This window comes from Pinus tabuliformis, chromosome 8, assembly GCF_031772625.1.
Source record: "Pinus tabuliformis cultivar Carrire ecotype Pingquan chromosome 8, CPIR1, whole genome shotgun sequence".
Classification (NCBI taxonomy): domain Eukaryota; kingdom Viridiplantae; phylum Streptophyta; class Pinopsida; order Pinales; family Pinaceae; genus Pinus; species Pinus tabuliformis.
In genome coordinates, this window is record NC_142294.1 from 464,829,743 (window position 1) to 464,901,831 (window position 72,089).

Genomic DNA, 72,089 nt, shown 5'->3' on the forward strand with positions numbered 1-72,089 from the left:
AAAACAAGAAATTCTTCTAGATCAAATTCAAGAGGCTCAAGAAGAATCCGAAAAAAAAGAAACGTGTGGAAAGAACTAGTCAGTGATTGGTTCTTAGTTTGTTATCATCCCAGTTGAATAAGAGAAGAAGATGATTGTTAAAAGAATTTGTGTATGTGAATATTTGTCGCCGATTATAAACAAGAGGAGAAATCATGAATCATTTTTACCCACGAAAGCAGTTGTCTTTTTTTTTTTTAAATTTGAGGGCTGACTGCGAACAAAGAGGAAGCAAAGACACAGATTTGTTCCTGTGAATTGTGAGGGTCTGTCTTGTCCCTGTTAGGCAGCAATAGTGCTAATGATGAGATTGTAGCAATAATGTGAGGCAGTCTATCGCATTTTATAGGTCAAAGAGGGCGACCTCTAGCATCACCAAATTCAACAGAGTTCAGTTTGTGGATAGAAGTCGTGTCCAGACCAATTGAGGTAATGTTGTTCTATGACCAGTAAAAAAATAGACTAGAGAAGCAAAACCAGTCGGGTTCAAGAAAAAATCCAATTGCTAGGTTCGGGTAAATTTTTTCTTTGGTTTTAATTCTGAAAGTAATCACTGAAAAATATTGAAATAGGGTTTCTGAATACTTTTTTTATGTAAACAAGAAGATTAAAATAGGGTTTCTAAAGAATTAGGCGATTATTTTATTTTTTATTTTTTTAAATAAAAAAAGGGGGAAAGCAGGTTCTTTTTTGAAGAAATTACAAAAAATTAAAATTCAAATTCAAACAAGGAGCCAGAAAAATTAAAAAATAAAAACCCTAGCTGAAAGCAGAAATTTTGAGAAGGACGAAAAATCCTAGCTAAAAGCAAAAAATTTAAAAGGGAGGAAAACCCTAGGTGAAGGAACCTTGAAAGAACCCACTCATTTTTTTAAAGGTTAAAAGAAATTTGAAAGAGCTCATGTAGGAAGAAAATGACCAAAATGACTAATGCCAAGTTTGAGGTGGAGAAGTTCACTGGTAAAAACAATTTTGCATTGTGGAAACTAAAGGTACGAGATTTGTTGGTGCAACAAGGGTTGCACAAAGCATTAGATGGGGTTAGAAAGAAACCTGTTGGCATGACATATTTGGAATGGGAGGACTTGGATGCTCGAGCTCTCAGTACCATTAGATTGTGTCTGATAGATGATGTTCTTTTCAACATTGTTGAAGAAACCTCAGCAACAGGTTTGTGGGGTAAATTGGAAACTTTGTACATGACCAAGTCTCTAACCAACAAAATTTATTTGAAGAGGCAGTTGTATAGCCTTCGGATGAAGGAGGGCACTAAAATTGCAGAACATCTAAATGTATTTAATACACTTATTTTCTAGTTGATTGATATGGAGGTCAAATTTGAAGAAGATAAAGCCATTACTTTGTCATGCTCCTTGCTTGAGTCTTGGGGTCACTTTGTGACCTCTATTCGTTTGAGCACAATCAAAACTTTAGAATTTGATTCTGTTGTAGGAGCTCTATCATCTGAAGAAGTACGGAGGAAGTCTAGCATTGAAACTTCCACACTAGAAACTATGGTAGCCAGAGGTTGGTCCAGGGAGAGAGGAGAAAAATCAAGAAATTCTTCTAGATCAAATTCAAGAGGCAAGAAGTGTAAACCCAAATGTTGATACCACAACAAAACATGGCATCTCAATAAGGATTGTTGGAAAAGAAAAGAGTCTGGTGAAAACCCAAAGAAGGAAGCAAATCAAGTTGAGTCAGGTATGATTGATGAAGTTTTGTCTGCTGAATCATGTATGATAGATGAAGCTTTGTCTAATTGCAATATTTCTCAACATTTTGAAGATTGTTTGTTAGATTTTTGACGCTTCTCATCACACGAGCCCACACAGAAACTGGTTCACTTCATATCAAGTTGTGAATGACACTTCTATTTTTATGGGTAATAATGTATCTTGTCAAACTATTGGGGTGGGAAATGTCTGAATTAAAATATATGATGGTACAATTAGAACATTGATTAATGTTAGACATGTACCTAAGTTGAAAAAGAATTTGATTTATTTGGGAGTATTGGACTCAAGGGGTTATAAATTTACAGGTCAAGGTAGAGCACTGAGGGTTTCTAGTCTAAGTACTTGATTATGTCGATACACCTGTCATTTCCACTCGCCTAATTTTCAAAAGGAGGCTCCAAGACTCTGTGAGCGAGTTTCATGGTGCACAACTTCACGACCAACTATTTTTACAGTGCACGACCAACACCTTGCTAATTCCATATATATATATATATATATATTTCATCAAGATTATTTAATATATTAAGAATGTTAGATTTAATTAATGTATCGAAATTTATTAAGTCATTTTGATATTTATTCAAAACTTTATTTCTTTTATGTATTATGTGGATTGTTAATTATGTAATTTTCAGAAATTTTTACTATAAAATAAAATTTTAGAAAAAAAATCTATTTTGTAATCACAACTTTTTTTGAAAAAAATTATCTTACCATTTTCATATTTATAGAAATATAATTTATTATAATTATAGATATAAATAAATTTCCTATTGCCAAGTAAATATTTATTATTATAATTTTTAAAATTAAGTAAATTTTTCAATTTAAAAATCTTATCGACACGTTTTTTATAACAGTCCAGCTTGTTTTACTCTATAAAAACATGACCATGATGTGGAAATCTTTCTCCTGAAGAAATTAAAGTTTAACTAATAATTATTTAAGGTTTGCCATCCCACAAGTCATGGTTAGGTAATTTTCAACTTTGGAAAACCATGCCCACCTTAATTTTAAATTCGCTATATGCATTTGAATAATTTTTAATACAGATGCAAGTACGTGGCAACAAATAGATAGAATCTAATGACAAGATTATGTGAAAAATCACAAACGGAGCAAGCACAAAAATAGATATTCATAATAAATTTAATAATATTTAAATTTTACAAATCATATTATTCAAATTTTATAATTTTTTTTAAGGCAAACCACACCATTCAAATTTTATAATTTTAATTGAGTATTTATCCAATTTTAAACAAAATTAAAAAAATAAAATTTCAACACTATTATAAAAGTATTTGGATCAATCTCTTGTTTTATTAAGTTAATTATATTTTAGGATAATTAATTTTATGTATAAAAACTTTTATGAAAATTTTAAATAATTATTTTTATATGACCACACAGAGAACGTTAATTTACACAATTTAATAATATATATAATTATAATTTAAATTTATTCTAATAAAATAACATTCTAAATTTTTGTATTGTTTTCTACTTTAATTTACTTATATTTAAATTAAGCAGTAGAAATTAGTTATAATGTAGCACTTATTTTTATATATATTAAATATAGTGAGTGATTTTAATGCTAGAATTGTAAGGGAGCAAGTTAGCATTCTTTGTTGTAAAGAAGATTGCGACCCTATTTGTCTTACAGAAGAGAGTAATCATCAATGGGAAATAATTTTAGAGGACATGGGTTGCAATCTCTTTGATGAACAATTGCTTACTCTTTTTGGGGCTTTCGATTTAGTCATTTGTAATGGTTTGGCTAGATGGGCAAAGACTCTTAATTTCACTTGCACTACTTACAATGGAGCAAGTGTACCAGACGATATAATTTGCTTGCATGGTTTGTGTGAGAAAATAGATGAAGTTTTGATTAGAGAACAACTTTGGGATTTAAAATCGGATCACAAGCCAATTTATTTAAGTTTCTCTTGGGTTGGAAAGAAGTAGTTAGGGTAAAAAAAATTGTGTGTTCAACAATATCTCCCAAAGGGCATAATTCTTTTGACTCCAGAAAATTGTAATACCTTCAAAATAGCGCTAGAGAAGCTCTTCGAGAAGGAGAAAATTTTGATCCATGGCCTTCATAATCACGAATTAACACATTTAATTCAAAGCGCACCTGCAGAGTGCAAAAGAGCAAAAATTAAGAAGTCTGAAACAAATTAGTTTCGGTTAATGCTTGGTTTGACGAGAAATGCAAAAAGGCAAGGAGAATGTGGAAAGAGCCAAACAAAGATAACATAAAGATCAAAGCTTACAAGAAAATATTAAGAAAAAAAAAACATGATTTCATGGTTTCAAGGAGGAAAGAACTAATCTTCTTTAGGAATAATAACCCCAAATTATTTGAAGGAGCTCCAACCGAGAAAGATGAAAACTGAAAATAATATTACAACTTCTAAATGGTTTGACTATGCAAGACAACTTTATGAGCACGATCCCAAGGTTGACCCTCCTCCCTTGGTCAACACTGATACTGAACTCTTCACGATGCAAGAGGTAAAGATGGGTATCAAGAAGTTGGGTGTTGGAAAAGCAAAAGAGTTAGCTGAACTCCATCCAAAGTATCTAAATTGGGGCTTAAAAATTCTTGCACCTTATATTACAAAAAATTTCAACAACATCATACAATAGGGGTTTCCCACAGACTGTATAACTAGTATGGCAATACCTCTTTTTAAGAGTGGTGACATAAATAATCCTTCTAATTATAAGACCATAATGATAAACACCTTATTTGCAAAGTTATTTGGAAGCATGCTAGAAAATAAAATCAGCAAGTGGGTGTAAGAAAGAGATAAACGTGCTAAAGGGCAAGCAGGTTTTAGACCTAAACATTCCACATTTGATCATAGTATAACTTTAAGGCACATCATTGAAAAAGTTTGGGAGGAAAAGGAAGAAGCTTTTTGTTGCTTTGTTGATTTCAGAAAAGCCTTTGACATTGCTCATAGGTATAAGCTTTGGCATAGAATGGAGGAACTTGGGGTTCACAGGCATTTGAGAGCAATTGTTCATAGGCTGTATGAAGAGGTGAAAGTCAAAATTAGAACTCCAGCAAGCATTTCTGAAAGTTTTAGAAGTGATATAAGGGTCAAGCAAGGTTGCCCATTGTCTCCTACCCTTTTTGGTTCATATATCGACAAGCTTGAAGAGTGACTAAATTCACAAGGGGTGACGACATTCATTTGGGCGAGTTTGTTAGAAGGCTTGTTTTGTATGCAAATGACCTTATTCTGATTGCTAAATATGGTCTTTGCAAAAGCACTTACTTTCCCTTGAGAATTTTTGTAGAAGGGTGAGGATGCAAGTCAATATTAGCAAAACGAAATTCGTGATTTTCTCTAACAAAAGAAAACATAACCAACATAAGTTCTACTTTGAGAGCAACACCTTGAAAGAAGTTGCAAATTACAAATACTCCGGAATTGATTTCAATAAAAATCTAAGCTGGGACGACTATAGAAAGAAAATAATTTTGGGGGGTTGGAAAACATTTTATGCTTTTCAAAATAGCTGTAGAGAGGCAGAGTTATGGGACTAGAAAACCACACAAACTCTTTTTGGGTTTTTAGTGATTCTAATGATTCTTTATGGTTGTGAATTGTGGGCTAGTAGTACATTCAACATATAGTGGGAACAAATTGAAAAAATTCAAAAGCGCTTGATTACAAACAAATTCAAAATTAGAAGAGCAGTTCCTTATGTTATCTTGTTAAGTGAAACAACGGGCTGCTCCCATTGAATTAATTGCTATGGTGCAGGTCATAAGGTATTTAAAAAAAATTGAGCAAATAGAAGAGGGAAAATGGCCTAAGGTTGTATTTAAGGACATATTGTGCAAAAGAAAGAAGACTTGGATGTGAGAAAATAACAAATGGTTTAGTAAATGGGTTATTTGCTTGAACATGTGTCCCACAAACAATAAAGAGATAAAAACTTTTGCTATGGATAAGTTCCACAAGTGTACTTGAGATAAGAAGCTAGGTACAAAGAAATAGTACTATATTGAAGAGTTTAATCTCACTCATAATCATCACCAAAAGTGTACATAGGAGCTAATATTTCTTGGAGAGCCAAAATGCTTATTGCATAGCTAAGGACTAAGAAGTGTGAGAAAAAAGAGTATGTATTTTTCGCTCTTCCGGAAAAGTGGAAATAGAAACGCATTTTATATTAGAATTCAAGGCCTTCAAAGACAACCGGGAAAGTTATGGAGATACTTTGGCAACTAGTTCTTGGGATAATTTAATCAGCAAGGAGTTTGTCTAGAAGCTGGGGGAGTTTGTTATAAGACTTCACATGAAATGAACTGAATACATGAATTAGATGACTAAACAATCTCTCCTATAAACTACCTTTAACTTCATAGACGTTAAAATAATTGCTTTCTTTAACTTTAAAAACCTTAAAATATTTCTTCACAAATTACGAAATAACTACAATTTCTAAGCTCACCAATTTTGACCGAGCCGCATTTAGAACAATTTTCTTCACAAATTCCAAAATAACTACAATCTCTAAGCTCACCAATTTTGACCGAGCCGCATTTAGAACACGTTAAAATAATTATTTTCTTCACAAATTCCGAAATAACTACAATTTCTACGCTCACCAATTTTGACAGAGCTACATTTAGAACTTGATAGACGTTAAAATAATTTCTTTCGACAGAACTACATTTTCGACGCTTTGGATTAACAGGACGAATAATAAACACACTGAGCATGAATGTTGTAAATATCAATCATGACGGCCATTTACCCTGTATTAAATAGACAGCAGATTACAGCATGACTCATTTAGAAATCTAGTAATTATGCACTAATCTTCCGAAAATGTCAACACACAAGGGCGCTTTGGCGGACCCGGGCTTCTGAGGCGCGGAGAATGGTGGTTGGCAATTCATAGCATGCACCATAGGTAGCAAATACTTCTTCATTCACAAGTTTTTTAATTGAATAATACCCTATGGATTTGTCTGGATTGCAAATTCTTAAACCAAAATAGCACTGTGTTTATAATTGGAGATAATTTTAGTTTCGAAGGGTTCCTGCATTTGATTAGATCACGGTAATAGCTCATTCTCTCATCTGTTATGCCTGCTTATTTATTTATTTAATTTCCTTTATAGGTCTTATGGAATGTTTGATTCCATTTGAACTGCATTCAAATAAACCTACATTCCCCATTTCTAGGATAGGTAACGAATTGGGTTTGGTATCGCTTAAATTTTGGTTTTTATTGCCCTATTTCATTTCATGCCACATCCCTAACCGAACATTTACCTGGTATCTGCGCAATCTTGGTCTCTGTGAATTTGGTTGTTTGAGCTGACTGTGGATTGTCTTTTCATTGGGGGTTTGTTTGTTCTCCAGTCATCGTGTTTTGCATCATTATGGCGCGCCTTGCAATCTAAATTATGAAGTGCATAAAACACAATTTTGCCTGTGGAGTCAGATTGCTTGGATTGATTTATACCCTGTGAATCTCAGGGCTTAAACACAATTTTCTGTTTATTAGATATTCATGCTTTCAGTGTGGCTTAGAAGGGTCAGTGCAGGCCACCTACGATTTTGCTCATAGCACTCCCGAAAAATTAGGACACTCCAAAATTCACCACTTCTTGGGGTCTTGGATGACGAAAGTCCATTAATTCGGTTCTGCCTGCCCTGCAGAAAAGGAAGGCCCTGTCTCTATTTAATTCAACAACTGAAATACTTGAAAGAAGTTCTGGCGTTGGAAAACTCATGACAAGTCCCAGTCATGGTTTGACCACAGGGAATATTGGCAATACACATTCTGTATTTTATTTGGGATCGGGCCTCCCAGTCGGGTGTATGTTTTTCTACCAAGAACTCGTGTGCAAACAGGGCCTATCTTTTAAACAGCTTTGCGTGCAAACATGGTGTGATTATATGTTGGAACGGAATCACTTTCCATTGCTTGTCAATCACGATGCGGGAAACTTTCGACCAAATCCACTTTTCTGGATGTATGCTTAAATATAGTTTCTAGGGTTCGAAACATTGTGTGCATCGGCTTTCCAGAGCACTAAGGACTGAGATGTGGTTTCTTGCCGGATCATGATGTTGTTTCCCGACATCATCTTGAAGTTGCATTCGGCTACCATAACATATGTTTGTATTGAAAGAAATGAGGGGTTCTACAGCCTAGGTTCATGGAGATCTCTGTCACATGTATGTGGTAATGGTAATTAAATCAAGTAAAAAAAAGAATCAACCTTTCATTTTTTACCATAATGTACACAGATGGAAATATTATTTATATTACCACCATAGATTGTTTTTTCCCTTTTTGGGTGTAATTTTATCCCTTTTCACCGAAGAAATCTCAATAAACCGAATGGATGTTTCCCCACATTTGTGATGGTAACCCTACTAAACCCACCAGCATAGAGTAGTGTGCCTAACCTAGTGGGATTTGGACCGGGCACCTGCTGACACGGAACTAGCCAAATGCCTATTAACATTGGCAATAACCAGTTGATCTTACCACCAGAGTTTTCATGTATGAACAAAAACTATAAATAAACCAGCATAGATTTATGTTAACCCTAGAGCTATTAAGGGACAAGAAATTTGCACCTCAGTTTTTGATTCTCTTAGTGCTTAATAGATTAGTAGTTAGCATGGATCTATGCTAGTTAAGATTGCCTGATTCTCGGTCTGTTCAGTGCTTTGCCTGAAATAATGTTGGCAAACTTAATATTGTTAATGATGTCTAAGTTGCAGAATGCAGTTCCCTTCAACAATCAGTTGCAACAGTTTTCTTCAATGTCTTTACTATACGAATTTGCTGTTTCTCAATTATAAGCTTCGGCAGGTTTTGTTGAGCGGGGCGTGCCTTATTTTCAAGATGCAGTTGTGGTTCACTAGGTTATAAGCTGTTAGGGTAGTCTAATATCTCGCCGAAAATAAGGGACTGCAGTTTTTGATTTCCATTCTGGTCATGTGCATTGCCTGATTACTCTATTCATGGTAGCTTCATTTATGCTTGAACATTACTAGAATGCAGTAATTTCATTGATTCGTTCAACTTGTTGGTTATGTAGGTTTGCTTTGGGCTTTATTAAAAATCAAAACTTGCTCGGCAAGAGGCATTTCTGGGGAAGGGAACTATTATAGCCTCTTCAGCAGCTGTGACCCAGGAACACTCGCTCTGCATTTCAAGTTGATCAGTTGTGTACAAAAACATGAATGTGTGTTGTTCATCTCAAACGTTGAATGGTACAGATGTTTTCCAGAACTAAATAATTATGTGTAGATTGATAAATCAAAATCCTTTTATACAACACTGTTTCTCTGAATGCAGCAAAAATCACGTGGAAGTACTCTCGGTTTAGAGCAGTTCATATGTTGCCAAGTCTGAGACTTGTACAAGTTGAGAATCATTCTTTCAAGATAAAGAAAACGTCAGGCAGGGTAAAAACATATGCAGCCCTTAATGCGGCAGAGTATAGGAGGATGAAGGCTGAAAGTCAAGTAAAATTACCTGATTATGAGGAGGATGAGGATCTGTGTCCCGTAGATTGTGTGAAAGAATTCAGGACCGATGCAGAATTGGAAGAAATCCTTGAGACAACCAAGAAGACAGGTTCTCTGGTAGTGGTGGATTTTTACCGAACAGCTTGTGGAAGTTGTAAGTATATTGAGCAGGGCTTCATAAAGTTGTGCAAAGGAGCTGGTGACAAGGAAGCACCAGTCATCTTCTTGAAACACAATGTAAGATTTCTCTCCTAATATTACACGATAAAACTTTTATATTTTGACAATTGTCAAATTTGTGTAGAGATTCATATCTTAAGAGAGCAGGGGTCTGATATTGTTATAGGCTTATAGCATACAGAAGTTTCAGGGTACATGTTTCATTCAAATTTGCATTTCCTTTTTCCCTATAAATTCTCATTACTTGACCACATCAGCTGCCAACGATGCCACTGTTCCAGTTTGTATTATTGATCTGTGCTACTGTTTGTATCATCCAATTATTACCTTCCAGATCCAGAGAGTTTACCATGTCTCTCTAGTCTCTACATATACCATGTAGACAAAATAAATCAGGTGAATACGAGATGGAGCACTTTTTATATTCCCTGCAATTTTTCATATCTTCTCCAGCACGTTGTTTTTTTTTTGAAATTATCCTTGGGTATGGACAAAATGCAGGAATGGTATCTTGTCTTATTTTCCTAATGAATTGATGGCCTTAATGAATGAAAACTGGATCCAAACTTTAGAAATACACAAGCCATAACACAAATTACAGAGGATTCATTTCCCATATTATGATTATGGGGCAACTCATAAACCTAGCAAAGCAAATAAACATAACATTACACAAACAATGACACAATTGTTTGGGCAGTGGATCAACTCTAAAGTTTGTTAACAAAGAATGTAAAATATAGGAACAATATGAATAACCTAGCCAAGGGAAGACGAAGTGTTTTGTCTTCTTGTTTGATCATATTCCATGTTATACAATAATATACAAAAATGGTGAAGAGCAAGAGACAGGGTTGTTGGAAGATGATCCATTCTGACTGCTGGAAATCAGCACAGACTTTTGTTGAATTGTCAACTACACTGTGCGCTCTGCTTGGTTCTGCCATGGTGCTTGTGATGAGGTTGTGTGAGAAATTGTTAGCGTGACCATGTTCATTATGTGCAACCGGTGTTGTAATCATGATTGCCATTACACCAAAACCCGCAGGTGTAATGTAAATGGACGCATTGCCAGAGTTAACGGATCCACGAGAAGCGTTTAAGTACATGTCACGAAACACACGGGGAGTGTTGGTTTATCCAATGTCCAACAATCTACCACCAGCATGAGCCGAGTGTGATTCAAACTCGAGAGCTTTAGCTCTGATACCACTTTCTTGCTTCTGCTGTCTTCCAGCCTTCTCTAATCTGCCCAAGTCTTCTCCCAATCTCTGTTTAGGCCTGTGGCACTCTTACAGTAGTCACAAACAGCCCTCAACAGGCCTTTCGGCCTCCTGCAATAAGACCGAGAACTCCCTCATGTTATGCGGCCTCCTTCTGCTACAGTTCAGACCTCTAATGGAGAGACAAATCACCTAATAAAACAGCCCCAATAATTTGTCCTTCTTTAAGCCTTGTCCTTTTTTCCTTTTTCAATTTCAGACTTGAATCCTTCTTCTTATGCTTGACCGAAATTGGATGATGGAAATGAAGAGCTTGACCTTTTATTTATACATGTTTTCCTTTATAATGAGGAGATACATCTTTTGAAGGGACACGTGAGCCTACGCATGTAGGCTTGCCAGATTTTTTTTTGGTCAAGTAAGAGTGGAGCCTTCAATTAACCGAAAAAAAAAGATTACATATGGTACACATCTTTACAAGTGTAAAGACCAACAAAAGACAGACCCGTTGATGATAAACAAACAACAGGGTCAACAAAACCCAAAACCTTACACACAAAAACAAAATTAGACCCCTGGTCCAGAGAGACCATTGTCTTCCTCCTGCTCATTATTCATGGTCTGGAAGTACGCCATGTCTTTGGCTGCCTGTCGTTGACAATCATCACACAGTTTACCAGAGGGTATAGAATCCTAGTCGTACTGAATATAGCTTTCCTTACATAGCACTCCTTCATTCGCCAGATGATCAGCTAACATATTGGCTTTTCTTCGCACATGAACGAAGCTGACGGTTCTCAGGGTTCGCAAGTGGGAATGAATACGCTGAAAGACCTGCGAGAGCCTCCAATGTTTCGACACTTTTCCAGGTGCCATTCCATTACACATTTTCTTGGCCGCATTAATGACCAATTCAGAGTCAGCTTCAATGATGGCATTGTGTAAATTTGACTCCATCAGGATTTCCAGGCACTGCTCTAAGGCCATGAGCTTCGCCATGTTATTAGTGGCAGTCCCCAAATGACTGTGAAAGATATCCTTTATGCGCCCCTGCTCATCTCTTATGACACCGCCAAATCCAACCATCCCTGGGTTGCCCTTAGAGGCCCTGTCTATATTGATTTTCAAAAAACCATGAGGAGGAGGCTGCTAGATATCTTTACCAGCAATTGTTTTTCTCACACCCTTGATAGTGCCTTGGGGAACCAGAGAATGGAGACCCAACTGCAGCAATATGTGAGCATCCTGGGGCGAAGGAGGGTCCTCAGGAATTTTCCACATAAGGGCTCCTACTGTATCTTTGAGCTGTCGTAAAATTTGGACAATGATGTTCTGGGTCGAGCCTGTTTTGTTCTTGAAAATCCTGCCATTGCGTTCTTTCCAGACATCCCAGATAATAAAGCCTAGAACCAGAGTCCAAGCCTTGTTAATGATTTCATTACCTGAGAAGTCTTTCCTCCAATTCTTCAAAGTGTTGGTGATGCTGAGTCTGTCCCTGTCAGTTTGCTTGAAGACTGAGGCCGCCCAATCCCACAAGGTAGAGGTGAAGGGGCAGAGGTTTAGTAAATGTTCCATTGTCTCCTCCTGTAAGCCACATAGATGGCATTTGGATGGGCCAACAAAGCCCCTTTTCAGAAGATTCTCCCATGTGAGAATTTTCTTTTGGTGAACCAACCACATAAACAACTTGATTTTCATCCATTGCAAGTTCTGCCAAAGGTCATTCCAAACTTGATCAGGGTTTGGATAATCGAAACCTAGGGCCATGCGTTTAGCTTCTTTGAGGTTAAAGGTGCCTTCGGTGTTTCGACCCCATCTCAGTTGGTCAGACGAGGATGACACCAAAATCTTCCTCTGCTCCAAGTCAAGAGCAAGAGAATCCCCATAGGGGCTTGCCAGATTTTAATTTTTACTAACTTTAAAAATTAATTTTTCTTCAACGGTAGGGAGTTTGGGGGCAAGTAGATACTCATTGGAAAGCTACAAATCTCCTCTATAAGTTGATGTAGTCATCCCTTCAAGATATGACCTCTAATGGTGCCAATTTAATTATTTCTTCATCATATGCACTTTTTTCATAACAACCCTATTAAGGAATAAGGGCATTAATTGAATTAGGGTTTTTCATGCATGGATTTAGGATTTCAATAGATGTTCTTCAAGGTCTTGCTAGGGTTTCTTAGGGTGTTCTTAGGACATCTTGTAGCAAGGATTTTAAGCACCAACTAAAGCTCTTATGTGCATTAGGAGTAGGGTATAGATGATTAGGGCATAGGATTAGGCTTAGCAAGGTAGGGTTCCATCATATTAGGACAAGGGCTTCTTTGCACAAGTTAGGGTTGCCATCATTTAGGATTTTATTGTGTTCAATTATGGTTTGGGCTTGCCAACTCATCATTTCTAGGGTTAGGGTTATCCAAGGCATGCTTCAACTAGGGCTAGGGTTTTGTCATCTTCAACAATGCACCCAAGTTGCCATCATATTGACATCAATGACAACTTTATCCAACAATCGGATCTTAGTTAAGCAGTGTGACCCGATAATTAGTGCTACCTGTGAAATTGCTGACTATCCCTGGGGAATTGCACAAGGGTTTTTCTTTGCAATGTGTGACTTGTGCTATTGTTGCATGGGGTTTATTCCCAGGTGTTGTAGGCAGTAGGGATAAATGACTTATTACAAACACTTCTTTCATTGAAGTTTTGATATTTAAAGTTTAATGTTTTGAACCTCATTGGTAAAGTTGTATGAGGAATATATCAACGAGGTTATAATGCACATGCAAAAGTTGTGTAGGTTGTCTTAAAGAAGAATGCAATACATGTTGGAGAATGAAAGATTCAGCTAGCATAATGATCTCCTACACATGCTCCCAACAACTAAATCTGTTAAGGGAATAATGGAAACAAGGAGATAGTAAGATTCCAAATTCGACGGTAACGAAAAATGCAACGTTGCTTGGCTCAATAAAGCATAAGAATATTTCAAAATCTACTATATTGACAATGATGACGAAAAGATTAGGCATGCTTCCATGAAAATGTAAGGCGAAACATATAGTTGGTATATGTGGTGGAAGAAAATGACACTTGCTATCAGTTGGAGGAAATTTAAGGATGCGTTCTTTAAAAGGTTCCAAGGTGTCAAGAAAGAAGAGTCCTTCTCAACATTCACCAGATTGCGATAAAAAGAAGATGTGGATGAATACACTCGAGAATGGGAGACTTTAGCAACACGAGTACCTGGATTATCAAAAACTCGTCTCATTCAATCGTACACCTCGGGACTTAAACCCCATCTACAAGCAAAACTTGAGCTTCATGACATTACGTCGATAGAAGTAGCAAGACAAAAAGCAAAAGCTGCTGAAAAGAAATTTGAAAAGATGTTGTGGTCAAAGGCTGAAAGAGTATATTTGAGACGAAGATTTCCCTAGTCTGCGAACACGGATAACACAAAATATGTTCCACCACATCTTTGTGAAGGAGAAAAAATTAACGTGGAAATGCAAAGGATGAAAGAGGGCAAATGCAAACGCTGTGGTGAAAAATGGGACCCTAAACATAGGTGTGCTAAAGGAAAAGAGACCAAAAACCTGTATAAATGCGAAGCAACTAATGATTCAGACAGTGATGAATCAGATGTAGAAATCGAAGATTCCCGGAATTCTCTCAAGAACTAGATGATGAGAGCATTCCGCAAGTATCATTATCGGCCATGACAGATATATCGCAGCCCCAGACATTAAAATTAAAAGGATATATCAAGAAGAACAATGTAATGGTTCTCATCGATATCGGTAGCACCCACAATTTTTTGGACTCAACCATGGCAAAGAGACTCAACATTTTTACATTTCCCATGAAGGTTATGGTAGTCAACGGTAAGAAAATTGAAAAAGTAGGGAAATGCCATAAAGTCAAATTGCAGATTCAAGACTTTAATTTAGAATCTCTGTTCTACACGGTACCATTAGGAGGAGTGGATGTGGTCTTAGGTATCCAATGGTGTTAATTTTAGGTATGTTCTATGCTAGAGCAATTTATTTCAGTTTTTATAGTTAGCTCAATACCTTTTCCAGATTAGCAATCACATCAGCATTAAAGTAAACTGCAGATAGAACATAAATATAAATCGCAGAAGACAAGCCAAGACACAAGATGTGGTGCTAGCCAGGGACAAACCCCAATGTGGGGAAACCCTTGATCAATTCTTCTTTTATGTTCTTCAAAGTTCAGCAGAGAAAGTGAGAGAGATAGTACATTTACAATAGAAGTCAACACTTTGACTTTTGATATCTGCATGAGATCAGTTGAAGACATATTGCTTCAACTGATTCTCTAAGGTGACTCCTTCACCTATCATAGTGCTGCCTCTCGTCCATTTGCTGCACATAACCATGTGACACAGTGTTGAACCTTGATGATAGAGCTGCTCTCATCTGCTCTCATCATCATGCTGCTCATTATTTATCATGCCCACTGTGCTGCATCTTCTATCATTATGCAGCCCTATTCATCATCATGTTGCTCCTTACTTATCATGCCCACTGTGCTGCATCTTTCATCATCATGCTGCTTCATTTATCATCATTCATCACTGCTTTGATGAGAGGATTATACACCATGACTGTTCCTAGAGGCTGAGATGATCTTAGTACCTTGAGATCATAATTGCACCTCACTGTATTGTAAGATTATGATCCTTGTCTCTTACCTTTGATGAGACTGACACTCTTCGCAGAGGTGATCACTATCACTGCATATAGGTACATCATCTAATACTTCAAGTCATTGCTGTACAAGATGTATGTCACCGAGATCTATATACCGAGATCTTCTTCATCCAACCGAAACCAAAATCAACGTTTATAGCTGTTGTGATCATAGCACATCAAGACTGCTGCAAGTATGCCGAGGGTTTCTATTATCATGTAGACTTACTGAATTAGCATAGATCTACATTATTGTAATGATGCTACCAACGTGATATTTATTGAGTCTTGACAAGCCGAGGATGATTCATTCACTGTGTCCTTATCCAAAGTTATTTATGCCTCGTCTATCCGAGATAGATGTGCCTAGATCACATACATTCTTCTTTGCTTTCTTCATCTGAGGATACTTCCATTAGAACACAGGTATGCTGAATCTGTGGCTTGACTGCGGTTATGACTGCGTATAAATATCTCTGTGCTCTGCGTATAAATGTCTTTAAGAACAACGTATAAAGTGTCATATGAACATCGTATAAAGGTATCACATGAACAACGTATAAAATGTCACCATGACTGCGTATGAATGTCTTCATGAACTTCGTGTAAGGAGTCTCTCTGCCCTGCGTATAAATGTCTTCAAGAACAGCGTATATGAACAACGAATAAGGTCTCCGTGTATTGAGTATAAGGTCTCCATGTACAGCGTATAAGGTCTCACCATGAACATCGTATAAGTATCTTCAAGAACTGCGTATAAGTGTCTTCAAGAACTGCGTATAAGTGTCTTCAAGAACTGCATTGGATCAGCTAGGGCATCATCTGCGGTTAGGGCTTCATGCTAGACCAACGTATGCTCTTTTGTGTCTCTCCTTCACCAAAAACCCAAAGACGTGGAGAGGAGGAGATCACATGAAGAGGATGTGTCCAAATGACTTCAAGTCCTCTTCTATTTATACTAAAACGTAGATGATGAATAGACATGACTATTGGGCATAAGTTGCTGGCCGACTTGACAATTTGTCTTATAACACAAATAAATTCATAACTTCATAAATACTTATCGGAATCGGATGATCTTTAGATCAATCCTACACCTCTCGATGAGAGGGATCCAATAAAAATATCAGCTGCCATAAATAAGATGACCCACATGGAGTTTGGCCCTAGTTGCCAATTTTAACACTCCCTCTCAACTAGGGAGAACTCCATCCGCTGATCCATATATCCGACTGTACTATCTTTGCCATCAGTGCCTTGCACTGCTCTGCTCAGCTCAACTCTGTTCAGCTTTGCTCTGCTCTGCTCAGCTCTGCTCTGCTCTGCTCAGCTCTGCTCTGCTCAGCTCTTGCTCAGCTCAGCTCAGCTCAGCTCTGCTGAACCATGAAGAAGAAGAATTGATCGAGAATGTCTCATACCATTCTCCACTGAAGTCAGTCTCAGAGTGTGTACCATTGGTCCCAGACCAGTCCTCTACTGACCTGAAGTCAGCGTCATAGTATGTACCACTCTCACTGGTCCCAGACCAATCCTCTACTGACCCGAAGTCAGTTTCAGAGTGTGTACCACTGGTCCCAGACCTGTCCTTTACTGACCCGAAGTCAGTGTCATAGTATGTACCACTCTCACTGGTCCCAGACTAGTGTCATTGATCACAGATCAATGAAGGTCATCCTAGCATAGGAATTACGGTAGATACAACGATGTGTCCATCGGTACTACTATGGTCCCTATCCTCATTTCCCTGCTCATTGATCAGATGAGAGGTACTTCCCATGAGTCCTGGACTGCATGGGTAGGATGTCTCGACAAGAGAACTAATCATCCTATCCACAGGAGAGCGAATCATCTTGTCCATAGGAGAGCGAATCATCCTGTCCCACAAGAGAGCGAATCATCTTGTCCACAGGAGAGTGAATCATCCTGTTTAGTGCGCACCACCAGGGGAGGGTGAGTCACCTTGTGGTCATATGTTGCTCCAGTAAGAACCGTAAGCCCCCAGAGCTCCCAGAGCTCAATGTATGCAACATGCAGGACCCTTTTACAAGGGTCTCTTGACGACTCCAAGTCGTTCAGGAAAATCACAGATTTGATCTTCCCCCGGGGCTTAGACAAAGTGTAGCGACTTGTACATCATCTGGAGCTTCCTCGCTCATTGACTTACCATATCCCAGATAAGGTAGTATCTGATGTCTATCTGCTAGAGCAATCATCGAATACGGGATTCCTCAATAATCGAATCCCCCCTCTGGTTGTCACAGAGAATCACAGTGGTATGTACAATCAGCTCACTTAAGAGCTTCTGCAACCATGCAGCTTCACACGAGATCATACTCATAGCTATGTATTCGATCTCGACGGTGCTTATAGCAACCGACTTCTGCTTCCTGCTTATCCATGATATCGAAGCAGAATCTAAAGAGAACCAGCATTGAGAAGTGCTCTAGTGATCCTCCACACTGCCTGCCCACTCAGCATTTGAATAATCACGCAGTTTCATATTTCTGGCAGTGTATCTCAATCCATGAGAGATTGTGCCCCGAAGATATCTTAGAGGATTCTTGGCACCAATCCAGTGAGGCTCAACCAAATATGAGCTTGCCATGCTAACTGCAAAACATATGTTCGGACGGAAGTTCACCAAGAACATCAACGCGAATGAGTTTATGAAACTCAGAGGCATTTCCCAAATCTGGTCCGACATCACTACCATATAACTTCTGAAAGTTAATATCCTCGAGGTAGTCACAGGCTTGCAGTTTATCATTCCACATCCGGAATCCAACTCCCTCTTACTTCTGCAAATGAGAGGGTCTGTACCTATCAGAAATAGGTCATCCTCATAAGGTGCTGGTATGAGAGGTCTATCATCCACAACCTTCGGGTAATGGTTTGGATCGGTTTCACTCCTAGTGAATCTCAGCTTCATCCGACAGCTATCAATCCTCTCATACTACGCTCGGGGTGTTTTGCTTCAAGCCATAGAGGGCTTTCTTCCACCTGCATACGTGAGATTCCTGATCATCAATCTCAAACCCCTCGGGTTGTTCCACACTTGTGGACCTGCTACATGAGGGGAATGGTCCCCTTGTAATATTTTCCTTTGGTACATCTCAGACATGTACTTTCATGCTCTTTTTGAATTCAGGGATCCCTGTCACCATCTGGATTCTGACTCACAGACCTCTGGTGCTATGTGTCAGTGGACATGGTCCCCAGTGGACTTCCTGCAACTTGATACAACCCTGAACTCAAAAACATCTTTGAAAATTCTATTTTCAAACACGTACCTTTCCATCAATGAGTGCCACCCTGAAACCTTTGACTTCCATTGCTGGAATGGACACTAGGTTCTTCTTGCGATCAGGTACATAAAAGAGATTATGTAAATGAATCAAGTTACCCTCATTCAATTGAGGGATAACATTCCCTACACCCTTTCTGGGATAGGTGGCATCGGCTCCAAGTATAATCCCATGATTGTTTCCATCTCTACCAAATTAGAGAGTGTACCCATTTCTCCGATGAAGTGCCTTGAAGCACTATAATCAATAAGCCAGATTCCCAAAGAATCTGAAGGAGAGGGCCAATACAAGATAACGCTTCTTTATCTTATCAGAAACAACATTTGATTCTTCATACTTGGGGTTCCTTGCTTTCTTTGAAGAGTCGACCATTTCCTTGATGAACTGTATTGCTTGTCATTCCTTTGATCATTGAAGATGTTCCCAAAATGATTGTTTATCTTCATCAAGTGATGTGTCTCTGCCATTCAGACACTTCTTCGCATAATGGCTGAACTTATTGCAACCAAGGCATTCGCCTTTCCTTCCACCCTTAGATCTGAACTTCCCAATGAAGTGATATTTAGGTAGGTCATCAGAAACTTCTGTTGCGTCATTCTGATAATATTCTTTGCTTCATCCTTAGTGAATTAGAAGAGGGATGATGATCCCATTGATCCTTTTGTCCTGTCCCAACTGTCTTTGGTGATTGCTCTTTCACTCTTGCTTGGGCATTGTCTTCACCTCACCTCTGATACCATGTTAATTTTAGGTATGTTCTATGCTAGAGCAATTTATTTCAATTTTTACAGTTAGCTCAATATCTTTTCCAGATTAGCAATCACATCAGCATTAAAGTAAATTGCAGATAGAACATAAATATAAATCGCAGAAGACAAGCCAAGACACAAGATGTGGTGCTAGCTAGGGACAAACCCCAATGTGTAAGAATTTACAGGGTAAGTTCCTCAGATAGAACACCAAAGGACACTGCTCACAAACAGATCACAGATCAATACACCAGTATTGTTGACGTGGTTAAAACCCTCATAGAGGGAAACGGTCCACGACCTGAGCCAACGTGGCCACTTCAGGCAATTTACATAAGCTTCTCTCATGAACGGTTACCCTACAAATGACCCTCCATGCTCTTTAAATAGAGATCATGGACCAATCGGGTGTTAAGCCACAGATCAAGTGTCGGTAATACCGAGGAGAGAATGAACTGTCGGATCACTACATATCGTGACCGTCGGATTGTAAGTTACAAAAGTACATAGTAAAGAAACACACTTTACCTAACTCTACACTAGACCAAGTTATACTTAACTATTTCCTATGTGTCGGAATACCCTAACATCCGCCCTTAAGAACAACTTGGGATAGGATTGAAGGATGTACAAATATGACACAATAGGAGAAGGAAGGAGGCATTAGAGCCTATCCCCCCTTAGTGACAACTTCCTGAACTCCAACCATAAATCGAAGTTTAGTAAACTTCGCCTCTGTGAGAGCCTTTGTAAAGATGTCTGCAACTTGATCATCTGTTGAACAATATTGCACTTCAAGAACATGGTCGTGAATGAGCTTTCTGATGAAGTGCATGTGCAGTTCAATGTGTTTGCTACGCTGATGTTGGACTGGATCTTTGCATAGTTGAATGGCACTTTGATTATCACACCAAAGTGTAGTCGGATGCTGTTGTTGAAAGCCAAACTCTGACAGGATCTGACGAAGCCACAGGGCTTCCTTACTAGCTTCTACGGCACCACGATACTCTGCTTCTGCTGAAGAAAGAGAAATGGCACTTTGTTTCTTGCAAGCCCATGTAATAGGTCTTGAACCAAGAGTGAACACATAACCTGCAGTAGACTTCGGATCAGCGTGGTCACCAGCCTAATCAGAATCAGTGAAACCAACCGATAGAGGAGATGCTTCTGCACTGTAATGAATCCCAAACTGGACTGTACCTCGAACATAACAAAGTATTCTTTTAGCTGCTTTCCAATGACTTTCATGTGGATTTTGCATAAACTGAGCAATAAGGCCAACAACAAAGGAAAGGTCAGGATGAGTATGGGTCAGATACAAAAGTTTTCCTACAAGTTGATGGTATAAGGTAGCATCTACTTCAGGAGAAGTACAAGTGACTGAAAGTTTGGCTCCAGACTGAAAGGGAGAAGGGGCTGGCTTACAGTCTTCCATGTGAAAATGGCGTAGAAGATCACAGGCATACTTGGATTGGGAAAGGGAAATACCTTCCTTGGATTGCAAGACTTGAAGACCAAGAAAATAATGCAAGTGTCCTAAGTCTATCATTTCAAACTTCTTTTTAAGGCTGGACTTCCCTTGGTTTATAAGGTTGGGATCACTACCAGTGAGGATAAGACATCAACATAAAGAACAAGAATGATAAGAGACTTGCCCACTTTCTTGGTGTAGACAATCTTGTCAGAATGACACCTAGAAAAGCCAATTTCTAAAAGAAATCTATCCATTTTGGCATACCAAGCACGAGGAGCTTGCTTGAGACCATAAAGGGATTTCTTAAGCTGACATACAAGGCTGGAGTTTGTTTGTATAAAGCCAGTAGGTTGTTCCATATAGATTTCTTCATGCAAGTCTCCATGCAAGAAGGTAGATTTAACATCCATCTGATGGACTTCCCATTTGAAAGAGGCAGCAAGGGAAAGAACAAGGCGGATAGAGTTCATTTTGGCAACAGGGGAGAAGGTTTCAGTATAGTCAATGCCTTCAACTTGTGAAAAACCCTTAGCAACAAGACGAGCTTTATGTTTATCAACTTTTCCATCTGGTCCATACTTGGTTCTGTAAACCCATTTGCATCTAACAAGTTTTCGTCCCTTTGGTAGAGGAACAAGATCCCATGTATCATTTGCCAATAATGAACGATATTCTTCATTCATGGCTGCGTTCCAATCTGGATGGCCTGAAGCTTTCTCAAAGGTGTCAAGATCATAATTCGCTGAAGCTTGAGCCAGTAAAGAAGAGGCTCTATCGAACTGAGAACGTGTACGTCGCTGATCTGTAGGATCACCGACAAGAGCGCTTGCTGCATCCCGAGTAGCACGGACCCATTTTGGAAGTTGAGGAGCTGAAGAAGGATCTTGAGAAGGTGGGGGAGGATTGTCATCCTCGCTTCCATCATCTGAAGAAGAAATATTTTCAAAAGTAGAAGATATAGAGAGAGGTGGCACATCCATCGAACTAGGCTCGTAGGCCGATATATTTTCAGCAAACTTTACATCTCTTCTAATGATAACATTTTTGGACTTAAGTGGAATAAGTCTATATCCTTTGACATCTTCAGAATATCCAACAAAAATACATTTTTCACTCTTAGGTTCTAGAGCTTTATGTTTCTCATCTGGAATATGGGCCCATGCTTCACTTCCAAAAACACGAAAGTGACTTACATCTGGTTTAATTGAGCTCCATGCTTCTTCTGGAGTGATATTCTTTAAAACCTTAGTAGGAGTGCGATTTATTATGTAATTTGCACAGTTAATTGCTTCTGCCCAAAAATTAAGACTAAGTCCTTTAGATTGAAGCATACAATTAGCCATTTCCTTTAAGGTGCGATTCTTCCTTTCAGCTACACCATTTTGTTGGAGTATATGGAACAGTATGTTGCATTTGAATTCCATTCTCAGTGCAAAAGTTGATGAATTTGTTGTTAACATATTCTTCGCCATTATCAGATCTTAGCTTAAGAATTTGATGTCCAGATTGTTTTTCAACAAAGGCCTTAAAGGCCAAAAACATGTTAAATACTTCACTCTTGAGTTTTAAGAAGTATACCCAAGTGCGTCTGGAGAAATCATCAATGAAAGTTAAGAAATACTTATAGCCAGAGAATGAAACAATTGGAAGTGGACCACATAAATCATTATGCACAAGCTGTAAAGGGGCTGAGGCGTGCCAAGAGGCACGATTTTCAAAACTATCCCGATGATGTTTTCCGAGTACACATCCAGAACAAACACCATCTCCGCAAGATACCATTGGACGACCTGTCACCATATTTTCTTTACATAGATTTTGAAGGGAGCGATAGCTTAAGTGACTAAATCGCTCATGCCAAAGTTTGCTCACTTCATCATTATGAGCAACAAATACCGAGGGAAGATTTGATGACCCAAAGTTGTTAAACTTATACAACCTTGTAGAATCATCATCAATGCCAGTAGCTAAAATCTGTCTAGGATCTTTTAGGTCCTTAATTACAACATCGTGAGGTGAAAATTCAACGATTTTACCTTCACCTGAATGAGTTATCTGATATACAAATAGAAGGTTGCAGGATAATGTTGGAACACATAATACATCATTAAATTGACCATTGTCTATATGAATAGTTCCAGTTCTTACAACACTAAGAGATTTATCATCACCAACATATATATTTTTGGTGTTACAATCATTTAAAGAAGAAAACATGGCTTTGTTTTTTGCCATGTGATAAGAAGCTCCAGAATCAATGAGCCACTCATGAGAATTAGAAAAAGAAGATACATTTAGTGCATATCCAGACCGAGATGTTTGACAACCATATGCAGAAAGTGCTATCCCTGAGGATGAAGTTGAAGTTGAAGAGTGCTCCAAATGGATATTATGCTTCTTCATTGCTGCTTCCAAGGCTTCCATCTTCTTAAAGCATTTGGATTCTAAGTGGCCATCTCGATTACAAAAGTGGCAATGTCTATCAGTCTTCTTCCCTTTGTTTTTATTTGCCTTATCATTTTGTTGAAATGATTTTTCATTTTGAGGCTGAAATTGCTTAGGACCCTTGTTTGGTTTAGGACCATTCTTTTTAGGATATGGCTTCTTAGGGTTCTTTGAATTTGGTTGTTGCTGAGCGGCTAAGGCTTTCTTATAAGAGTTTCCAAGATTAAGAAGACCAAGGTGTAAGAGTTTTTCTTGTTCTCTTATTAAAGAATCACAAAAGGAATCAAAGGAAGGGGACTTGTAGTCTTGTCCTTGAGAAATGAAGGCTTCTCTTATAGAATGGAAGGTGGAAACAAACACAGAGTAGGCTGGTCCCAACTTAGTAAGAATGTAATAGATAAGGTTACCATCTTCTTTCTTAACCTTAACACCTTCCAAGAGAAGTCTAAGGGTCTTGAACTTGGACAAAAAATCTTTAATGGAAGAAAAATTATTGGGGTCCAATGTAAGCAACTCATTTTCGAGTTGATGGGCTCTAAGTTCATTTTTAATTCCAAAAACTTTAGTGATCTGTTTCATTGCTTCATCAGGAGTATCAAGTTCTGCGATATGGAATCTAAGGTCTGGAGAAATAGACATCGCTATCAACCCACGTGCTTGATCGTGCCTATTTTCCCATTTCGCTGCCTTATCTTCATCTTTCAGTTTGGTTTCTTGGCCTGAGGCTATTCTGTAAAGACCTTTACTTCTAAGTAAATCCACAATGTAGGACCACCATTGGAATTAGTTGGTGCTGTCAAGAATAACTTGGCATGGACTTTCCATTTTAACAGAAACTGAAGCTATAGATGCTGAAACTAAGTGTTCCAATGGAAAGATCTCGAAAAATTAGGCTGGTTCAAAAAACGGCTCTGAAAACGGCTTCTGGATGAAGAAGTTATGGCTTTTTGAAGAGAAGTTGTTGAAGATGCCGACGAAGTGCGGGAATGTACGGAAATGAATGATAATGTTATATTAAAAAAAATCTTCCCCTTTCCAAACTTAATCTAAGTAGCTCAACAAAAAGAAGACTTGAACTCAAGACCTCTACTCTCATAAAGTAGTTTTGGACCAAGTGAGCTAGATTAAAAGGTTAGCAATTTTTCGAAAAGAGGAAGTGGGGTTTTTTTTAAGTCACTGAAGCTTTGGGCTGCGTGCTTACTTGAGAAAGCTCTTTTTTCCCTACAAACAAAAAACACAAAATCCAACACGGACATGCAAAAAAAAACAAACCTTATGGCTAAAAGTTAGCTTTAGCCGGAAACTAAATATTTTCCTCAATGTTTCTGATTTTCCGAGATCACACTAAGGCGCGGTGGAAAAGAGCATACACATGAGAAAAATCCTTCCTTTTTGTTTCTGATTTGCCCAGATCGCACAGAGTCGCGGGGCAAAGAGCATACGCAGAAATGAAAGGTATAGATCCGGTAATAAAAAAAAGCAAAGAGCTAAATAAACCGAAATATACGGAGAGAAAATAACTAGAAACTGCAAATAAATACTGTATACCTCAAGATCTTAAAAATGACGTAGCTAGGGCTACCGGAAACCTTTTTGCGTGAAACGAAAGGGGTTCCTCATTGGAATAGATGCTCCTAACACAATAGAGCAGTTCTCTCGGCCCGAAAGCAGTGAGAAATAGTAGATCTAGGGAACGGCAGTTGGATGCAGTTCTACCGGCTTCAGATTTGGATCACCAACGGATGCGGCCCTCAAATAGCTCTGATACCATGTAGGAATTTATAGGGTAAGTTCCTCAGATAGAACACCAAAGGACACCGCTCACAAACAGATCACAGATCAATACACCAATATTGTTGACGTGGTTAAAACCCTCAAAGAGGGAAACAGTGCACGGCCAGAGCCAACGTGGCCACTTCAGGCAATATATTAATAAAAGAATGAAAATTTACATAAGCTTCTTTCATGAACAGTTACCCTACAAATGACCCTCCATGCTCTTTAAATAGAGATCATGGACCAATCGGGTGTTAAGCCACGTATCAAGTGTCGGTAATACCGAGGAGAGAATGAACTGTTGGATCACTACATATCGTGACCGTCATATTGTAAGTTACAAAAGTACATGGTAAAGAAACACACTTTACCTAACTCTACACTAGACCAAGTTATACTTAACTATTTCCTATGTGTCGGAATATCTTAACACAATGTGGGGAAACCCTTGATCAATTCTTATTTTATGTTCTTCAAAGTTCAGTAGAGAAAGTGAGAGAGATAGTACATTTACAATAGAAGTCAACACTTTGACTTTTGATATCTGCATGAGATCAGTTGAAGACATATTGTTTCAACTGATTCTCTAAGGTGACTCCTTCACCTATCATAGTGCTGCCTCTCGTCCATTTGCTGCACATAACCATGTGACACAATGTTGAACCTTGACGACAGCGCTGCGCTCATCTGCTCTCATCATCATGTTGCTCATTATTTATCATGCCCACTGTGCTGCATCTTCTATCATTATGCAACCCTATTCATCATCATGTTGCTCCTTACTTATCATTTCCACTGTGCTGCATCTTTCATCATCATGCTGCTTCATTCATCATCATTCATCACTGCTTTGATGAGAGGATTATACACCATGACTGTTCCTAGAGGCTGAGATGATCTTTGTACCTTGAGATCATAACTGCACCTTACTGTACTGTAAGATTATGATCCTTGTCTCTTACCTTTGATGAGACTGACACTCTTCGCAGAGGTGATCACTATCACTGCATATAGGTACATCATCTAATACTTCAAGTCACTGCTGTACAAGATGTATGTCACCGAGATCTATATACCAAGATCTTCTTCATCCAACCGAAACCAAAATCAACGTTTATCGCTGTTGTGATCATAGCACATCAAGACTGCTGCAAGTATGCCGAGGGTTTCTATTATCATGTAGACTTACTGAATTAGCATAGATCTACATTACTGTAATGATGCTACCAACGTGATCTTTATTGAGTCTTGACAAGCCGAGGATGATTCATTCACTGTGTCCTTATCCAAAGTTATTTATGCCTCGTCTATCCGAGATAGATGTGCCCAGATCACATACATTCTTCTCTGCTTTCTTCATCCGAGGATACTTCCATTAGAACACAGGTATGCTGAGTCTGCGACTTGACTGCGGTTATGACTGCGTATAAATATCTCTGTGCTCTGCGTATAAATGTCTTTAAGAACAACGTATAAAGTGTCATATGAACAACGTATAAAGGTATCACATGAACAGCGTATAAAATGTCACCATGACTGTGTATGAATGTCTCCATGAACTTCGTGTAAGGAGTCTCTCTGCCTTGCGTATAAATGCCTTTAAGAACAACGTATATGAACAACGAATAAGGTCTCCGTGTATTGAGTGTAAGGTCTCCATGTACAACGTCTAAGGTCTCACCATGAACATCGCATAAGGATCTTCAAGAACTGCGTATAAGTGTCTTCAAGAACTGCGTTGGATCAGCTAGGGCATCATTTGCGGTTAGGCCTTCATGCTAGACCAACGTATGCTCTTTTGTGTCTCTCCTTCACCAAAAACCCAAAGACGTGGAGAGGAGGAGATCACATGAAGAGGATGTGTCCAAATGACTTCAAGTCCTCTTCTATTTATACTAAGACGTAGATGATGAATAGACATGACTATTGGGCATAAGTTGCTGGCCGACTTGACAATTTGTCTTATAACACAAATAAATTCATAACTTCATAAATACTTATCAGAATCGGATGATATTTAGATCAATCCTACACCTCTCGATGAGAGGGATCCAATAAAAATATCAGCTGCCATAAATAAGATGACCCACATGGAGTTTGGCCCTAGTTGCCAATTTTAACACTCCCTCTTAGGTATCCAATGGTTACAAACCCTTGGTAATTTCTCTGCCAACCATCAAAAGAAATTTATAAAATTTAAATGGGAAGGGAAGAAATACAAATTATATGGGTTCCAACCACCTGAGAACCAAATTGTATCATCATCTCAGATGATGAAAATGATTCGGAAAGGAGCACCAACCTATGTAGTATAGTGTCATCAATTAGAAATGTTAACTTCAAATCTAGTCAACGAAGAAGCACCAAAGGTCCAAGAGTTAATTCAAAAGCACGAAAAAGTATTCCAAGGCCTTCCGATGAAGATGTCGCCTAAAAGAGATATCGAGCATACAATAGAAGTCAAAGCAGGATCAAATCCCATCAACATCAAACCATATCGATACCCACATCATCAAAAAACTGAAATTGAGAGATTAGTCCAAGATCTTTTAAAGTGTGGCATCATCTCAAAAAGTAAAAGTCCGTATGCTGCTCCAGTTGTATTAGTTCAAAAGAAAGATGGATTGTTTAGATTATGCGTCGATTATCGAGGACTAAACAAAATAACAATTAAAAACAAGTTTCCCATTCCTTTTATCGATGAAATGTTGGATGAACTGCATGGTGCTAAATACTTCTCCAAATTGGACCTAAGGTCAAGATATTACCAAATCAGAATAAGATTGGAAGATGTAGCAAAAACTGTGTTCTGAACACATGAAGGTCATTATGAGTTTAAAGTAATGCCTTTTGGTTTAACCAATGCACCGACAACATTCCAAGCTACTATGAACGAGCTATTCCGTATATATCTAAGGAAGTTTGTGTTAGTGTTCTTTGATGACATTTTGATCTACAGTAAAACTTGGAAGGAGCACCTACAACATTTGGAGAAAGTTCTTACTGTGTTGGAAGAGCATCAGTTCTATGCCAAGAAGTCAAAATGCACTTTTGGGAAGGAAGAAGTAGAATATCTCAGACATATAATATCCAAGGAAGGAGTTAAAGTAGATCCTAACAAGATCAAGGCTATAAGGGAATGGCCCAAACCAGTTAATATCTCCAAGCTAAGAGGATTCTTAGGGTTGACCGGGTATTATCGAAGATTTATTAAAAACTACGCCCATATAACGCACCCCTATCAAACCTTCTAAAGAAGAACTCATTTCGATGGAATGATGAAGCAGAGAAGTGTTTTGAAGACTTGAAGGAAGTTATGTCTAATGCTCCTGTATTGGCAACTCCAGACTTCTCAAAACCATTTGTAATTAAATGTGATGCTTTGGGTATAGGAGCAGTACTAATGTAGGATGGTCTCCCAATCGCATTTGAAAGTAGGAAGCTCAATAAGCAAGAACGTCTCAAGTCTACATACAACAAGGAAATCCTTGCTATTATGCACACATTAGCCAAATGTAGACAGTATCTCTTGGGAAGTAAGTTCCTAATACGAATAGATCATAATAGTCTTCAGTATCTCCTCCAGCAGAAAACGCTATCTACGAAACAACAAAAATGGATAGAAAAAATCGCTACCTTTGACATGGATATATTACATAAGAAAGGGAAAGATAACGTAATAGCTAATGCCTTGTCGAGGAAAGATGAAGAACCATCGTTACTTGCAGTGTTAGTGGTTGTTCCCGAATGGCTTAATGAGATTCGAAGTGAATATGCAAAAGATCCAGAAACAAGTGCTATAATCAATAATCTTCCTCAGAATTCAAAATTTGAATGGAAGAATGATATTCTATGGTACAAGGGAAGAATTTATTTGAATGCAGATTCCAAATTTAAAGCCAAGGTTCTCAAAGAGTCGCATGATTCACTGTCAGCCGAACATGTAGGATACTTTAAAACCTACTACAATGCATGCCAGTCATTCTTTTGGAAGGGAATGAGCAATGATATTCAAAAATATGTAGCCGAATGCGATAAATGCCAGAGGAATAAAAATGAAAATATTATGACACCCGGACTACTTCATCCCTTAAACATTCCGAATCAGAAATGGGAGGAAATATCAATGGAATTTATTGAAGGTTTACCTGTGTCTGATGGTAAGGATAAAATTCTTGTAGTAGTCGACAGACTCACCAAGTATGCTCACTTTATTGCAATGAGGAAATCAGACTCAGCAAAACAAATCGCTGAAACATTTTGCAAAAATGTTTACAAATTACATGGATTTCCCAAGGTTATTGTGAGCGATAGAGATGCCAAATTTAAGGGTAATTTTTGGAAGGAATTCTTCAAACATATAGGAACCTATCTCAACATGAGTTCATCTTACTATCCTCAAATAGATGGCCAAACATAGGTTGTCAATAAGTGTTTAGAAGCCTACTTACGTTGTTATGCCACAGACAAACAAAATAAGTGGGTTTAGTGGTTACATCTCGCTGAATGGTGGTACAATTCCACTCACCACACATCAGTGAAAATGACTCCTTTTTAAGCTCTATACGGTTACAAACTACCGAAATGGAAGGAATTTGCTATCATCGAGATGAAGCTGCCAACTGTTAAAAACCAGTTAGATGAAGCCCAAAAAGTCGTCCTAACTCTAAAAGAAAATCTAAAAATGCAAGGAATCGTATGAAGCAAGAAGCTGACCGAAATAGAACTGAGAGAGAATTTGAAGTTGGAGATCGGGTATTTGTCAAACTTCAACCATACAAGCAGTTGTCCTTAAAACAAAAAGGAAAAAATAAATTGGCATCAAAGTTTTATGGACCATATCAGATCAACAAAAAGATCAACCAAGTTGCATACAGTTTAAGCCTTCCTGATAAAAGTCGTGTTCATAACGTTATCCATGTTTCCTGCCTCAAAAAGGCACTCGGTGAACATCAATTAGCACAGACAACACTTCCGACCTTAGATGACGAAGGAAGGGTTATTCTAGGTCCAAAATGTATCATATCCACCAAGGAAAGGAAGCTGCGATCACGAGTAATCAAAGAATACTTGATCAAGTGGAAGGACTTACTAGAAGAAGAAGCTTCTTGGGAGACTGAAGCGTTTCGTCAACAACATCCGTCGTTACGTATGCTTTGAGGACAAAGCATCTTTTTGGGAGGAAGGCAATGTTATATAAAAATTAATTATTCTGTAAACTATTAGTTTAATTAGGGCATAGGGCATGATCAAAGATCATGCCCATTCACCAAGAGGCACGTAGGGTTGTATTTAAGCTCGGGCCTCTCAGTCTGTAAAACATCAATTCATTCATTAATTAATAAAATATATATCTTGCTGATAATTGCTGAGTTTGTCGATTCGAGTGTTGCCTTGATCCAGGGCCAAGATGAGGATAATGATGACTTGAGATGCTTTGGGAAGGTTGGTACACCCCTTCTAGATGATGACGTCATGCCAGCAGCCAGAGGCTTGCAATGTCACCCTTGCAAGCCCTAGATTAATGATGTGTGGCTTCATGATGAGACGTATGGCTTGAGGAGTCATGGTTTGGAGATGCACCCTTTCACATTGATGAGATGTCTTGGAGTAAGGAGCAATCTTGGACCCTTCTTGGCACTTTGCTCGATGGAGATGCTCACTTAATGAGGATGACGTCATGTTAGAGTGCTTTTCCCACACGTATGGAGAGAAAGGAGGTATTTTATCACGTTTTGACATTATGAGAGCTATTTTATAGGTTGGCTTGTGACCTATTGACCTTGTGAACACTTAAAGTCATAATGTTAGGGCTTTTACTTGTAAATTTTGTCCAATTTGACTTGGTTACCCTACTATAAATAGAGGGGAGTCAAATTGAGTGGATCATTGTCACACACACTCAAATCTTTCTCTAGAAAGAGTGTACACTAGTTCTCTCTTGTTCACTTGGATGCAATGGCTAACTAGGGTATGGGAATTGTCTTGGGGAGGATATGTTTTACATGGAGAGATTTTCTCTGGATTGATGAAGTGATGCTTGCTTGAATGGTGTAAGTTTATTGCTATTTTTCTTCCATTTTGCAGTAATTGCTGAAATTAGGATTTATCTTGTGTCATATTAAAAATTGCAATATCTTTTATGGACTCTTATTTCTTAATACGCAAAATGTGTCATCATCTATCCATCAAAGGAACTGGATTGCATCTTTCGACCTTAAATCTCATTGAATTGAAAGTCCCTAGGGTTTGGTAGAAGAGCGAATTCTCTCTCCTCCCTCTCTGTCCAAGATCCTCTTTCTTTGACCTTGTCCTATTGACTCCATTGCCCTTTTTTATTGAAGGCACTAGTTTGTGTGTGTTGATCAAACCAAAAACTTTATATTTTATTTTATAGTAAACTAGGGTTAGGGATTGGTAAAATCTGCATTTTGAATCTTAACTTTACCCATATGTTATTGTCCTAAAATTAGACACCGCAGCTATAAATGTTAAAAAGACAAATCTATCATTTTATGCAATTTTCACCCCTAATTTAAGGGCTGACGTCTAGGGTTTGTTTGCTGTTTTGTGCATTTTTAAGCATTAAAAACCTTGTGTTGACCAACCTTTTGTTTACCCCTTAATTGCTGTTGCAAGTTTTGCATGTTCTAAAAATGTATTCTTTTAAAACCCTAATTCATAACAGCAAACCATGAATTGACGGTGGCTAGTAGGACAGATAACTGGAAAATGTATAGAACTTATCTCGGCTTCCCAAGCTTTGTCAATGGTTTCTTCAATTTATCATCTCTCTCTCACACTGAGCCGTTCTTCTTGAAGACCTTTCTAGGGTGTATAAATTAACAAGCTTTAAGTCTTCTTGGGAAAACCTTTGTTATGGGGATAATATCCAGCCAGAGAACAACAGGGCAGAGGCCACTAAGGTGACAGTGGTGGCCGATCTCATTGTTGCCCTAGATGTAGAGTGCTTAGTGAGGCTTTGCATTAGGCTGCTAGATTTTGCAGTAACATGGCCCTATACTGGATGTTTTCTGCAGTGTAGCTATGAAAGCAATGGATTGGTCTGGTAGCCTAGCAGGATTTTTCATGCAAGCAGGTTGCAGTGTGCTTGAGTGGGCCTGAAAATATCATATTGAGTATGAAACTCACCCTGCCCTGGTAAGAGTGTCAATTACTTTGGTTAAATAAAACCCGCTTCATTTCTGATAGCCTTGAGTTTTGTAGCATATAACTGGTAATTGGCAATAGCACCTCTCTTTTTCTATTTGTTCGATTAGGATAATCACATCATATTCTTAACTATTCCATTGACCTCCTTTGGAAAAAATGTAATCATTAATGCATTGAGAAGAGGGTTTCTTGAATCTTCTTGCTCATTTTGCAAAATTTTCATAACTCCCTCGACATTCAATTCACTTGATACTGCCACCTGTTAGCATCAATGAGACTGGTGAGACAGTAAAAAGCCTATTCTCATGGTGTGAAGGTATGTGTATTGGTGAGCTCGTTGAGACTAATATCACAGATTCTTGATGAGATCAATGCCATGAGTTAATGGCCAGAGTAACAGGTGAAGTCTCAAATTATGGTAAGGGGGAATTCCTTTGATTATGCAAAACCATGAGTTATGAGATTGTGACCAGCCTGTTGTTTTGTTTGCCATATGTCTTGGCTATTGTATCATTATGACATTGTTGGGGCAAGCTTTGTGGCTATTTAATCATCATGACATTGTTTTTTCCCTATGTGGTTCACGGTCCTCGGATATCAGTGACCGTTACATCCATAGCATATTTGTACCAGGCAGATCTACCTGAAAGGATCACTTCCTGCTGGCTCAACTACAGAGCCTAACCCTGAGAGTGTCAAGAGAATTGAACCCGTGACGTCTCAATAGCAGAGCTGCTTTAATGACTGGGACTCAACCAACTGAGTTAACCCTCGGAGCTATCATCATGACATTGTTGGGACAAGCTTGGTGAGAGGTTCAATTGATAGCTTTGGGTTTAAAGTTTTTCATCGTCAAAGTATCATACTGCCTTAGCTAGGGTGGGAAATTTGACACTCCTTATTCTAACCACAAACAAGTAATATGGTTTGACTTGCTTATGTCAAACTTATTGTGTACATTAAGGTTGAATGTTTCTAACCACAAAGAAGTACTATGGTTTGAACTTTGACTTGCTTATGTCAAAATTATTGTGTACGTTAAGGTTTAATGTATTGCTACCTATTGTGTGATTGCATTAGCTGTATGATGGACTTTGTGGTTGTATTGCTATGTAGTGAATAAATACTGAGTGAGAATGCTTATTTTACTGAACTTGTGGAAAATTATGTCTCTGTTATATGCGATCAGAATTTGCAGCGGTTACCCTTACGAATTACTATTTGAGATGTAACTGGTGGTATAACTTAGGAGACTGGATATTATCCCATTGGTTACCGACATTTCAAGGTGCAGGTTTGAGGTGTCTGTCTTGTCAGAGCTGAATTTTACGGGCAGTGTGTGTGCATATGACCCCACCCAGTGACGGGTCAGGGTAACTGACATTAATAATAAAAAGTGAGATAATGTAGTATTCACTAGTGAGGAGTCAATGATGTTTGGTTAGGAGGCAGTTCTTGACAACTACTGGCCAGGTTATCCGTTAATGGTTGTCAACATCTTCTACTTGGGTGGAAGGAAGACTCAATGCATTTGACAGCTGCAAGGGTTGATACTCAGTTATAGCCTGTCCATATGAGAGTGTCTGTAATCTGTCGGATGTGATGGGTGATGCTAATGAAGATGCATGCCAAAACATCTTCTCTTTTTATGGTTTTCTGAGAATGTCCTAGTTGAGTATGTAATGGTAGGGAGTCAGCGCATCTCTTTGCAGATCTTTCTATTAACCTCTGAGTGTGTAACTATTGGAGGAGACAGTTTAGAAGTACAATACTTTCAAATATGGATTTATTCACTTGTTGAATTTTCCACAAGTTACGGTATCTGCAATGTGTGAATAGTAAACTAGAATGCTTTTGAGTTTGAATTTGTCAATACCATTTGTTTTAGATCACGATCTAAAGAAAATGATTATTTTTATAATGTTATAGACTGCAAACTCAGACTCTCTTTGGATGTTCAATGTTTGGATTACGCAGGTCATGGATGAATATGAGGAGCAGTCAGAAGTGGCTGAACGCTTAAAAATCAAGGTAATTTTGTCTGTGATGTAAATTTGCGGGGTCTTAGTAGTGACTTGATATCCAGAATCATTTATTTTTCTTAGAACTATTGGTTTCTTTCAAGTTTCCTTCTTGTAATCAGGGTTGATGAATATTTCTCTGGTTCTCGTTGCTTATCTTTCAGCGTACATTTTAATAGCTTCTCAATTGAAATGAGTTTTAAATAGTACAAACCTGTCTCATCCATTAAGATTGTACGCTGGCTGTTATTCTTAAAACTGAAGAAATTTTCCACTGATGTTGTCTAAAGCTGTTTGATAACTTTTATTTAGAAGTATAGGTAGCAATTCCACCCTTAGCTGACATAGACTTTAATAGTCACTCTGGATTCTTGAGATGGTAATTTTCTTGCTTTGCAGTCTACTGTTTCTATTCTTTAACACTTTAGCTTGACCGCTTCCATTCTCATGTATTTTAAAAAATATTAGCCACGGTATTCATGAATATCATCCATTTCTAGAACATTGTGTCAATTTATGCAGTTGAGTGTTTGTGCCTTTTTAACGAACATATGATTATTCTTTAGTTGCATATTGCTACCAACTTTGAGCCTAAAGGTTGCTAGTACATGCTTCTTTTGCCTCTTTTAGCTTGAAATAAATATCCTGAAATTTGAAATTCGTAAGTGCCAAAGCTTAAGAGCTTCCTGGTTTAAACAATTGCAAAACATGATAACACCTTTAGAACCAGAATTAAAACTATTCGAAATAGCTTTTAATGGTTTAAATGGCTCATTTCGGCAAGATAGACCTAAACCAGCTAGAAAGTGCCCACATATTTACCAAAAACAGCCTATAAAGGCCATCCATAACGTGTTATAACATCATAGAAGTTTTAGATTGTTTCTCAAATAAAGAAGTATGTTTCTTTTCCACGAAGCATATCCTAGGTGTATCATTCCTATTAAACAGAGCTATTTGATCAAGGGTTTGGCATTATTAGCTTTATATCTAAGGAGTTTACTGTTTCTGCTTAAACCATTTTAGTAGGGATGAGATCAAATCAGCTAAGATGCCTGACAATAAGGGTAATGCATTGATCCATTTCTAGCCTCAGAATAATTTTCGAAGTTTTGAATTCTCTTTTTGGTACTGCCTTCTTTCTCTTTTTCTGATGACCATATCTAACATCATTATTTATGTTCTTCCTGGTCTTGATTCTCTTTAGTCAAAGGCATCCCGTTTTTAAACTTATTCATACCTAATTATGGGGTAATTTCTTGATCTTTGCCTCTCCTTCTGGGAAAAACCGCCAACTTAATTAGAGTTACAGTGGCAAGTATCTACGATTTTCTGATATGAAAAAGATCATCTTTCTCCACCAAATGACATGGGGCACTTTTCTTTCATAACTATTTTTTTGGTAATTTCTGATCTTTGCCTGGCCTTCTGGGGAAATTGCCTTCTTACTTATGGTGGAAGTATTAATGATCTTCTGATATATCATATGACAAAGATTGTGTTTCTCCACCAAATGACATCGGCCGCTTTTCTTTCACTTTGTCAACTTTCAGTTTAAGTCTTTAAGATAATGTTCTATGAAAAAGGACAGCACTGGTCTGGATATACTGGTGTTGCTATTGCTAGTTAATTGCAATATGTAACCTATATCAGCAAAATTTGTTCAAATCAAAGAGACAAGCATTCACGCATTCCAATGTTGTGCAACTTCCAGAAGTTGCGGAAGTTATGCTCCTTTCTTCAACCGTTGGCAAAATTTTAAAGGATAAAGATAATTTAAAATTTTAGGGATTGCATACACATTCGATAGACAATTGAAGTGGAGAGAATATAGGAGCAAAAGTATAAAGATAGTGTTAAAATTTAGCGATTGCACAATGCATACACATCCAATGAACAATGAAAGTGGAGAGAATATAAGATATTATATGTTGTTAATGATGCTGCACCACCATTACATCTCTCTGGCCCATATATCATTTTACAATACATATAGCATCCCTAAGAGATTACAGTGATTTAATTACTTAATTGTTACATTTGCCTTGGATGATGTGTAGTTGGGAGCATGGTTTGTTCTCCCATCCACCCAGGTTCAATTCCAAGGAGCATGTTTGGTCCATTGTGATAAAGTTTGAAGAGTAGGTGCCTCCACCACGTGACGTCTTTGATATACTTTTAGTGTTATAGTGACAGCCAGAAGATTTGATTCTGTGCATAGCCCAGATGACTCCAAATTGTTACCAATTCACCATGGTTTAAAAAAATAAAGTAAAAAATAAAAAATATAAATATAATATCAATAGGAAGGAGGATGAATCCTGAAGGTTTGTCAGAATCCCTGTTTATCTTGGTAGAGTTGTGCAGGCATCAAAATTTGCTGGCTAACATGTTGCAGTTAGTTTCTTATCTTTGTTTGTTCTACTGTCACCCTCCTTATCTGTGAGATACATTTGACAAATAGCGTGTGCGTTTGTGTCTACATGATGAAGAACTGGATTTCTGAGAACAGTTTTCACGTTGTTATTTCTGAGAAAGGTCATGTATCTCCTCAGCAATTTTAAATAATACCGTGCAAAGGTGTAATGGCATTCTATGTTGATGCAGGTAGTGCCACTCTTTCACTTTTACAAGGATGGAAAATTGGTGGATGCATTTCCTACCAGAGATAAGAATAAACTCATTGCAGCTATTTGTAAACATATCTCAAAGAGTGTTGAATAGAAAAAAATCTGATGTATATATTTCTTGTAATAATTATTTTTGAGTTTGGTGTGTTTTTTATTTATCCTATTAATTATTTCCTCAATTAAGGGATGTAGATGAATATGATCTGTTTATAAATGTCCATTTAAATCATTATATGATAAAAGCTGCCAATTTTAAAATTAATTTATGCAAGGGAATATGAAATGTTTTTATACATTATTGAAACCTTTCTTTGTTTTTGGCATACAGTTTGCGTGCTGCAAGGTCCATTTAGCTTATTTCATTATATGTTTGCTGCCTAAGTAACATTCATGCTTTATCCAATGCCCTTTTGCATATCAGAGGAAGTTTCATAAGTTATATCCTCCTTCATGTGTGATATTTGTTTCTAGTTATTACAGTTGCTTGCTAATGCCATTAATTGGCATTCAGTTAAAACGTACATCTCACTGAAACTGTGGTGCAGATGAGCAACTCCGTGTTCATTGAAATCATTAAATTTCCAACTCCTAAATCTGGATCAGTCCATAACAACGATTAGAAAATTTAGAGTCGATCTACTGATGAAAATGGAATAATTGTGAGGAGAGTGTTAATGTGGAACAAGACAGGTCAATTGTGAGAGAAAACTAGTCTTCTAGCATTGAAGGTCTATAAGGTGGTTTCAAACACTGCCGTTTGTAATGATATATGAAATACTGCTGTGAAGGACTTTTGATGATGAAGTTTTGTATCGAGATGTTGACACCTAATCCTTGTGATTGGGTGAATTATTGTAAATAAATAATTGAGAAATGTGAACAGTCATTGGGAGATGAACTGAACAGTCTCTCCCTCATGTATATAACAGACCTACCTAATTGAATGAATATACGAATCAGTTATTTGTTTTGTGGAGTCACTGCTTGGCCTGACATGGTATCAGAGCCAGCTTCTTTTTAGCTCTTGTTCTTTGTAACTCCCTCCTGCATAGTCTGCTCATATTCTGCCCATGTTCTGCAGGCTGACATGTTTGTCATATCCCTGCGAAATCTCAGTCATTGTTTAATAATTTCGTTGTGTGTGAGTTCCATTTTGCTATGCGTTATACGCATGGATTCGTTGTGAGTCTCAACCCAAGCCTGTGCCTGCCTGTTCTTCTGAATACATTAATCGCTCTCTGGCTGTCCTGACATGGTCTGACTGTTCAGTTCTCTGACTGTCATAAACGTTTCAAAAAGGGCGTTATTGCACCTGCGCCTCCATTGCATGAATTGCTTCACCTGATTATGCTACGCCTCCATTGATTATACTCTGCGGATTCCCACATCTCACCTGCGCCTCCATTTGTTTTCTGTAGCGACCGTTAACCAAAAGCCTACTCCACCGAGCAAGTCATCCTTTTGTTTGTCTCAGGCCGCCGGGATCATTCTTTTATCTTAGTACTCGCGTGCCTTACCTGAGCTGCGAGAGTCCGTGATTTGAATCAAGGTCTTCATCCAACTCACCAACTACACTAATGTTATCTCCCCTGATGATGTACAAGCCCAAGACAAGTTGCTCAACTCCTGTCCTGGTGGAATAGACCCGCTCATGAGATTCATCCATAATGAGATTGGTGGCCTGATCATATCCCTTCAATATACCCACTATGTTACGGCCATCGTTGGTAATGACGGATATTGTTTCATCGACTAAATCCTCCAAGCCTGAGATAATAGACATGGCGGAATGCGTATAAGAAGTAGCGCACAATAATATTGATTTGGAAATACGACGACAAGAGAAGCTGAACAGATTTAAGCAACGAAAGAGAAAAAAAAAACGAAGCCTGTTCGGATTAAACTCCACGCCGGCTAAATACACAACGAGATTACCATAGGAGAGTCCGTGATTTGAAGGCTTCAGAGGTCTGCAGCTCGAATCCATTTTGTGCCGTTCTGCTTTGGCGGTTATCAGGCGCTCATTGGTATTCTTTTGATTTCACTGAGAAGAACTTTGGTGTATGCGCTCTGCGGTTTTATTTTTTGAGAACGAGGTCTCGGTTCGCCAGAGAAGAGTCCACAACAACCGCATAGTCACAAGTTATGTGGAGTCCAGCAAGGTGTTGAAGAAGGTGAATAGTATCAATACGCAATTTTTTTTTAAATCATTTGAATGGTATAGTTACAGCATGCTGCGTTGTATAGTTAAAGCATTGAAGTGATATGTAATATATAAATATATTACATTTTAAAACATTGAAGTGATATATCAATGAAATGCTGGATGCTTTTATCAAACATTGGAGGGATTTGAAGAAAATAAGTTTGGAGAAAATATAGTGCATAAAGTTGTAGTGTAAGGAAGAGATTTCAAATCTTTTTGCCCTTTTGAGTACAATTTCACTGTATATCAGCAGAAGTATTTTTTCTATCAGAAGAAGTATTTTTTTACAGAATGCATTCAATCATCTCTATGGTAGGAATAGTTCTCATTGGCAAGGAGAACTATCCTGAATGGTCTCGGATGATAAAACACACCCTCATCTTCAATGAGTTGTGGAAAGGAGTGTGTGTCGGAGAAGGAGACAATGACCCAGTACAGCCTCCCTCAGACAAAGAGCTCGTCATTTGGGAAAACAAGAACAACAAAGCATATGCATTAATCGCAACATCTGTAAATGAAGAGGTGAGTCGTCATATTTCATCATATTCAACTGCCTTTGAAGCTTTACAAAAACTGAAAGAACTCTATGACTCACATTCTGCACTTGAAGTTGTTCAACTCATGATTAAACTCTTCACTCTTGAACTGAAAAATAATGATCCTCTTGCTCTTGCATCTGAAGTAAAGTCTATAATGCATAATATCAAATCCACTAAGGTTGAGTTGGATATCCCTCTTATTGCTTTTCTCAAGGCACTCTATCCTATTTACTTCAATTATCTTGAATCTTTACAAGCAAATGGAAATCTTAAAGATATAACCTTTGACTCTCTTGTGAAAAAGTTTGCTGAAAGAGAAAAAGCCTTTGGAAAGAAGACAACCCCTGAATCTTCTGAAGAGACTGTGTGCCTTGCTCATAAAGAAAAACATCCTGCTCAACATTCTACAAGAGGAAGAGGTGGACGAAGAGGAAGAGGAAGATATTTCAGAGGCAGGGGGGGCAGACATTCTCAAGGAGAAAAGGCAGACTTACATTGCATTCGTTGCAAAAGAAATGGATCACATGATGCCTCTACATGCAAGCTACCATGGGACAAAATTGAGCAGAAAAGAAACAAATAGAAAAGTAAAACTGATGATACAGACAAAGGTAAAGCACCTGAATCCGCTCACTATATTGAGGCACAATGTAACATTGGAGTAAATGAAGATTTGTTTAATGTTTCACTTGCTTCTTCGAAAAATGATTGGTTGCTTGATTCAAGAGCAACCTGTCACATGACTCATAGAAAAGATTTTTTTGAAGATTTCACTGACAATGTTGATGGAGCAGTATACTTTGCAGATTAGTAAAAAATCAAGCCATCAGGGCTTGGCACAATCAGGCTTAAATTGCCTGGTCTTCCAGACTTTCTTCTGGATCATGTTCTATATCTCCCACAGCGCAAGAGAAACTTGCTGTCCTTGGTCCACATCCGCCAGCAAGGTCACTCCATTCATATGTTTGATGGCAAGCTTGAGGTAAGAAAAGCTTCTGACCACTCACTTGTCACGAGGGAATAGAAGAATAAAGGCTTCTCAAACTGCAAGGAACCTCTGCTCATGCACAACATTTCTCATATATTTCTCATCATGAAGAAGGTACACTTCCATCAAGTTTATTATGGCATGCTAGATTTGGACATTTAAACTATGACAGTCTCCGCTTATTGAAGAAAAATGGTGTTGCTGGTTTGTCTACAATTCCTAGGAAACATAAGCAATGTGATGCTTGCATTCTAGGAAAGCATAGCAAACAGTCTTTTCATGATTCACATTCAAGAGCACATAGGAAGCTTGAACTCATTCATTCAGATTTATGTGGTCCAATGCCTATTCCTTCTGCAAATGGAAATAAATATATCATGACATTTATTGATGATTACACCAGAATGTGTTGGGTTTATTTATTGAAGAACAAATCTGATGCCTTTCAAACATTCAAGAATTTTCATAAATGGATTGAAAATGATGCACAATCTCATATTGGGTCTATTCGCACTGATAATGGAAAAGAATATACATCAAATGAATTTGAAAACTATCTTCGCCAACATGGGATCAAACATCAAACAACTGTGCCTTATAATCCCCAACAGAATGGTGTAGCTGAAAGAATGAATAGAACAATCTTGAATATGGTACGATCCATGCTTTTCTTCAAAAATGTAAAGATAATGTTTTGGGCTGATGTTGTTCTATGTGCTGCATATATAAATAATAGATGTCCATCTAATGCTATAAGAAACAAGACTCCTTATGAATTATGGTATGGACATGTTCTTTCGGTAAAACATCTCAGGATCTTTGGTTCCACCTGTTATGCTTTGATACCAAAGGTACATAGAAACAAACTTGGTGCTAGAAGTCGTAAGTGTATCTTCCTGGGGTATTCAAACACCTCCAAAGCATACTGCCTCTATGATGAAGTAAATAAAAAGTTTGTTGTATCCAGAGATGTAATTTTTCTTGAATCATCCAAATCTGACAATGTTGTTGAGAGGCAACTTGATCGCTTGGATAGATTCGCAAAAACGAATTTAATCATTTCAAGAATTTGATAATCAGATTCCACATCTTGAAGGGGGGATTCCTATACTAGATCAACACGTGGAATCTTTTTCTGAAGAACAATCTCCCCTGCATGAAACTCCAACAACGGATGATGCTTTAAGTGATGTAATTGATAGAATTGGGAGACTCAATCTTGATTCAGTCCCAACTCAATCAACAGAGCAGCCTGGACCATCTCAGAAAGGTCCCCCAAAGTGGCTGACAAAGACACTTGAAAGTGTTCATCCTGATGAAATTGGAAAAACAGGAACCAGAAATTCAAACCGGCAAAATGGAGGTGATGTAGATGACTCTAATTCACCTGTTGATATGGATGTTTCTTATGATTGTGAATTGAACTTGTCTACAGATTTTGAACCAACTTCCTTCAAAGAAGCTGCTTCTCATAATGAATGGAAAGAAGCGATGCAAAAGGAGTATGATGCCCTCATAAAGAACGACACTTGGAAGCTGGTTGATCCTCCATTTGGAACCAAACCAATTGGCTGCAAGTGGGTCTACAAGAAAAATTACAACGCTGATGGCTCACTTGACAAGCACAAAGCTAGGCTTGTGGCAAAAGGTTTTGCACAGAAGGAAGGGGTCGACTATGAGGAAACTTTTGTCCCCACAGCAAAATTGGCCACCATCCAGACACTCTTTGCACTAGCAGCTCAGAACGGTTGGAAAGTCCATCAAATGGATGTAAAAACTGGCTTCTTGAATGGAGATCTAAAAGAGAATGTTTTTATGTTCCAGCCTGAAGGATTTGCTGTGAAATGACATGAACATAAAGTATGCAAACTTGTGAAGTCCTTGTATGGCCTCAAACAAGCACCACGAGCCTGGTATGAAAAACTAAATGAGCATCTTCTGAAACTCAACTTCAATCATTTTGATCTTGATGATGCAACTTTATTTCTCAGGAAAGTTGGCAAAACAGTTGTATATCTTGTGGTATATGTAGATGATCTTTTAATGGCAGGGAACAATGAAAGCTACATTGCATCCATAAAGAAGGAATTGGGGAAAAGTTTTGAAATGACTGATTTGGGTTATGTTCATTACTATCTTGGCATTGAAGTAACCCAACATCGAAAGTCCTCATTTCTTTCTCAAAAGAAATGCATTGGAGATCTGTTGAACAGGTTTGGTATGACAGAGTGCAATCCTTTTACTACTCCAATGAAACAAAACTTAAAGCTCACATTTATTGAAGGAAAATAATTTGAGGATGCAACAAAATATAGATAGCTTGTAGGAAGTCTCATCTACCTCACTACTACCAGACCAGACATTTCATTTGCTGTTGGAATCCTCTCCAGGTTTATGCAAAAGCCTTGTGAGGGACATTGGTCTGCTGCAAAAAGGGTTCTAAGGTACTTGAAGGGAACTCAAGACCTTGGAATCAAGTATACACAGGTGGACGACTTCAGCTTGATTGGATACTCTGATTCAGACTTCGATGGAGACAAAGAAACTGGGGTATCTACTTCAGGATATGCTATGAGTCTTGGATCAGGAGTTGTCTCCTGGAGATCATGCAAACAATCAGTTCCAACAGATTCCACAACAGAAGCAGAATACGTGGCAACAGCTGAAGCAACAAAAGAAATTGTGTGGCTCAGGAAAATTCTTGAAGATTTGCAGGTAAAACAAGTACAATCAACCCCACTCATGATTGACAATACCTCTGCAATAAAGTTGGCCAAGAACCCAAAGTTCCATGATCGAACCAAGCACATCAATACTAAATATCATTTGATTCGACATCATGTTGAGGCCAAAACAATCCATCTTCGTCATTGTTCCACAAATGAGCAAATTGTAGACATTTTCACCAAAGCGCTTGGAAGAGAAAAGCTTGAAAGATTTAGAACGATGCTTGGACTCACCAACATCCCTTCAGATTAAGGGGGGGAATGTTGACACCTAATCCTTGTGATTGGGTGAATTATTGTAAATAAATAATTGAGAAATGTGAATAGTCATCGCGAGATGAACTGAACAGTCTCTCCCTCATGTATATAACAGACCTACCTGATTGAATGAATATACGAATCAGTTATTTGTTTTGTGGAGTTACTGCCTGGCTTGACAGAGATATCATCAACAGCCAAGGATTCCCTAAGGAACTCAAAAGAGTACTCATCGATACCAACAGGTTGTAATGTTTCATTTTTCTTAGTTGGGTTAAGAGGATTGTTCGAATATGTATTGATGAATGGAAGTGGCTGTATTATATTGGTTTTTCCTCTTGCATGGTCTTGGCATATTTTCAATGTTATGAGACTACTTGTCTGAGGGGGTCTTTTGTGTCCAAAATTGTGGTGAGCTGTGGTGTTGGAAACATAAAAAGTGATTTGTTAGAGACAGATTTATTATCCATTGAAAAGGATTAAATTCTTTGAGTTATAAAATTTTAAATTATATAATTATCTGTCATGTATTAATTTCTTTCTATTAAAAAAAGTTGAGAAATTTGAAACATTGGATAGATTTGGGTTTAAAACAGATTTGAGTTAATTTGTTATTTAAATGAAATTCTTTCTATTAAAAAAAGTTGAGAAATTTGAAACATTGGATAGATTTGGGTTTAAAACAGATTTGAGTTAATTTGTTATTTAAATGATTTCATGTACATATATGTATACATAGTTTTTTTTTGGGTTATTGTCATAGATATATGTACATCCTTAATTTTTTTTGGTTTTTGTTTCAGAGCATTTTGCTACTCTCAATCCAATGAACTATGAATCCAATTAAAAAAAAACAATATTTTTCTAAAATTTTATTAATAACTTCTACTTTTCTTTTTATAAATTAAGTAATTTTTTGTTTTGTTTTGTAAATCCAATAAATTTCCATGACCAACTTCTTTTTATAAATTAAGTAATTTTTTTGTTTTGTTTTGTAAATCCAATAAATTTCCATGAACAACTTATAATTGAAAAATAAAACTTTGTTATTATTATTATTGTCATGTCATAAAATTAACACACATATATTTTAACTCAAACATAAATCTACTCTAAAGCTATTTTGTATTTTTTTTTTTCTAATTTTTTAATGTAACTATTTATTTATTATTATTATTACTTTTAAATATAACATTTTCTAATGCTCTGTGACAACATCTCTTGCATATTGGGTTGTAGAGTGCCTATTGGTTCAAAGAGGGTGTGTTATCTACACTTGCTTTTTCATTTGTTTTAACTTTGAATAATACTGAAGATATTTTACAAAATACACGTCAATGACATATATATTGTTAACCTTGCTTCCTAGACTGAGGTTACTGCTCGAGCTTTTTGATATCCTATCTATGGAAGTCATTACAAACCATTTTAGTTATAGGTTGTTCTTAGAATTTGCTTTAAAAAACTTACCGGGCCTATGAAATGAGCACCGAGGTAAGATGGCATGGAAGAATTTGCAAGTCACATGCAAAAGAGGTATTGATTATTGTGCTTTTGTTAGTGGTTGTTTTATTTTTGAAATGCAACTTATAATACATCAAATATGCACTTGTATATATAAGAATTACAATGAACATATGGAATAGGTAAATGAAGATCCTCGTCTTGTGAAAGATGGGAAGGCTACAATATGGGTTTGTCCTAAGGAGTGGGAAGTTTATGGATTTTCATAACACCAATTTTAGCTTTGATAGGAGATAACATCACAATCATTTTGAATTCTCCCAATAACTAGTGGGAATTATTTCCCTAAAAACATCATGTGCACTGCCTTTTCCAAAGGAGAACAATAGTAGAGAATGCCATCATGTGCCATAGCTCTTTGCCAAGCATTGCTTAAGAGGGGTGCTTTCTAGACAGGGCTGAGAGCAAGCACTATGTCTTGCTTGAAACTATTATTAGATTGTCTTAATAGTTGGACATCATCATAAAACATGCTCCACTATTCTTTTTAACATTGAACATAGAATGGATTGGAGATGCTTGCTTTATTGAGACTCTTTTTGACTACTAGAGCCTAATGGAGCACTAACCAACCCAACACTTATATTTAAATAATTCGAGGTCTTCTATAGGGTATGACATCTCTTTCGCCACAACCCCTCAAAGTCATCAATCACCAGTTTTCTGTTTTAAGTGCAATGTAATAGGGATCTTGAGTGTAGTTTATTGTAAACTCTATAGTGTCATAGTTGAAAGGAATGCCCATTACTCCATGCCAACCCCTCGAGTATGACTTTGAATATTGGAAAATAATTTGAAGTGACAATTATGTAAGGATTGGTTTGCTAGAGCAACTTACTGTGTGAGCAATGTCTAAATCTCTCCATGTGTCATTCCTTGTTCCAAAGATCTCCATAGTTGAAGAAACCTTTCTTGGCATGCCAAGTTTCCTTGTTGATGACGAAGGCCTAGATGGGCCTAGACGTGGAATCCTATCCATCTTTGCGTCCCTCAAATTCCTAATGAAGAAAAGTTGTAATTTATTTCCAATTTTTGATCTTGAGATTTTGAAGGTCTTAGCATTCCTAAGGTTGTCACATAGCGTAAATGGCCCCTTGATGCCTTGAATATGCTAGGTGGACATAACACAAGGCTTGACTAAAGCTTGCCACGGGGCCTCTTCAACCATTGTGGAGAAAACAAGGTATTCCAAATAGGACGAACCCTTGAAGCAATCACTCCACACAACTAGATCAAAGATATCTCATACTAGTAGTTTTGTGTGGTTAAAACTCTCTTAGAGGGAAATAGTCCACGACCCCAAACGACATGGCCACTTGAGACAATTTTATTAATGCAAAAGAATTTTTTTAGATAATAGAGTTTCTAATCATTGATTATCAACAATATGTTGAAAATATTATTGTTATTGAAGTCAAGGACAAGAGACACTGCATGTCCAAGATAAAGAGCAGAAAATGAAGATTATTAGAAATATTGTGTTTGGACTTTTGATGCCCAATTTGGACACACTACCTATGAAGGAGTTTTTACTCTAATTTCATATCTCAAATTGGAGCATATGATATATGGTTGGAAAACTTTATTCTGATATTTATCCAATGGTATATGGTACTGCTTCTAACTTCATAGGAATGCGGAGATATGAAATATTTTTTTGGGATGACCCAACCGAAGTACAAGTAGGTTGACCCAACCAATTTTACAAGTAAGCACCATAAGTAAATGTACAAACACTATAAATAAAGACACGAGTGCATTTGAACACAAATCCATTGAGGAAGAGATTTGAGGTCACAAGATGGATTTGTGGTCTCAAGATGAGCTGATGAAGAATTTATGGGGTGATTCTTGGAGTCTAAAGGTGGAAGCAAAATTTTGACTTATGGAGTGAACGAGTCATTTTGACATTTTCGCTATATATTTTATTTTGGAATGTTTCAAATAGTGACACTTGGAGGTGCTAGGGAGAAGATTATCATGTATCTGTCGTTAAAATTTTCAAATCTTGTCTTTGCTATAATTTCGGAAATATGCTCCAAGGAAGTTAGTCCTCTTAAATGCTCCTAAAATTTTCTTGGAATAGGTTAGCTTGGTATTTTTTCTATAAATTCTCTTTTGGAATGTTTTGGAACATGGAACTCAGAGGATATAGATAAATATCTTCATGTACACGTGCTTAAAATTTTAGAGCTTGGTTTGCTATAATTTCCAAGATATTCCCTGAGGAAGTTAAGGTCCCTATATGCTCATAAAATTTGCTTCAAATAGGTTAGCTTGGTATTTTCACTATATTTTTTTTTAATGATTCATAATCTGAAATTTGGAGGAGATAGAAAAGAGATCTCAAAGTACTTGTGGTAGAACTTTCAGACCTTGTTTTGTTATAATTTTAGTGATATGGTATGAGGAAGTTAGGTGTCTTGAATGCTCATAAAATCTACTTCAAACTTGTCATCTTGGTATTTTCGCTATATATCTATTTCTATGATGTGTAAAACTCTAAAATATGGAGGAGTCAGAGAAGAGACCTTAAGGTACCTACAATAGAACTTTTAGACCTTGTTTCACTATAATTTTGGTGATATGATTTGAGGAACTTAATATTCTTGAATGCTCCTAAAACGTGCTTTAAAGAGGTCAACTCGACATTTTTGCTATAACTTTTTTTTTGAAATGTTTTAGACTGTGAAATCTAGAGGGGAAAAAGAGATTTCTAGTTTCACGCGGTAGAAATTTTAAAATCAAATTTACAAAATTCGATATGTGGTATGTTGTGCAAGTTTGTTCTTGGGAAGAAACAAAAAACAAGAAGTTTTGGAAGAAATAGACTTGATGAAGGAAGAAGCAACATGTAGACTTCGTGAAAACATAAGTAACTAATAAACTTGATGAAGGAAAAATCGGCAAGTAGACATGGTGAATGTAGAAATAACTAACAAACATTGTGAAGAAGTAAGCATGTTCAATAAGTAGGTTGGTACCTATGAATATTTGCAATAGTGGGGATTGATGTTTCCTATAGGTTGGTGTCTACAAAACAACATAGGGGATTGGTGTTTCTTGTAGGTTGGTTCCTATAAAGCAACAAAGATGATTGGTGTCTCTTGTAGGTTAGTGCCTACAAAGCAACAAAAGGGATTGATATCTCTTGCAGGTTGGTGCTTACACATTGATGTAATAATAGGTTGATACCTACAAGATCTTTCATATAAAGAAGTTTTGTGATTTTCTTGTAAGGGTTTCCATATATACCTTGTGTTACTTTTTTAGTTTAGGAGGTTGATATTTTATGATGTTTTAATGCTTATAAGTAAAAATTGTCATTATATTGATTCAACCCCCCCAGTATAATTGTGAATCCAACAATTGGTATTAGAGTAGGTTTCTTCAGAAGCAATCTAACCACTGGAAGGTAATCTTAGAGGGACAAATGGCTAGCAAGGATAGTTCCTTCTCAAATAGAGCCTCACTTTTTGATGGAACAAATTATGCTTTATGGAAGATAAGGATGAGGGCATATCTAATGTCTTTTGGTGTTGATGTATGGCTTTCTATGGTAGATGACTATAAATTTCCAACAATTCCTCCAACAAACACAAACGACAAAAATGCTTTTGTAAGTAATGCCAAAGCAATAGATACCCTTCTAAGTGGTATTGCTGATTCATAACTTGTTAAGGTAATGTAGTGTGAATTTGCTAAAGAAATTTGGAACAAGCTTCAAAGCAGATATGAAGGAGATGAAAAGGTAAAGAGGGATAAACTTCAAACTCATAGAATGCAATTTGAAAGTTTAAATATGAATTAAAAATAAGACATTACAAGTTTTTTCTTTTGAGTAGATGAAGTTAAGAACACTATTAGATGATTGGGTGAATTTTTTTTTAGAACCAATAATTGTTTAGAAAATGTCGAGATCTCTTCCATTGAGGTTTAATCCGAAGGTTTCAGCTATTGAAGAAATGAAAGAAATGGAAAATCTGAATATGGATGAACTACATGGAATGCTCACTGCATATTAGATGAGAACATGACAAGAGAAATTGAGATTAAAGGAAGCAACCTTTAAAGCATTAAAGAAAACAAAAAGACACAAGGACTGTTATCACCCCAAGAAACTCTCCTAGGTTGTATCTCAAAGATGCTCAGGAACATTACAAACTCAACAAAAATGTTGGAAAGAGGTGGATGAATGGAAGGAATGATGCATATTCAAGCCAGATAACCACTTCTACTATGCTTGACCCCAGACATGGGTGAACACCCCCAGACTACAAGGCTTTAGACCATCAATTACTCATAGTTTGAGGATAAGGTGAAGATGGAGAACACTGACCACACCAACAAATGCACATGACCCTGTGATGGCCGGCTGCAACCAGTTAAAAGGTCTGTAAATCTATTTCTTAATGCACAGATAGGATGACAGCTCTATGGCATTAAAACAACAGAAATCTGCATACACATTCAATAATACATACTAGATTCTAACACAGAGGTGGGATGACAGCCCCTCTAATGCTAAACATCAAGAGCACATGAAAAATGTATAACAGACATAGCCCGGAACAAAGAAGAAGTGGAAAGTGAGCAATTAACAACAAAAGAAGCTTGCATTAGCTGAAAATGAAGACTAGACGCTACAGGTATCACAGTAGTTACAGTCTCCAGAAGTTGAACCTTACATCAAAACAATATCCATCAACCCCCATTACATCTTGTTTTTGGGTATATATAGAGTTTGTTTACAAAATATCTGCTATCCTATGCGTGGAGGGGTCATAATGGACCACCAACCACATTTACAATCTAATATGGGTCTCTGCTGCAAACTGTGTGCTTTAATGAACAAAATCGACCTTTTTAGATATTCTGATGTCCTTCTTGAGCAGGCGGAGTGTTGTATGAAACATGCTCCATAATTGCTAAATGCTTGATTTGCTCGATATTGTCCTGTTTCCTTCTTCGGCCATATTGCTCTTGAATTCAGTTGTTGAAGGATAAATGCACAGGGTACTGGTAGATGGCCGCCATTGTCCTTCGGAAGCACGGCTCAGTCAAAGGTGGCGAAGACTTCATGGTGAGTGTACGAGTGGGCGGAAGACGAACATCAACCGTTGGATCGCAGTAATCAACGACGGAGGGCGCTAGATAAAGGGTATCGGGAGGACACGTGGACGAACAAACGAGGGCTGTCGTGGGCGGGTAGATCCGACGGCTGACGGGCAGCTAACAAGCGCGGGTGATGATGCGCGGGGATCGTACGGGGCGATGGTAAGCAGTTTCCTCACACCGCTTATCGGCGGTGGGCGGTATTCGTACGCGACCACGCGATCAAATAAAATTGCGATGGTGGCGGATGGGACAGGCGGGAAACCGCCGCGATCGCGGGTTAACGAGCGGGTAGGTTTTAGCAGTGGGAGGAGCGACTACCGTTAGATCTGGAGATGGACGATCGGACGGCGGGGAGATGAATGAGGTTTAACGTGCGGGAAAAAGGCTGTAGCGGCGCGGGAACCGTTGGATCAGGGCGTTCAACGGCTGCGATTGCAGCGGAGGGTTTACAAAGGCACGCAAAGATATGAGCGGAGTCACGTGGTTAAGCGCCCGGGGCTTAAGGAAAAGGGGCTTATGGGTTTAACTTTGCGCCCAGGGACCTAAGGGAAAGTGAGTTTGTACAGGGCTTTGGAGGCAAAACGGAGGTAGGGGAGTTTATAAGAGCATCGACAGAGTGAAGGAGAATGGGCGGAATAACTGCATCAAATCCCTTTCTTTATGATAGACAACCGATCAAGCCTGCGTTTGACTAATTAATGTTGAAATTCATAGCAGAGCTAACACTGGCTCCTTCTGGGGATGAGATCCTCCCTGTGAGGTCTCAAGAACCTGCAGATCAATACCTTCCTGATGAAAACAAATTAGCCAAAATTCCTAGTGTTCCATTGGGCATGGAGTCTACTTTGCCTGCACAAAACTGATGAAAACAAAATATTTACAACTTTTAAGGCGATAGACCTTAAACCACGTACTTTTTTAGAAAACGCCCATTAACTGGGCCATAAAAAATTGTCTCTCCTCCCATACTTTTCAGTATGAAGGTGTTGTTCCCTTGAATCTGAGAGATGATGAAAGACCCTGTCCAAAAAGCATCAAATTTTTCATGGTTGTCTTTCTTCTCTTTTAGTGCATCCCACTTCAAAACCAAGTCTCCAATCTGAAAATTATCTGTCTTTGTCTTCCTGTCAAAAGAATCCTTGATCTTTTTCTGATGTGCTGCAGCATTTTCAACCAGCTGTTCTCTTATCTCATGTACCTCTGCTAAATCAGTGATCCTCTTTGCCATGTCTTCTTCTTCATTTTGTTCTGTTTGAAGGAATTTTGCCACAGGGAGAGTTAGCTGAATTGGGAATACAGCTTTAGTACCATATACCAGCTTGAAAGGAGAATTCCCTGTGGATCTTTTAATGGTCACTCTGTCAGCCCATAGTGCATACTTGAGCTTTGAATCCCAATTCCTTTTATTGTCCTCTAACAGCTTCTTAATTATCATTATCAGGCTTTTATTAGAGGATTCTGCCAGACCATTTCCTTGAGGATAATATGAGGTGGAATGAACTAGTTTAATACCCATTGAATCACACATTTCCACCAATTCTTTTGCCCTGAAGGCTGCTGCATTATCTGTGACTAATTTATGTGGGCAATCGAACCTGGTAAAAATATTTTCTGTTAAAAATTTCATGACCACATTATGATTAGCCTTCCTGGCAGGCACTGCTTCAATCCACTTAGTGAAATAATCAGTAGCTACTAATATCCATATGTGCTGGCCACTGGAATGTGGATTGATTTCTCCAATAAAATCCAAGCCCCACTGCTGAAAAGGTCCTTTTGCATGTATTGGTTTTAAGGGCAGGGACTTCAACTGCTGTTTTCCTTCAAATCTTTGGCACCTGTCACAAGATTTAACAAATGAAAATACATCAGAAAATATGGAGGGCCAGTAATACCTAGCTCTGAGGATCTTGTGGGCTGTAGTCCTCCAATAATGGTGCCCTCCACACATGCTGGAATGAAACCACTGCATGACTTCTATTGACTGTTCTTTTTCCAGAGACCTTAAAAGCATTCTAGAGGGATCCCTCCAGTAGAGCAGCTTTTCATGGATACAATATTTTGCTGCCCTAAGCTTTATAGTTCTGATTTGACTTTGAGTAAATCCTGAAGGGATTTCTAGCTTCATCAAGAAATTAATTATTGCAGAATACCAATCACAAGAAGCTAGATTTTCGGCCACTGACTGCTCTATGCTTGGTTCAACTGCTTCCTCTTTTTCATCTGTTTGACCACTTTCTGCAATTGTGCACAAGAAATCAATATCCAATGATCTGCAATTTTCTTCAGCTAACAACCTGGCAAGACCCTGACCTCTGATTAGCTTGGTGAGCTTCGGTTCTATATTAAATTCAGTCAATTTTGCAATCCATTTAGCCCTTCTTCCATCAGCATCAGGTTGTGTCAAGACATCTTTTATTGCAGCAGAGGGTACATATGCAATTATTTTGGAATGCAGAATGTAAACTCTGAAAGCTTTCAAGGATTTGATAAGAGCATATGCTTGTTTTTCAATAATATCATACTTCAGTTCAGCATCCATCAAGTTTTTGCTGAAAAATGCCACTGGATGCTTTGAGCCTTCTTCATCTGCTTGCAATAGAACTGCAGAAATAGTGTCTTCAGAGGAAAATGGGAATATATGGAACTCCTTGCTGTAATCCAGACCTATCGAAGTGGGAGCCTCCATAATAGCTTTCTTGATGGAATCAAATGATTTTCTTGCTATATCAGTCCATTTGATTTCTGCCTCCTTCTTCAAAATAGAGGTAATATGCTTCACATATTTAGGAAAATTCGGGATAAACCTCCTTACAAAGTTAATTTTGCCCAGAAAGGACCGAATATCCTTCTTTGATCTCGGGACAGACAAAGTCTGTATTGCTTTCACTCTTTCTGGATCAATCCGGATGCCTGTAGCAGAAACAACATGTCCTAACAGCTTGCCTTCTTCTAAAGCAAATTGTGATTTTTTAGGATTGACTGAAATCCCAAACCTTCTGCACTTCAGAAACACTTTTTTCAAATGCTGCAAATGGTTTTGATGGCTGCTGGAGTATACTGTTATATCATCAAGGTAGATAAGAACAAATTTATCCTTCTCTCCCACAAATGCTATATCCATAGCTCTATGAAAGGTAGCTCCAACATTCATGAACTCAAAAGGCATCTTGGCATACATAAAATTGCCCCAAGGAGTTGTGAATGCAGTCTTCTCTTGGTCATCTGGATGTACAACAATCTGATTAAACCCTGAAAACCCGTCCAAGAAAGACATTACTTTGGCTCCTGAGACCTTCTGTAGTAGATGCTCCATCTTGAGTAAAGGATAGTTATCTTTCTTGGAGCATTTGTTCAAGTTTTTGAAATCAACACACAATCTGATTTCTCCACTTTTCTTCCTCACCACTACTAGATTGGCTACCCATTTGGAATATCTAAGAGGAACTATAATCTTGGTAGCTAGCAATTTTTTAATTTCTTTTTCAATCAGAGGAAGAAGCATAGGATTTATTGGTCTCAGCTTCTGCTTGAAAGGTATGGTGTCTTTCTTTAGAGGGATTTTATGCTGAATAATCTTTTTGTCATATGTTTTCAAATCACTATACTCCCAGGAAAACACATCAGCAAATTGCTTCATTAAATTGCAATATTCAGAACTTTGATCAGCAGACAGATGAGTGGACAAATTTACATATCTAGGCTGACTTGGACTCCCTATATCATGCTTACAGACAGCAGATTGGTCTTCCTTCTGGGCAGCCTTATAAGGCACATCATTCTGGTCAAACAGTCTTTCTAGAGGAATTAAACCCTTAGGAATATGATTGCTGGGAAGCTGGACAATGCTATCTTTGCCAATTTTGTTTCTAAGCTGGGATTTGGGGCTTTCTAGCAAGGCTTCATTCTTTTGATCAATTTGCATTTCAGAAAACTCATCAATGACTTGAAGAAATCTATTTATCTCATCATCATCATCAAAAACTTTCCAATGCTGGACATTATCAGGCAAGGATGGTCTATATTTCATTTGGACTTCATACAACAGTCTGGGAGGCATGGGAGGGACAAACATGCTAGCAGACACAGCAAGGGAATCAGCAAGCTGATTTTGGCTCTAGGAATATATGAAATGCAGAAATTTTCAAAAGAGTCTCTGATTCTCCATACCTCATCTCTGTATGCTTTCAGCCTTGGGTGCTTTGCTTGAAATGTTTTATTTACTTGCTGAATGATCAAATCAGCATCTCCAAACACCTTTATATTCCCGATTCCTCTGTCTTTTGCTGCGTTAAGACCTAACAACAGAGCCTTATATTTTTCTATATTGTTGTGACTTGAAAAGCCAGCTTGAAAGATAGCTGTATGCTTTTTTGTTTTGGAGATCTCAGCACCACCCCTGCTCCTGCAGTCTCCCTGGAACATGCTCCATCAAAGAACATCTCCCAAACCTGACTTCCTTGCTCTTCCTCGGCCTGATTTGTTGGTTTCCTGAGCTGCATTGCGGCCTTCTGAGATTCTTCTATTTGGAGGATACAGGCTCCAAAATCAGTGTCCACTGCATATATGAGATGATTAGTAGGATTCTTCTCATCACTGATGATATATGCCAGCTGTGCTTCTCTATACAATCTCCTGCTTTCTCCTCCAAAAACTGGGACAATGGCATATTATAGATCATTCTGTAACGTCCCACCTAGTCTCTTAATCCATCCTCTAGACAGCAGCATGCCAAACTTAGGAGGGACATCTGCTACCGCAATATCCATCATTATACTCTTCATGGGCAGCTGAGTTAAGGTAATGGCCAGGTCTTTGATTAATCCTAGGCATTTCACCTTCCTTGAATCAAAAGAAAATAAATCGTGATATGGTCTACTGATGTCAAGGCCTAACTTTTCCATGACAGCTTTAGGCATCAAATTATGGCTGGCCCTTGTTTCTAGCAGGCAGTTGTGGAGGATTTTGTCATGAATGGTCAAGGAGACATAAAAATATGGAGAATTATTATCAGCAGGTTCAATCATGGGGCTAAGCACAACAACAGGCTTATCATCTTGCAAATTGACAGAGTCAGTGGAGGTTTGTGTGATTTCTAGCTCAAGAGCTTCAAGGATAGGCTTTCTAAATACTTCACTCTTCACCAATTCAATCAGGGGCACAAATATTTTCAATTTCTAAACTTCTGACTCAAAGCTGAAAGAAGAAGATAATTTATCAGAACCTTTTACCTCTTGAACTGGAGCTTTGAGGATGACCTGGTCAGCTGCTGGTCTTCTCTGTCTGATATTCTGTGACTCAGTTTGGACAACTGCTCTTTGGGCAATATTCTCTTTGACATTTTTTGCATTGGATCTCAGATTGTATCTTTGCTGCTCCTGAGTTTGTAAAACAGCCTCTCTATCCCATTCTTCACTTATTTGGTCCTGCAGCAGCGATTCCTCATATGCAGCCAATGTCAAAAAGGCAGCACTACCTTTATCTTCCATGCAGTGAATTTCATCCTCATCTTCAAATTGTTCCTCCTCGATGACCACATTTTGGAAGGGAGCTTTAACTTTCTGTTCTTCATTTGGTTCTTTTTCTGAATTATTTGTAACTGTTCATTTGCTCTTCTGAAAGGATTGGGATTTCTTGGAGCAAATGTGTTTTGCTGCCTTGTTTTTCCTGAATTCTGCTCAATCTTCAGCTTAAATATTTCAGCAGCCAATGACTTTATCATCTTAGTCATTTTGTCTAATTTGGGTTCTGAAGTTGAAGCATAAGAAGTAGAAGCTTGACCTCTCTGCCTCCACCTGTCAGCTTGACCTTTGAGCTTTTCTGCAGCCATAATGTTAGACTCTACTTCTAGGGTTGCATTCTGCATGTCTGCCAGAGTAGCACATCTCATTTCTCTCAATAACAGGCAGAAATCAGAGTCAAAAGCATTGGCATAAGTGATTTTGGCAGAGGTGGGGGTAGGCTTTACCTCAACTGGTATTTTATTATACATACGATTAAATCTTTTGTTAAAATCAGGCAATGATTCCCCATTTTGCCTCTTTAGGTTACCAAACTCAGTATGATAATACAGCAAGTCCTTTTTATCTCCCCAGTGCTTCAAAAATGCATCATCTAAGGCTTCAATATCTGTTATAGATCTCTGGGGTAATTCTCTGAATCACTTCCTGCCCTCTCCATTAAGGCTCTAGACAAAAATTCTCATCCACACATCTTTTTCACTTATATCTAAGTTATCAGCATAACTATAAAAAGCTTCAAGGTGTTCTTCAGCTGTTACTCCCTCTGTGCCAGTGAATTTGGGCATATACATCTGATAGTCTCCCATAGGCATAGGATTCAAAGGAACATGCAAGACAAGAGGTCCATACCTGGTAGCTACAATTCTCTCTATCTTCGTAGGTGCTTGCTGGCCTGCCATGATTGGGATATGTGGAAGGATACTAGTAGATTGAGCAGTATGAAATAATGAAATGGATGACAGAGACAAAGGGATGCTATGGACTATCTGGGAAGCTTTCTTTGGACTGAGATTCAAAGGGGAACTAACTGAATAAGGGGCTATATTAATCTCTGAAGGAATTTCCTTACTAACAGTGCTGGTCTCTATATCTTCAAACTATATATCTTCGACAATAACTTTATCTTTCAGAGATGCATGAGATTTCTTAGGCTTACTTGATTCTGATGCCCCTTTCTGTGATGTTTTCTTCGATTTGATAGTCCTCTCAGGGTCAGGCACTGGTTCAGTTGGTGATTTCTGAGGATTTCTTCGAGTATGTCTCACAAACTGAGCCAGAACTTCAATGTGGAGTCGCCAAAGGTTAGTCTTCCTCCAGTGGAGTTGCCAGATAGATGATTACAACCAGAAATGTGCCCAGGCCTTGTCTATCATAAAAACCTGGAACTGTGTCGTTCTCCCAGGGAAGCTGAACTTCAATTTCCTCTCCCCGGCAACGACGCCAATTAATGTTATCACCGCAAGAAACTCTCCTAGGTTGTATCTCAGAGATGCTCGAGAACATTACAAACTCAACAAAAATGTTGGAAACAGGTGGATGAATGGAAGGAATGATGCATATTCAAGCCAGATAACCACTTCTACTATGCTTGACCCCAGACATGGGTGAACACCCCAAGACTACAAGACTTTAGACCACCAATTACTCACAGTTTGAGGATAAGGTGAAGATGGAGAATACTGACCACACTAGCAGATGCACAGGACCCTGTGATGGCTGTCTGCAACCAGTTAAAAGGTCTGTAAATCTATTTCTTAATGCACAGACATGATGACAACTCTCTGGCATTAAAACAACAGTGTTAGAGTCGGTCTAGAAGCCCTCCATCAGCGATCAAATCTCTTTGCATTTACATAGGTAGGTGTCTCATCAGTGTCATTTTTTGCATTCCATTAGGCATGCCATAACCCTGATGGAAGAGCTGGTGTTTTTGTCCCCCTCTTGGCATTGCTGGATCAAAGTTGTTTCAGTCCTTATACTCTTTCAAGCTTACTTGTCTTGTCTTGAAGTCAAATTCTAGGTCTAGGGTTTTGGTCAAGTTTGTCTTCAAGGTCATGTCTCTGAAGGTCAATAAGTGCCCAGCAAGCCAGAGGGATGATTTTCAAAATGTTTCTTCGAAAAATTTCATCTTGTACAGTTAATTTTCACCTTGGATTTAAAAACCCTGTTTTTAAAGCCAAGGTCATTTCTCAAAATTTGCCAAGGTCATTTCTCAAAATTTTGTAAAAATTGTAAAAATTCAAAATGATTCAAAGGACAGCATGTAACCCTGGCTCCCTTGCCAAGATCCCTCAGATGTTATCCCTGCAAAAAGCATCAAAGAAAAGCATCAAATCAGTCAATTTCAGGACAAAGGAAATCAAGAAAAAGTCAAGTTTATAAAGTGTCAAAGAAAAACATTATAAAGTGGGTTTGGGCATGAAATTAATTCAAATCAAAGTTATAAAAGCCCAATCTCCCTCCAATCGACCCTCATTGTGTATCCAAGTCATTGAGCAAGTGCTTGCAAGTGATTTCGAGCTGAGTTTGTGAGCTTGACAGGCGCGCGACCCGTCAGAGGCGCGCGACCCGTTGAGCGCCCTCTGACAGTGCAAAATTGTAACGGGCGCGACCCGTTGGGTGAGGCGCGCGACTCGTCAACGCCTTCATTGTAAAAACTGCTTGTAAATTCACCAAGGAGCCACAAAATCGCCGAATTGTGTGAGGTAGGCCCTCCAACTCAAAAATTTGTTGCTTGTTATGGTTAAAGGAAATCATGAGTGCATTTTCAAAGGTCTCCATTTGCAAATGAAAACATGAAGAACCATTATTGGGCGCGGATGCACGTGTGCAAGGCGAAGATGAAGGTGCTCCAAAGGCGGTTGGCCAAGGCACAAAAAAGGAGAAAGAGGCCCGATCCCCTCCATATCTTGGCCGAGGCTTCATTGAAGGACCAAGGCACTAAATAGCCTAGCCACAGCACAAATCCCAAAATTTTTTTGAGCATTTTGGGTAAATTTTGGTTTTTTCAGGCAATTACAGGTTTTCTCCATTAACGGGTCTCACCCCCCACGCGACCCTTCATCCTGGCAATTCCATTTTGCAAAAACTCAGCATTTCCAGATTTGTCATGAGAAGTTACATATGCTCATCAATGGACTTGAGATTTTATGAAGTTTTGGGCCTCCAGAAAGTCAAAAAACAAGCAAAAAATGACTTTCTGCCACATTTTTGAGACATAGAAAGCAGTCTTGGGAGATTGCAATTTTGGAGGGGTAAATGACCACCAAATTCAGAAATTCCAGTTGGGTTGGAAAGTAGACTCACAGACCTTTCCAACAAGCCTACTCTTGCTCAATTTGGACACCTGGAAGTGCCCCAAAAGTGGTCCCAAAGGTGCGCGACCCGTCAGGCAGAGGCGCGCGACCCGTCAGTGAAACTTCTCCAAATTTCAGTGTACAGCTCAGAAAAACGCAGTTTGACCCTGTTTGACTTTTTGGGGTGGATTATTATCCTATTTGATGTACTTAATGTACTTTTATGACACTTTTACTTTTATGTACCTCTTATAGAAGATTCATTCATGAAAAAGGTGAAAATTAAATGAATGAATTGGTTTCCTAGCTTATAGAGGCAAGTTGTTTTGATTGCCTAGTTTGTAGTGCTTAGTTTAGAAGTGGTTGAAACAGCTCCTAGGATAGTGAGCTCGACCCATGGAGGCAGGGAAAGAGGTTAGATGATCTATATTATGTATTTTCTTGCTCATTTTCATGGTTGGACTCTTGAGGGAGAAACTATCATTGTATTATTCACTGTATCTCTGCAATTTTTGGCTAAGGAAGACCAGGGTTTTGCAGTCCTTTTTGGGATTCTTGTGGTTACATGTATTGATGGTGTGTTTCTCTATGTACTTGTAAGTGTGTTATGTGAATCATTTCCTTTCTTTTCCTTCTGCATATTAAGCAAACGAAGTGTTAAAGTAAGAATTCATGGCTGTCATGCTCTGCTTTTAAGTTTGTTTAATTTCAATGTTTTCTACTGTTTAAGGAGAATTCAAAGTTAATGTTTGCTCTCCTTAGCTCCTCACCTGTCATTCCTGACCACCCACCTCAATCAAATGCATCAATACTGTCTCCTACCTCGCCCCAAAGAACTCCCTGCAGAAACTGTGTCCAATCCCCGCACCCAAAATTGCCATCCCCTCAATTTGCCACCAAAAACCCTAAAAACCCCAAATCAACCCTTTTGATCAGTTTACTAGCCTAAAATCAGTGTTATCCTATTGGTCATCTCACCAATTGAAGATCTTTACCGAGATAGACCGGAGACAGCCCTCTCCTGCCCCGTAGGGCTAGCTACGAGGCTAAGTGGTTTGATGTTGCCTTGAGGTTTACCTTTCTCAGCCTGAGGTGAAATTTCAAGTGCTAACAAACAGAAACCTGCATACACATTCAATAATACATACTAGATTCTAACACAGAGGTGGGATGACAACCCTTCTAATGCTAAACATCAAGAGCACATGAAAAATGTATAACAGACATAGCCCGAAACAAAGAAGAAGTGGAAAGTGAGCAATTAACAACAAAAGAAGCTTGCATTAGCTGAAAATGAAGACCAGACGCTGTAGGTATCACAGTAGTTACAGTCTCTAGAAGTTGAACCTTACATCAAAACAATATCCGTCAACCCCCATTACATATTGTTTTTGGGTATATATAGAGTTTGTTTACAAAATATCTGCTGTCCTATGTGTAGAGGGGTTATAATGGACCACCAACCATATTTACAATCTAATAAGGGTCTCTGCTGCAAACTGTGTGCTGTAATGAACAAAAATGACCTTCTTAGATATTCTGATGTCCTTCTTGAGTAGGCGGAGTGTTGTATGAAACATGCTCCATAACTGCTAAATGCTTGATTTGCTCGATATTGTCCTGTTTCCTTCTTCGGCCATATTTCTCTTGAATTCAGTTGTTGAAGGATAAATGCACAGGGTACTGGTAGATGGCCGCCATTGTCCTTTGGAAGCACGACTCAGTCAAAGGTGGCAAAGACTTCATGGCGGGTGTACGAGTGGGCGGAAGACGAACATCAACCGTTGGATCGCAGTAATCAACGGCGGAGGGCGCTAGATAAGGAGTATCGGGAGGACACGTGGATAGACAAACGAGGGCCGTCGGATCGTGGGCGAGCAGATCCGATGGCTGATGGGCGGCTAACAAGCGCAGGCGATAAAGCATGGGGATCGTATGGGGCGACGGTAAGCGGTTTCCCCGCACCGCTTATCGGAGGTGGGTGGTATTCGTATGCGACCGTGCGATCAAATAAAATTGCGACGCGTGGCGGATGGGATAGGCGGGAAACCGCCGCGATCACGGGTTAACGAGCGGGTAGGTTTCAGCGGCGGGAGGAGCGACTGCCGTTAGATCTGGAGATGGATGATCAGACAACGAGGAGATGAATGAGGTTTAATGTGCGGGAAAAAGACTGTAGCGGCGTGGGAACCGTTGGATCAAGGCTCAACAGCTGTGATTGCAGTGGAGGGTTTACAAAGGCGCGCAAAGATATGAGCGGAGTTACATGGTTAAGCGCCCGGGGCTTAAGGAAAAGGGGCTTATGGGTTTAACTTTGCACCCGGGGACCTAAGGGAAAGAGAGTTTGTACAGGGCTTTGGAGGCAAAACGGAGGTAGGGGAGTTTATAAGAGGATCGACGGAGAGAAGGAGAATGGGCGGAATAACTGCATCAAATCTATTTCTTTATGATAGACAACCGATCAAGCCCGCGTTTGACTAATTAATGTTGAAATTCATAGCAGAGCTAACAAGGACTATAATCATTCCAACTCTAAATTAGATGAAGAAGAAGTTCAATTTGTGTGAAAACTAAAAAGATGATCTAACAAATATAAAGGTAAACTACCATTCAAATGTTTTGAGTGTGGCAGAGTATGTCATTATGCTTCTAAATGTTCATATGAAAAGTTGGATTATAGTGATGATGAAAGAGAACACAAAAATAGAGGAAAATTTCATAAAAATAAGAAGGAAATATCTCTGAAGAAGAAAAATTTGATGATGATCAAGAAGAATGCCTACTCATGGCGTTGGGGAATCAAATATTAGATTCATAAACATAAGATGTTGACGGGGAGGTATATCTTGAGGGAGAACTTATTAGCACCTTAAAAGAAACAAAAATACTTATAAGAAAGAATAAAAAGTTGAAGGATCTATTACATAAATATGAAAAGAAGATCACGATTTTGATGAAGCAGTAATCATCCTCCTAAAGATAGAATTAGAAGAGGCTAAGAAAATAAAGGATACACTAATATGTCAACTGAAAGAAACTATGAGAAGCTAGAAGCAAAGGTTGTATCCTTAAGAAATGATCTAGAGAAGGTAAATGCTCAATTGAATCCGAACTAAAAGTTTGAAAAAGGGACTAAATCATTAGATAACATTATCATCTGCCAAAGATCTCCCTTTATTAAACTAGGTCTTGGCTATAAATAAGACCATGAGACATTCAAAGGAGAATCAAGTTCAAAGACACTAGAAGAAGAACTAAAAGTTATGCTAAGGTGCTAAAAGGATCTAGTAGCAATGCAAACATAGTAAAAAATGATGCCAAGGATCACCGTAGACATGACCCTATCAACAATATAAGGAATACTAGAAAGAAAGTAAAGAATAAACAAACATCTTAGTTTCCTCACAGAGATAGTCAGAATGGGTTCAAGAGAACAATTCCCCCAAGAAGGTCCTTCACATCCACACATCAAAATCTATTTAATGGCTATTTCTTTTCATGTAATAATTTGGTCATAAGACAATATATTTCAAAGCCTATGTAAGAAATGACTATATAAGGAATATAAATAGGGGATCATATAAGATCTCAAGGAATGGTTGTGTGAGCAATAATTCTAAAAGTTTTAATGATAATGGTGGCAATAATTACAATTCAATTTCCAACTTATTAGACCATGTTTAATATTTCAAGTGCAATAATTTTGGGCACAAAGCTGATGATTTTAGAAGTAGTACATTTAGGTTTCCAAATAAAAATAGAGAAGAAGATATTGTCAAAAATAGAAATTAAAGAACAAAGGTATGGAAAAGGAAGAAAGAGAAGCAGGAAAAATGTGGTCTAAATCTATGTATTTAAAATAAAGAAAGCCAATGATATATAAACAATGGCTGTTCACATCATATGACAAGAGATCAAAGCAAATTTATCTCTCTAAAGGAAGTCAAAGGTGGCAATGTCACTCTTGGAGATAATACATCAGCTAGAATAATGGACAAAGGAATAGTTAAACTTGATAATGAAAAAGATAACACTCAAGATGTCCTCTTTGTTGAAGGTCTAAGGCATGATATTCTAAGTGTAATTCAAATGATTTATAAATGATGTGAAGTCACATTTAATTCTAAAGGTTGTAAAATACAAAAGGAAGGCTCTAGAAGATTAGTGGCAAAAGTAACTAGGACTTCAAACAATGTATATGTCCTTAATAAAGGTAAAGGAGAAGATCGTTGTGTGAGAGTGTTATTTTTCTCATCTTATCAATAAAAATACAAGTGAGAGATTGCAACACCTTAGGCCACATTAAGAAGATGGGGGATTTTAACAGTGAGCTGCAGGAAAAGGATGATGAAATGGAAAGTTTGCAGGATATGAATTAGCAGTTGAAAGTGAAGTAAATGGTGAAATTCAATTGGAGAAAAAGGAAAAAGGGGGAGAGTTGCAAATAAGGAGAAGCATCAGTTCAGGGGGAGTAGCACTTTGATGTCAAAAGAGTTAAGTTGTAGACAAAAGGAAGAATAAGCCCAGGTGGAGCAATCCCAAAAAGAAGAAGTAAAAGGAAGTTCAAGCATAGGGGGAGTAGTCTCAAGAGAAGTGCCACATAAGAGGAAATGTTACATTGTGAGATACACTACCCAAAATATCTTAGAAAATCCACGAAATTTCCGAGTTTATAATTTTTTAGTTCATTGTCACGTACTTTTACAAATAATTTGTATGTGAGTGTTGTAGGTGACCTTTGGGGTTTTATCTCCAAATAAATATGTACCCTGAATATAAATTCCAACAAAAACTTCAAGATAACATTAAAAATACTACATTAATATGCAATCAACACTTATGAACAACAAATACCCTCTTTGCATGAAAATGAAGTTATACATACCACTGATAATTTATGCTCCAACCAATTAATGAGGGACAATTTGAGAAATAATAATAAACAATTGAGAGAGATATGTCTGCATATGGAAACTATATTTCAGAATAATGATATCAACAATACAAGTAATTTCCAACAAATATTTAATATTTATTTTCCACCTCCAAATACTTGGGTATACTCAGAAATTGATGCACAGGTACAATAGTTCATTATCTAACAGAAATCAGCCCAGAATGTATGAACAATCGATTAATAACTACACATAGGGGTGAACTTCTAAACTCCGTGTCCCAAATAGGCTAGATCAATCCTTCAAACTCGACCCCATCTGGAGTACGTCCAACCAACAAAGTACATGAATAATACAACCTCTCTATAGTAACATAATTGACTCCTTTAATGGTCCAGACTCGGCCTAAAAGAAATAAAGGGTCTCAACCCTCTAGATAGAATGGGACTCATCCCTTTGTGGATATAATTTCGACCTCATGAGACCACATAGTGTATGTTCCTTTTGGCTGTAGGAACTCTGCCTTAAACCCTTGCACTTCGACCCATTGAAGTATGACCGAACTTGGTCCTCTTCTTTGGCAATGCCTCCCTTTGATTTGACTTGAATCTCCACCTGTGAGAAGGTATATAGAAAACACAATATTAGTAGATAAAATCAACTAATAAAACCTCTTCCAGCTCAATATCTCCTGCAAATCATTTTCTCCATGAAAGCACAATGGTGAAATCTGAGTGATTTCACTTTGGAACCAACTAGGGTGTCTAGTTTCAACACCGAAGCTAGCTATGGCAGTTAGGGTTCTCAAACCCTAAGCTTCTCTCCCAAAAACTCTTCAAGAGCTCCTTTTCTCAAAATGCAAGTGAAAGAATGAGGAGAAACTCCTCATTTTTTTTTGTTTTATAATTGAGTGGCCACTTTTGTCGCCATTTTACCCTTTTAATATTTTATTAAGTCACTTTAGGAGAATTTCACTTTATAAAATTAAAGTGACTTTTCATTAGCATAGGATATGTCCCCTTTTCACCCCTTAGGCAATTATAAAGTTTCTCCTAGGCGAATCTTGTTCCCTTGTTAAAAGTTTTCCCTGCCTTGGCCTACCGGGAACTTATTAGGCTAGTGGAACCCATCTTATTTCTCTTAAGAGGGGGACATTACAATCCTCCCTGATTGAGTTTACTTGCCCTTAAGGAACTTCAAATTTGGATTTTTGAGCACTTTTTCACCTTCCCATGTGGCGTCCTCAACCAATAGGTCCTTCCATTTTACCAGGTTCTCTCACGATTCTGTTCCTAAACTTCCACTCCCTTATTTTTAGGATCTCTTCTGGAATCAAGATCAACTCTCCTTCCTCATCCAATGGAGGGAGCTCAATGGAGGTGACTACCCACTTCCCCAAGGCCTTCTTGAGGCACGATACATGAAAGACATTATGAATTTTACATCCTTTAGGAAGCGCAAGTTCATAGGTCACTTCTCCCACTCGCTTCATGACTCCATATGGCCCATAAAACTAGGGTTTCCGTTTCTCTCCTTTAGTTTTGAGCAATGACTGTCGATGGGGTTGAAGATGAAGGTATACCATGTCCTCCACTTCAAAACTGTGCTCCACCCTAATCTTGTCTACGTACACCTTTTATTGGTTCCGAGCCATTTGTAGGTTGTCTTTAAGGACTCGTAAGATATCTTGGCTCTCTTGAATCCAGTCTTTAGCCAAAGGGACACGACTATCCCCAAATATTCGGTATGCAAATTTTGGCGCATCATACCCGTATAGTGCTTTGAAAGGTGTCATACCAATGGACATGTGGAAAGTGGTGTTGTAACAATGTTCCCAAAGATGCAACCATGTAACCCATGCCTTTTGTTGACCAAATACATAATTTTGGAGATAACCCTTCAAGCAGTTGTTGACTATCTCGGTTTGACCATTGGTCTGTGGGTGATAACTGGTGCTCGGTGTTAGCTTAGTCCCCACCAGTCTGAATAACTCTTTCCAGCCGCTGCCCATAAATCTCCTGTCTCTGTCGCTCACTATGTGTTAGAAAATAATTAAGGCATAAATATTTTCTTACCTTGATAGTTACTCGTGATATTTAGTTATCTTATTTTAGCTCTTTAATTTCTTCATGTCTTCTTTTATCTTCTTATCATGAAGCAATTACCAAAACATAAACATGAAGATCAAGGACACAAAATGTGGGCTCTCAGTTAGAGAAAAGCCCCTCTTCGAGGGGAAAACCCAAAAATATCTTCTCTTCTTCGAAAACCAAATCAAATGAGACAATTAAGACCTTTAGGCCAAGACAAAGACTTTCCTCCATCCTCCAAGCCGGCCTCTCATGAAGACAAGTCACACTTCCAAAATCAAGTCAAGAAAAACATCTCAAATCAAGTCAGCTAGGGTCTCGACCCTTTCTTCTACCTCTGCGATTTCGGTCTATTCACTCTTGCATCTTTGGATTTGCAAAACTTTAGGTTACTCGCATGCGTGGCAGAAAGATCGATATTTTGGTTTCCTTTGATTAGACAAGTATCTCCTCTCTTTCACTATAGATTTCCTTCTCTTTTTAGGCTCTTCACATTCACTTTTTCACTAAGAAGTAGTAGATCGAATTCCACTTGACTTCCACCCAAACTAGGTTGATTTCATTGCTATATATAGTGGTTTGAAGCTCCTCTATTAAGCCGACATGAAGAATGAGTAGGACGACTTGGTGGAGGAGGTACTAGACATAATTTTGACACAAAATATTTTTCTTCTTTGATATAATGAGCCCAAGAAGGGTCTAGATCATAATGATAAGGGCTATGACTCATGAAATACACCCTAGAACCAATCAACAAGTGCTTTTACCTAAAACAAAATAAACAAAGAATGAAATCCGTGCTTATAGAATACATTTTCTCTTACAATAAATTTTATTTTCTTTCTTTTGACAAATACATTACTTAAATACAATTATGAAGACTGATACTAGTTACATTTCTCAACATTCCCTCTTAACTAGGGAGTTGTTCATAATTGTTGAATCGGTACAAGGTTGACCTCAATTTGAAATGTTCCAAGAAGAGTTCAACAACATATACAATGCTAAGGATACCCTAACTGCCAAGGTATCCCACACATCAAAGATCCAAGTGTCAATGACACCCTTTCAAGGATCCAAGTGTCATTTCCAAAACACTAGTACAAGGATCTAAGACACTATTAGGGACTAAGGTGTCATCTAGGAAACATGCCATTATAAGTACCATTAGGCTACAACCCTGGTATCAATATAAATACCATCCAGGCTTTTATGCCCTGACACCAACCCTCAAGGATCCAGGTATCTCAACAAGGTCAAACAGAACAACAAAGCTCCACATGACCAAGATACCCTCCCACACTAGGATCTAGACATCATCAAGGCCAAACACTTGAGATCTCAATACTAACCAGGCCAAGTTTTCCTCCCGAGTACCAGCATATAGGAAGTTTTATGGTAGTCGTCTCTCGCTTTCAACCAAAATAGAGATATCCATTAATCCAAGTATGCTTCTTAAAAACTTCTTAGGGAGAGATCCACACATCAACTACCTGTTTAACCATTAGAACATCCAGTAGATTCATAACCCCGAACAATACAGGTACTTCATCACCAATCAACTGGAATAAACTTTGGGGTCCTTAACCGTCTTGATGCTTCTTAGGTCATTACAATATCCAAACACATCTCGACGGAAGCTTCCATTTCCAATCTTCTTCAACAACACCAAACTAAGCTTTAACACTTCTTCAATAACTCCAAGCTTATTCACGACATGTCAGTATCATTTACCAGCAGTGCTTTAGCTATTCTCCGATCTCAATCATCCTCATGGACTTCATATGATGTTATCAACTATGGAGAAGATTCACTTTCCTTTATCCAAGATTATTCTCACCTAGGGGACAAGCCCATCAACAAATTTTATCATCAGAGAACTACAACCTTCCAAAAATTCATCATCATTCTTTATATTTATATAGTTACAAGATCATCTTATTAGTCATTAATGTAAAATTTAATGTCTTTGGGGTTCTTACAACTCCGTCTTTTCATCATGCTCATCATCATCATCAAGTCATCATCAAGTATGAGCTAGGTAAGCATCTTCAACATCTTGAAGACTATGTACCTGCAAATCTTTGACAACAAGTACAACCAAGCACAAATATACAAGAGCATGAAGTTAACTTTATCAATATAGGGTTAGCATGTCATCACAATGGGAGAATCTAGGGTTATCAAAGCTTTGAATAAGAAGTCAAACTTTTAGATATCCAAAACCTAAACTTGGTTAGGTTTATAATCAACAAGGGTTACACCTTTCATACCCTAGACTTTTACAACAAACTTTGTTAGGGTTTTGTCACAAGCCATAGATCAAGTTAGGATTTAAATCATAACGAAACCATTTTACATCTAGGGTTTCATTATCATACCCTAGAATCTTATATCAATCTCTACTAGGGTTTTGTCATTAAACCTTAGATCAAAACTTTAACAACTTGACCAAGCTAGGGTTTCAATCATACAGAAGCATATATACCTAGGGTCTCATTCCTAGGATCTTACATTAATTATTACAAGGGTTTTGTCATAAACCCTAATTCATCAAATCCTAAAAATCTAGGGTTTCATCAACAAACCCAAAACATCAAAAGGCTAGGGTTTTTATAGTGAACCCTAAAGGTTAGGGTTTTATCAAAATAACAAAAGATAGTAAGACGAGGGTTGATTTAATCTAGAGATAAATCACCTTAACACTATGAGATATTTCATGATTTTATAGCAAAACCCTAGACATGAGAGAGTTAGTAATATAAAGAAAACTTTTAAAGACAAAATGATCGTACCTTCTTATATGAAGAAGACCTACTACAACTATTTATACATACCTTGAGTTGCTTCTTTCACAAACCTTGTATGGTTTTCTATTGAAGTACTCCCTCTGCAACAAAGCTTCTTACAAGTCTCCCTTTGAAGACTCCCTCTGAATCTAGTCACAATCCTTATTCTTTAGAATATACCTGCAAGCTTAGTCCTTCCAAGGAAAATACAAGAGAAAGGATAATAATCAAGCAACAAGGATAAAGCTATATATATATATATATGTATGTATGTATGTATGTATGTATGTATATATGTATATATATATGTATGTATGTATGTATGTATGTATGCATACATACATACATACATACATACATACATACATACATACATACATACATACATATATATATATATATATATATATATATATATATATATATATATATATATATATATATATATATATATATATATATGGGAAATAAAAAACAATACTTATCTTGCATGAGAAGGTGGAAGCTCCCTTTGGAAGGGATCCCTCTCACCATGAAGTATCAACATCATTGTTTCTATATGTACATGCAACATTCACTAACAAGTACTGCCAAAAAATATATAATTACAAGAGTATGATTACAAACTAGGGATTTCAGATCCAAACCCTAGGTTATCTTTCAAAATATCAATTCTAGGGTTTCAAATCCAATTCTATACTTACTAGGGTTTCCAGTTTCTCCCTAGACTACCTACAAACCCTAGAGACCAAAATCCCGAGAATAATTAAAATTGGTTTAGGGTTTCTCAACTAGGGTTTACAAGAACTTAGATGCCAACATCTTTCAACATTATGAAGCGTACAAATCCTAGAACCAAAAATGAGATTTTAGAATCTTAATTAGACCTTTTATGAATAATTATATGTACCTTTTATCATTCTTACCTTTGCAAGTGACTTATTTTCAAGGATAAAGTTGTACCTTCTTCAGTTCAGCCTTCAAGGATGTCAAGTCAAGTTTCTCTTTATTAAGTAGATTGACTTCTTCTTCTTTTGATTAAGGTGTGTTGCTATAGATCTTCAACTCAGATTTTATTACTTACTTCTTGGATCTCCGATAAGACACTTATTCTTATGCTCAAAACTTTTTGATCAGGTGTTGTAGCGGAAATTTACATTATATAGCCAATACTGTTATTATATCATCTATTAAAGGTAACTTCCAAGGTGATTGTCACATTCATGTTTGGCTAACTACCAAGTTTGTCGTATCATTTTGGTTGCATCTATCTATCCACTGTAAAATATTCCAACAATACTATGTAGTTCGAATGCCACTACTGTACTAGCTATCTCAAGGTCAATTTCTTCACTGTTAGGAAAAATGTTGAATTTATCAATGTGTTAGCACTATTCAAGAGGCTGAATGTATCACTTTACAAGGAGACAAATATGACACTATGGAAGCACTTGAGCAGGCCGAAGATGTTACTGTTTAATTGGGCCAAAACGTGTCATTGTAGTAGCTTAGAAGTAGTCCTTCAAAGGTCTTAGTCAAGGTCACAAAGGTGAGCGAATCTCATTGTTCCTCCTCGACCTCAAAATTAGAGATAAAATAAGTCCCACATTAGGTCCCAAACAAAATAAACCAAGTCTCAAATCATAGAGACAATGATCTTCCAATAGGAGACATTATTGCAATAACATGTAGCTTTGAAGATAGCTAAAATTATCTTTCTTGTACTCTTGGTATCACTTTTCATTTCATTGAAGCAAACCAAACTTCTCATTGTGATTCAGAAGTTAGCCAACATAAATTGACAGCGAAAGATCTTCAAGCTGCCTTTTATCCTTCTTCACCATAACTTTGATACCATGTTAGAAAATCATAAACGCAGAAATATTTTCTTATCTTGATAGTTACTTGTGATATTTAGTTATATTCTTTTAGCTCTTGTTTAATTTCTTTATGTCTTATTTTCTCTTATTATCATCAAGTAATTACCAAAACATAAGCATGAAGATAAAGGACATAGGATGTAGGCTCTCAGCCAGGGAAAAACCCCTCTTTGAGGGGAAAACCCAAAAATATCCTCTTCTTTGAAAACCAAATCAAATGAGACAACCAAGACCTTTAGACAAAGACAAAGAATTTCCTCCATCCACTAAGCCAGGCTCTCATGAAGACAAGTCAAACTTCCAAAATTAAGTTAGCTAGGGTCTCGATCCTTTCTTCCACCTCTGCAATTTCGGTCTATTCACTCTTGCATCTTCAACTCTGTAATACTTCAGGCTACTCGCAAGTGTGGAAGAAAGATAGATATTTTGGCTTCCTTTAATTAGAAAAGTATCTCCTCCCTTTCGCTATAGCTTTCCTTCTCTTTTTAGGCTCTTCACATTCACTTTTTCAATAAGAAGTTGTTGATCGAATTCCACTTGACTTCCACCCAAACTAGGTTGAGTTTATTTCTATATATAGTGGTTTTAAGCTCCTCTATTAGGCTGACATGAAGAATGAGCAGGTCAACTTGGTGGAGGAGGGACTTGACATAATTTTGACGCAATTTTTTTCTTTCTTTGATATAATGAGCCTTAAAAGGGTCTAGATCATAATGATAAGGACTATGACTCATGACATAAACCCTAGAAGCACTTAATGGATGATTTGACCTAAAACAAAATAAACAAAGCATGAAACCCATGCTTATAGAATATTTTTTCTTTTCTTTCTTTTGGAAAATACGTTACTCAAATACAATTATGAACATTGATACTAGTTACATTTCTCAACACTATGATCTTCGGTAACCCATGCAATCAGAATACCTCCTTGAAGATTAGTTCAACCACCTATGATGCTGAATATTTAGATGGTATGGAAAACAAGTGCACGAACTTTGTGAGCCGATCTACCACTACATATATGCAGTCCTTTCCCTGTACCAGAGATAGGGCAGTTATAAATTTGATATGGATTTATGAAGGAATGAAATGAAATATAGATTTAAACAGAAACAAAAAGATACACCAAAAATAAATTAAATTAATAAATAGCAACTGTTGAAAACTGTTTACATGCATAAAGGAAACAAACTAGTTTGGGCGATGGTAGCTTATCTATGATAAAAGATGTGATAGTGTTGGCCGGATAAA

At 37.8% G+C, this 72,089-nt stretch overlaps 1 protein-coding gene and 1 pseudogene across 1 annotated transcript; one reads left to right on the forward strand and one right to left on the reverse strand.

Annotated features, from left to right (window-relative positions):
- Positions 1 to 6,692: 6,692 nt before the first annotated feature.
- On the forward strand, positions 6,693 to 37,266 carry LOC149236056 (Thioredoxin superfamily protein). The gene is made up of 5 exons (XM_089372305.1): positions 6,693 to 6,728; positions 8,881 to 9,027; positions 9,141 to 9,550; positions 34,331 to 34,384; positions 36,982 to 37,266. The coding sequence occupies exons 3-5, from the start codon at positions 9,182 to 9,184 to the stop codon at positions 37,096 to 37,098; spliced, it is 540 nt and encodes a 179-aa protein (XP_089228431.1). The 5' UTR covers positions 6,693 to 6,728; positions 8,881 to 9,027; positions 9,141 to 9,181; the 3' UTR covers positions 37,099 to 37,266.
- Positions 37,267 to 38,193: 927 nt separating this feature from the next.
- On the reverse strand, positions 38,194 to 38,787 carry LOC149236057 (sm-like protein LSM8 pseudogene; annotated as a pseudogene).
- Positions 38,788 to 72,089: the final 33,302 nt, after the last annotated feature.

Coding starts and splice junctions, on each gene's coding strand:
- LOC149236056 (XM_089372305.1), top strand. CDS start 9,182: ATGTTGCCAAGTCTGAGACTTGTACAAGTTGAGAATCATTCTTTCAAG. Junction 9,551..34,330: donor TCATCTTCTTGAAACACAAT/GTAAGATTTCTC, acceptor TGGATTACGCAG/GTCATGGATGAATATGAGGA. Junction 34,385..36,981: donor CTGAACGCTTAAAAATCAAG/GTAATTTTGTCT, acceptor ATGTTGATGCAG/GTAGTGCCACTCTTTCACTT.